At 47.2% G+C, this 65,748-nt stretch overlaps 2 protein-coding genes across 2 annotated transcripts; one reads left to right on the top strand and one right to left on the bottom strand.

Moving 5' to 3' along the window:
- Nucleotides 1-20,071: 20,071 nt before the first annotated feature.
- On the bottom strand, nucleotides 20,072-40,053 carry LOC136002918 (ral guanine nucleotide dissociation stimulator-like 1). The gene is made up of 22 exons (XM_065658155.1): nucleotides 39,880-40,053; nucleotides 38,605-38,767; nucleotides 38,205-38,354; nucleotides 37,683-37,843; nucleotides 31,901-32,419; nucleotides 30,735-31,181; nucleotides 29,936-30,046; nucleotides 28,598-28,806; nucleotides 27,264-27,341; nucleotides 26,640-26,824; nucleotides 25,634-25,758; nucleotides 24,779-24,994; nucleotides 24,250-24,353; nucleotides 23,784-23,916; nucleotides 23,205-23,321; nucleotides 22,867-22,899; nucleotides 22,568-22,689; nucleotides 22,227-22,316; nucleotides 21,638-21,776; nucleotides 20,968-21,159; nucleotides 20,370-20,481; nucleotides 20,072-20,190 (listed from the first exon to the last, which is right to left on the bottom strand). The coding sequence occupies exons 1-22, from the start codon at nucleotides 40,051-40,053 to the stop codon at nucleotides 20,072-20,074; spliced, it is 3,699 nt and encodes a 1,232-aa protein (XP_065514227.1).
- Nucleotides 40,054-41,595: 1,542 nt separating this feature from the next.
- Nucleotides 41,596-51,689, top strand: LOC136002917 (E3 ubiquitin-protein ligase RBBP6-like). The gene is made up of 11 exons (XM_065658154.1): nucleotides 41,596-41,624; nucleotides 45,157-45,193; nucleotides 46,042-46,086; nucleotides 47,362-47,450; nucleotides 47,563-47,647; nucleotides 48,166-48,305; nucleotides 48,540-48,712; nucleotides 49,246-49,349; nucleotides 49,813-49,974; nucleotides 50,055-50,133; nucleotides 50,863-51,689. Exons 1-11 carry the CDS (start codon nucleotides 41,596-41,598, stop codon nucleotides 51,687-51,689), a joined length of 1,770 nt encoding a protein of 589 aa, XP_065514226.1.
- Nucleotides 51,690-65,748: the final 14,059 nt, after the last annotated feature.

The following is a 65,748-nucleotide window of genomic DNA, read 5'->3' as shown; positions in this document are numbered from 1 at the left end:
AAGGTCTGAAGGCTAGAAATGGCTTCCTCAGCTGGACTTGTTGTTTCCCCAAAAGTATGGACAAGGAGATGTCCCAGCAGCTGTCCCAGGATTGGGAACTGGATGTCTCTATAACTGACACTGCCATGTATGTCTCTCTGAGAGTGGAGCCAGGCCTGGGTGAGAGAAACAGAACAGCAGGATGGTTGAGGGGAGGCAGCTGGCACCAAAACCCTGAACCCAAGCGTGTGTCCAGGGCTGGCTCCGTGGGCAGTCAGGGCTTTCCAGAGCCGTGCCAGTCACAGCTCCCAAAGCAGCTGGCTGGGCAGCAGCCCCATGTGGGGAGGGCTGCAGGCTGCTCTGGGGTGCAGGGATGGGGAGACAGCCTGGCCAGAGGGTGCCTGGCTCCTCACCCGCATTGTGGCACGTGTGGACAGCAGAGTGCTCAGGCACTCAATCCTACTCATGGCCCTCTGCCGCACATGTGCCCTCTCAGAACTGATGAAAGTCAAGAGCATCTGGGAAGAGAGAAGCTGCTGGTGAGCCCTGGGAGCAGCCACCCACTCCAGCAGAAGCAGCACTGCTCAACTCCTGGGCTGGACTCGCCCACTCCATTAAGGCTTCCCCTGGTCTCGACCAAAGCCTGTAGTGGGGTTCTTGCCCAGGGGTCCCTGCCCTGGGGTCCCTGGCAGGCTTGGGACAAATGCCCCAGGCCAGCCCTGTGGCCAGGCAGGAAGGCAGATGCCACCCTCTGCGGCCACTGTGCTGCGGAAGAGCCTGGTGGGCAGCCCCCGGTTCCTCAAGGAGGTGGGCACCCTCCCGGCAGTGCGCTCTCTCTGCATGGCACAGGGTGGGACTGTCACCTCAGGAGTGGACACCCCATCCCCCCAGGGTGAGGAACAGCCCTTGTGAAGCCCAAACTTTGCACATGCCAGACCTGGAAGATATTCTGCAGCAACGTGCTGACTCTGCAGGCAGGAGAGTTGAGAAACAACTCCTCCAGCATGAAGTCCATGGCTTCCATGGTCTGCAAAGAAGACAACGAGTTGTGGCCATGTTTCCTGCCATCCCTCTCACCCGCAGGGGACTGATTGGAACTCCCAGCACCGAGGGATGACTCTCACGCTGCTTTGCTGTGCCTGGGAGAGACCCAGAGGCAAAGAATCTGCTGCGGGAAGAACAGCCTGTGAAACTGGATGTGGCCAGGCCCACAGGCAGGGGATGAAGGGATGAGGGTGGGGCAGCAGAGCTGAGACCCTGCCCCACCTTGGATCTATGGTCATATTGCAGCATGGGGTGGTAGGGGAGCAGCCCAGAGGGACCGGGGGCTCCTGTAGCTCACCCAGCACTTACAATGAGGTAGAGGCACCAGGTCGCGTACGGCATTTCCTCTTGTGGAGGAAGCAAGAAGAGACCAGAGAAGACCACTTGGATTAGGCTTATCTCTTTGCCCTCCAGCACTGTCTCCACTGAGCTGCAAAGAGACAGAGGAGCCAATTAGACACTGGTGCTGAGAGCAGCGCCTCAAGTCCTCGTGCAGGTGGACAAGGGACTCTTGGGCAGTGGGCCCCAGGAGCCATGGGCAGGTACCTCAATGCGGCAATGGCAAGCATGGCTTGCCGCCACACCGCCGTGCGCAGTTGGTCCCTTGGCTCCTCTTCCAGCAGCACCTGCAGAGCACAGGCGGGATGGGACCTGGCAGCTGCCAACACCCAGTGCCACCAGCCCTGGGCCCTGCCCAATGCTGTCCTCACAGGGTGCCGGTGCCAGGGGCCTTCATCCCTTCCCCAGAGCCACTGGGTATCCCCTCACCTTGATATTTTCTGCCAGCTCGTATCTCCGGCAGAAGACATCTAGGCCCTGTGTCAGGCCGCGGTGCTGGCTGGTGTCGCAGAGGCTGTAGATGCTCAGAAGAAAACGAATCTTCTGGTCCTCTTCCTGGCAGCCGTAGAGCAGAGAGACAAGCAGGGAGTGTGACATGGGGACACAGGGCCAGCGGCACCGCAGCGTGGAGGTGCAGTGCCATGGGGACAACCTGGGAGAAGCAGCTCTGCCCAGCCAGCACCCCCTAGCAGCCCTGCAGCAGAGCCCATGTCAGCAGACGCTGGCACAGCTGCCTTTGAGACAGCCGCGGTTACCTTTTCTGGATTGCTGACAAAGGCCACAATGAAGTCCACACTTTGCTCTTCGAATTCATAAACAGGTAACCAGTTGGCATCTAATGAAGGAGGAGAGCAGGGAGGGCTGCAGAGAGGGTCCGCAGGCAGGACAGAGCAGAGGAAGGTCTGCCCCCCGTCCTGCCCAGACAATCAGGGCCCCTCACTCACCGATCTGTGCTGGCTGGACCACATCCACCTCAGGCTGCGGTGGAGCTCTGACCACCCTGCGAGCCCTGACCTCCTGCCAGGCCAGCCGGGGGCAGCTCGGGAGTCTCCGCGCCATCCTGCTCAATGGAGGGAAGGGGTAGGAGTCGGGAACTGGGGAGCTTCAGTTAAGCGTCTCGGTGCTGCAGGTCTGCCAGGGGCAACGCTAAAAGACGTGGGCTGTGGTTGGAAGCTCCTCACTAGTGAAAGGCAGGAGCTGCACTCAGGGACTCCTTGCGTGAGTCTGCCAGGGCAGCTCGAGATAGGTTGTGTATGGTCGGACTCGATGATCTTTAGCGTCTCTTCCAACCAAAATGATCCTCTGATTCTGTGAATCTATGACAGACGTGGGCTATGCTCGGGGCTCTCGCCAGCTCCGTGCTCGCACCCTGTCCTGTCACCGTCCTGCCGGACAGTGCGGGCTGGGGCCCGCAGCTGTGCTGAGCACATGCAGGGCAGTGGGTGTCACCGAGTGAGGTCACAAAGGGCCCCACTGTGACCCTGCGCATGGGCAGGGAGGGGCAGAGTGTCCCCTTGGGAGGCACAGGCCATCTCAGCCCTGGGCACCTGGGTGCTCTCAGGGCGGCCATGGCAAAATTTGAATCCCAATTTCTAAAAGTTCCACCACCCATTGCTCTTAGCGTAGTCTTTAACAGTCCGTTGCACCGTTCAGTGTTCCCAGAGGCTGGTACACGATGTGGGATGTGACAGACCCACTCGCTGCCGTGCTCCTTGGCCCAAGCGTCTATGAGGATGTTCTGGAGAAAAGTCCTGTTGTCTGGCTCAGTTCTCTCTGGGCTGCTGTGTGATCACAGGCCTTGCTTTTCAAGGACAGTATTGCAGGCAGCAGCATGGGGCACGGCATATGTTTCCAGTTGTCCGGTGGTCACTTCCACCATTGTAAGCACAGAGCTCTTGCCATGGCGGGTTTCAGGCAGTGCGATAGAGCCAATTTGCCAGGCCTCTCCGTATTTACACTTCAGTCATCACACCCCATACCACACAGACTTTAACCACTTGGCTTTCTTGATTGTAGTGCATGTTTCACAATGGTGAATAACCTGTGCAACAGCGTCCATGGTTGAGTCCACCCCTCAACCACAAGCCCATCCATATGTTACATCCCTTCCTTGATGACCTGAGGCATTGTGGGCCCAATGGGCCATAAATAATTCACCTTCATCTTGCCAGTGCAAATCTACCTCAGCCACTTTAATATCGGCAGCTCGATCCCCCAGCTGGTTTTTCGGATCGGGTTCTTCAGTGGATCAACTCTTGGGCACATGAGCTTCTACGTGGCACACTCTCACAGGCAGGTTCTCTAGCCGGGCAGCAATATCTCGCCAGGATTCAGCAGCCCAGATGGGTTGGGCTCTTGGTTCCAACCTGAGCTGGGTTTGCTGCCCATGACCCCACGGAACAGACACCTCTGCTGTCTGGAGTGGCCACGGAACAAGTTCAACAAGGGCAAGTGCAGGGTCCTGCACCTGGGGAGGAATAACTCCAGGCACCAGTACAGGTTGGGGTGGAACCGCTGGAAAGCAGCATTGCGGAGAAGGACCTGGGAGTTAGGTGGACAACAGGTTGATCACAAATCAACAGTGTGCCCTTGCGGCCAAGAGGCCAATGGTACCTGGGGTGCATTAAGAAGAGTGTGACCAGCAGGTCAAGGGAGGTGAATCCTCCCCCTCTGCTCTGCCCTGGTGAGGCCGCATCTGCAGTTTTGGGTCCAGTTTTGGGCTCCCCAGTTTAAGAAGGACAAGGGTTAGGTCAATGAAGATGATGAGAGGCCGAGAGCAGCTTTCTGAGAAGGAGAGACTGAGAGAGCTGGGGCTGTTCAGCTGGAGAAGAGAAGCTGAGAGGGATCTGATCAACGGGATCAGTATCTCAGGGTGGGTGTCAGAGGACGGACCGGACTCCGTTTAGTGTTGCCCAACGATAGGATGAGGAGCAACGGGCACAGACTGAAGCACAGGAGGTTCCATCTGAACACGAGGAGAAACTTCTTTGCTGGGAGGTGCCAGAGGCTGGACCAGGCTGCCCAGAGCGGGTGTCTCTCCTCTGGAGACATTCAAACCCGCCTGGACCGACCTGTGTGATCTGCTCTGGTGACCCTGCGTGAGCAGGGCTTGGGCTGGGGGACCTACGGAGGTCCCTGCAACCCAACCAGGCTGGGATTCTGGGATTCTGCGACACTGGCTCTGTGAGGTGGTGGGTCCCACAGAGCCGGGGGGTCCAGAACTTGGGGGAAGAGGGGGGTAGAGCTGGGAGAGGGGTAAAGAGAGGAAGCAGGACCAGGGGCTGGGGCTGCTCAGCCCTGGGGCAGCCCCAGGGGCACCATGCCAGAGCTGCTCCCATCGGCCTCCACCCGCACAGGGCGGGAGGGCGGCCAGTCTCCTCCCTGAGGTGACGCTCTCTCTGATTGGCCCCCTGGGCTGTCACTCTGCCCTGGTTTGGGCCCACCTTTCCCCGAGGGCGGCCTCTGATTGGCCCCCAGGTGCTCAGGCGGCTGCGCTGCAGTGCCCGCCCCCCACCTGAAGTTTGGCCTCTGATTGGCTGCCTAGGCTGTCACTCTCCCCGGCTGCATTGCCGCTCGGCGTCATGGCCTCAGCAGAGGAGGATGCGATGGCAGGAGGCGCCGAATTCATCTTCAGTGTTTGAGGATTTTCTCCTGATCTTGTGCTGACCACTGACACTGGGACATGCATGATCAGCTTGTCTTATGGTACTTTCGGCAGCTGCTTCTTCGTAGAAACGGCTTCAGGAGTTGATGGAGTAAACAGATTCTCAACCTCACAGCTAAAGTTGGGGCTCCCCCCAGGCAAACAGCTTCCAGCACTGCAGTTCCCATAAGAATGTCGCTGAGGTGCAGGGGCACTGAACAAGATAAAACCACATTTCTCACTTGAAACAGTCCACCTAGAATGTGATAAATACAAGGAATTTGTTCATTAAAGTCCCTTTGTTGAAATGTTTTGTTATTTGTTGTACTTGATGAGCAGTTTGGAAAGTTGTTTTAAAAACTAAGGGTGGTGGGTTGTTCGGCTGGAGAGGCATGTCAAGGTTATTGCAAAGTCACGACGACGACCACCTAGCAACAGAAGACACATGCGCAGGAGGGACGGCCGGAGGATATAAAAACTGAAAGAACCCACCACGTGTTGCGCACCACTGCCACTATTAAGGGGGGCCGCCCAGCGCTGTCTTTGCTTATTGCAGCCTGCTTCTATTTGGCAACAAAACCTTAATTGTTTAAGTTAATTGGAGTCGAAATTTATTACAATTTGGTGCCGTGACTCGGATAAAGGAATTTCTAGTGGCAACTCCTATGAGGGGGGCGCCCCGCTTTTCCTTCTAAGCGGCCCTTGCAGGAGCCTTCCACGGAATCCTTTACTGACGAACACTTCAAATTTGCAATAAGCAAAGTAAAGACCGGTAATTTCATTAATGAGCAGTAGTCTCATTAGTGAAGGACGTCCCGTAAACTTTGTGCACGAAGACCCGAGTGAAGACGCAGGAAGCGTGAGTATAGGCCGGTTATCCACTCGGTTGGGGCTGGGATTCCTGAGATACAGAGACTGAGACGTCCAATTGCGGACGAAGCAGGTGCGGACCCTCCAGTAGTGCAGTTCTCGTAGGCCGCGAGGGAGCGAGTCACGAACGAGGGGAGCGTTTGTGCGTGTGTGTGAGGGTATCTCAGAAGATGGGACAGAAGAAGGGCAGGCCTTCTGTTTCCATGGTGGGGGAGCCACAGGGAAAGCTGCCCTCAATTCCCCCAGATAGTCCATTAGGATTAGTTATTAAGCATTGAGAAGATTACCCTTCTGGGCAGGGTAAGAACAAAACAAAAGTGATATATTATTGTATGGAAGTTTGGGGTGGTAAGGAAATTCGCAGAGATCATCTTTATTGGCCAGTTTTTGGGTCATTTGAAGACTGGGTTTGTCAGGCCCTAAACATTTATGTTAATTCAAAAGAACCATTCAGTCAGGAAGAAAGCGAATATGCACTACTATGGATAAGATCAGAAACTAGGACTAACTTATATCCGTTAAAAGAAAAGGGGGGTGAAGTGTGTGACCACCAAAAAGAGAAAAAGAAAGAAAGGTGGCAAGTGGAGATTCCAATAACACCTCCACCTTATGTGCCACCATCACCACCCCCCGTACCAGTTCCCGACATACCCCCTTCAGCACCGAGCCCAGAAAGTTCAGGAGATAATCAACCCACAGGACCAATCACCCGTAGTAAAGTAAAACAATCACAAAGCCAGCTTTACCCGCTGCGAGAAATCGCGATGGGAGAACCACAGGCTGGAATGGGATACCTGGCAGTTCCCCTTAATTCCGGAGATGTCAGGGACTTTAAAAAAGAAATGGGAAGCTTGTTAGAGGACCCATTAGCGGTAGCAGAACGAGTTGACCAATTCTTGGGGCCCAATATCTATACGTGGGATGAACTCCAGTCAATAATAGGAATACTATTTACTGTAGAAGAGAGAGGGATGATTCAAAGGGCCGGTATGCAAATTTGGGACGCACAGCACCAGCAAGGTCCTGCAGCCGATATAAAATGGTCGCTGCAAAGACCTGAGTGGAACAATCAAGATCCAATACATAGGGGTCATATGGAAGATTTGCGAACTATAGTGATCCAAGGTATTAGAGAGTCCGTTCCAAGAGGTCAAAATATTGGTAAAGTGTTTAGCGAATACCAAAAGAAAGAAGAAACACCCACGGAGTGGTTAGAGAGGCTCAGGAAAAGCTTACAATTGTATTCAGGAGTAGATCCTAGTACCCCCGTGGGGGAAGCGTTATTAAAAACACAATTTGTAGCTAAGTCTTGGACAGATATTAGAAAAAAGCTAGAAAAATTGGAAGATTGGCAAAATCGGGGTTTAGATGAGCTACTGAGAGAAGCTCAGAAAGCGTACGTTAGAAGGGAGGATGAGAGAGAGCGAAGAACCGCACGAATGATGGTTGCGGCAGTTAGAGAGGGTACAGCTCAGCAGGGGTGGAAACCCGCAAGATGGGGAGCACCCCCGAGGAAAGAGTTTAATCCAAAACCAGGAGATCCTAGTGATGGGGTTATAGTAAAACAAGGTGAACCAGTGGAATGTTTCTATTGTGGGAAGAAGGGACATATAAAGCGAAATTGCAGGAAAAAGAAAGTGGATGAGCGAATGTTCGAAGCAGAATAGAGGTGTCCGGGACTCTTCTTGCTGGGGACCCAAAAAGGAACAGAGCCCTTAATAAAATTAAAAGTGGGACCCCAGCAACAAGAAATTGAATTGTAATTGGGGAAAAAGGGGAGCCATTTCGGGTCCCTGTTATAAAAGACGTAATCATTGAAATAGACGTTAAGATGGGAGTGGGAGATTTGCTTTTAGTTCCTGAGGCCGAAAATAATCTTTTGGGGAGAGATTTAATAATTGAATTAGGCATTAATCTAGAAGTAATAGGAGGAGAAATTCGAATAAAACTATGCCCTCTCAGAGTAGAGGATGAGGATAAAATCAGTCCTGAAGTGTGGCACCCTTTAAGGTAAAAATCTCTAGTCCAGATGTACCTATTCGTGTAAAGCAATATCCAGTGTCTGAGGAAGGTCGAAGGGGACTAAAACCAGAAATAGAAAGATTATTAGAAAAAAAAAAGGGTTACTTGAATCATGCATGTCTCCCTTTAATATCCCCATTTTACCTCTAAGGAAAAGATGGGAAATGGAGGTTAGTACACGATCTAAGAGAGACAAATAAGAGGAGAGTTAGCCGATTCCCTGTGGTGGCAAACCCACATATTCTTCTAAATCGATTAAGTCCAAATGATCAGTGGTATAGTGGTTAGCATAGCTGCCTTAGAAGAACTAAAACCAAAAGATGTCCTAGACACGGATATGCAAGCCTGCACGTATGCAGTAACACAGAAAAGGAAAAATTAATAAAATTGGGAGCAAAGCAACGGGTTGAGCAATGGAAACTAAAAGATGGAAGAGAAATAATGCCAAAAGTAACTGCAGCCAATATAATGAACAAGCTGCACAGTATTACACATAGGGGAACACAGGCACTAGCTGATCAATTTGCATACTAAATATGCTTGTATAGGGACATATAAAATAGCTAAAACTATTGTTGAAGGGTGTCTAATATGTCAGAAAGTGAATAAACAGCAGTTAAGAACACGGATTCCTGGCGGTAGAGAGCTAGCACACCGTCCCTTTTCAAAAATAAAAATTGATTTTACAAAGCTACCAAAAATCAGATGATATCGTCATTTGTTAGTATTAATAGAGACAGATTTTGGGCCATTTGATTTAGAAATGCCTCACGATCACCCAAAAATAAGTGATCCTAAGATGCAAAATTATTTAGTACAGTTATTAAAACGGAGAAAATATCTCTGGGAGAAAGGACTAGTAACACAACACCCGCCCTTAGATATGAAAATATATAATCTAGAGCCAGGAGATAAAGTGCTTATAAAAACATGGAAGGAAACATCACTAACCCCTCGATGGGAGGGACCTTATGTTTTCTTACTTACTACAGAACCGCCAAAAGGGGATGGACACACGCCAGCCGAGTTAAAGGCCTGGTCAAGACTGGTGCATGGACCGCGGAACCTACAGAAGATCCCTTAAAAATTAAATTACGAAGGCAGTAGATGGACTTATCAAATTGTATCGTGCAAGTATAAAATAACAATAATCAGCCTGTTATCTGTGCATGTCCCCCTTTTGCGAAGACTTTAGGGTCAAATGCATAAATGCAAATTGTAATTGTTATCCTTTGTATGTTTTAAATGTATATTGTGCCATAAAGATTGACGGTTGCAGTGTGCAGGGGGTATTTCCCCTAGAGGAAAATGTAATTGACGTTATGATAAGGAACAAAAGATCACAGACCAAATACTAAAACTTGAGGTACGCATGCTGCAGAGCCACTATAAGGGGAGTACCGTATCACTCTCCAATGATCAAAAACCATAACTGGGAAGCACATAAACAGAGGTGTAAAAAGTAAAAACACTCAGGGTCTCTTGAAGACTATTCTTGCTGTTGAGAAGATGGTTTACCCCGTGGCTCGAAGCAACCGAGTCGACGGGCGAGGCAGAAGAATAAAAAGCAGTGGAGACAAAAACCTGAGTGGGATTACACCAAAGTGCTGGCCGAGCTACCACAATGTTAAGCAGCAAGCCCAAAAATTGACAGAAATAAAAAAAGGAATAAGGGAAAGCCGAAAACAATGCAATCCAATCTGGTACACTTCTTTAATGTTATTATTGTTGTTAGGTTATGGAGAAACTGCACGTAGACCATATAGATGGAGCTTAATAAGGTTTGGAGATCAGCAAATTATAGCCCAAGAAACTGTAGTGGGGAACCCCAGCTTTAAGGCAACACTGTGCCAACTGGTACCCATAAACCCATGTTTAGACTACATAGATTTTTACTTTTGCCCTAGTTCAAACCCAGGAAAAGGGTACTGTAACCATCCTAGCTTGTATTACTGTGCTTATTGGGGATGCGAAACGATAGCGTCAGGGTGGTCCCCAGGGGGAGGAAAAGATAAGTTTCTATCTGTAGAAAGGGGACCCTATAAATGTGTTCCTCCTAAAAAGGATTGGAGCGGCGGGATTATATCACTTGGAAATTGCCAATAATGTATCTAATCCTACAGATCCTGCCTGGTTATTAGGAAAAATGTGGGGAATAAGATACTGGGAACCTGGGAAAGATAGGGGAGGTCTTATCTTTATAAAGAAAGAAATAGCAGAACAAACTCCTCAAGCAATAGGCCCCAATGTAGTGATTACAGGGGATTTGAAAGCAAGAGAAACATCCGAGACCCTCAATACAACCGAAAGTCAAATAATTGCCAATAATATAGACGCATTTACTCAGGTAGATGGAGTCAATTCCAACTCTTTATGGACTTTATTAGATACGAGTTACCGGGTAATTAATAAAACATCCCCGAATCTAACAACAGAATGTTGGTTATGCTTTAATACCAAACCACCATATTTTGAAGCTATCGGAATTGTTAACAGACCACAATTTGCCAATGGGTTAAACCCTGAAGCCTGTAAATGGGAAAACAACACTCAAGGGATATCGCTGCAACAAGTACGAGGGCAGGGAAGATGTATAGGTCGAATACCCCCTGAAAAACGGCATTTGTGCGTAAATAATGAGACTCTTAGATCTAAGAAACTTAGAGGATGGGTGATACCAGTCGACAATGCTAAATGGATATGTTCAAAAACAGGACTTACCTCCTGTGTGTCTGTGAATTATCTAGAGACTGTAAAAGAATTTTGTATACAAGTAGTAATAATTCCTAGAATCACGTACCATCCAAAGGAATATGGATATCAATTAGAGACTATCCTTTCACATTGACTAATAAAAAGAGAACCCATAACTGCCTTGTCTTTAGGAGCCATAATAGCTCTCAGGACAGCAGGTGCAGGAGTCGGAATTGCTTCTTTGGTAAGACAAAATCAGGAATTTACTGCATTAAGACTAGCTGTTGATGAGGACCTTTTAAAGATAGAACAATCCATTACCGCCTTAGAGAAATCGGTCAGATCATTGTCAGAAGTGGTATTGCAAAATCGACGGGGATTAGACTTATTGTTCCTTAAAGAAGGGGGCCTTTGTGCAGCTTTAAAAGAAGAGTGTTGTGTATATGCAGATCATACGGGCTTAGTAAGAGACACCATGAGTAAATTGCGGGAAAATATAGAAAAACGAAAGAAAGAATACGAGTCTCATCAAAGTTGGTATGAAGCCTGGTTCAAACAATCACCTTGGCTCACAACTCTTCTTTCTACCATAGCAGGACCATTAATTCTTTTAACATTAGTTTTAATGTTTGGGCCGTGTATTTATTTTTAATAGAGTTATAGCTATTGTTAAGAGTAGGTTAGAGGCGGCACATTTATTACTGATTAAAGCCAAATGTGAACAATCGACGGGTCGAGATGATACTGAGTTACTAGTTCTGAGTAGCCAAGAATTACAAGGCTTTAATGAACAAATTAAGTAGAAAAAGAAAAAGGGGGGAGTTGTGATAAAATACAAGGAATTTGTTCATTAAAGTCCCTTTGTTGAAATGTTTTGTTATTTGTTGTACTTGATGAGCAGTTTGGAAAGTTGTTTTAAAAACTAAGGGTGGTGGGTTGTTCGGCTGGAGAGGTGTGTCAAGGTTATTGCAAAGTCACGACGATGACCACCTAGCAACAGAAGACTCATGCGCAGGAGGGACGACCGGAGGATATAAAAACTGGAAGAACCCGCCACGTGTTGCGTGCCACTGCCACTATTAAGGGGGGCCGCCCAGCGCTGTCTTTGCTTATTGCAGCCTGCTTCTATTTGGCAACAAAACCTTAATTGTTTAAGTTAATTTGAGTCGAAATTTATTACAGAGGTGAGGTTCTCAGGGCCATGGGTTAGTGCCAGAGTTAGGTTATGGTTGGACTCAATGATCTTGAGGGTCTCTTCCAATCAAAATGATCCTATGTTTCTATTTAACAAAACATTAGTTTGTAAAAGCATAGATTTGTTTTCAAGATATGTTTTTGACATTTCCTGGCAATCCCCTAATTAATGATTTGAAATAATCTGCTGGTGTTTGAATATCAAGAACACATTATTAATGTTGTCAAAACTTTCGATAATGTTACTTTTTATATTTTTATAGTGTGGAATTTGTAATGCTTATTAAATGCCCCAAAAGCGTGACAGGAGGAACATTGTATTATGAATAAGTTAGAGTTTTGTGGAAACATTGAACTTCACAAGGAGACTTTAGAACAATCCTCTAAATCCGCCTTGTGATCTGGCTGATAGTATTGCAGAATGCCCAATTAAAACAATGTTTCCTAAATGCTCTGGGAAACTAGAGGGTGAGGAGCTACCAGTCCTTGTCTTGAGGATAAGATGAAATAACTTGCTCTAAAATGTGGGGAAAAAACCCTCAAAAGTTACTTATAATTCTAAGTCAAAATGATGGTGGTTCTGCTATTTACCAGTGTAGCTGAATAGGTGATGGAGTTGATCCCCTGAGGAATGTAGAACCTCCTGCCTTGTGGTTTCGTCCATTTTTCTTGAGCCTCTATGCCTGTTGAAATAAAGTACCCATCTGAGCTTTCTTGTAGTGTTGAGAGGGTGCTGGTTACTTTTCTGGCAGACAACATCAGCATTCTGGGTGATCTGCCTCTTCCAATCCCGGTACTTGAAAAGGGGAAAATAATGTGCTTGCTGTTGGTATTAGATGTGAGGCCCTGGAGCCCAGGTTGGTTCCAGAGGTTGGGTTTTGGGGTAGGTTGTTTGTAGAGCTTGGCTGGTGTTGGCGGAGTTGTCTTTAGAGCAGGCGTAAGTTCTGGAGCTGGTGGTGGTGTTCGAGCTCTCCTTTTGGTTCTAGAGCAGGTTCCAGGTCAGCATATGGATCTGTTGGAGTGGGGCTGGGGTCTGAGGCGGGGGAGGTCCTAGAATCTACTTCAGGGAGTTCTCCTGTTTTGGCATCTCGGGAGGATTTGTGGTACTTGCTGATAATGGCAAGTCTGGTTTTGGTTTGTTGGGGTTTTGTTTGTTTGTTTCCTTTTTTATTTTTTTTTTTCTTTTCCTTGTATGCTTTTTCTTTCTTATTTGGGGCATTTTTCAGTTGACAGCTGTCCTGGTTTTGTTAAAAACAAGTTTCTCTTGTAGTGAATTTCCCTGTCAGCTAAAGTCTTCTTACTAACTGCAGTTTTCCTGAAAGTTAGGTACATGTTTTGGTAGACATAGCAATGGAATGCAAGGTCATTGATAATGATGCATCCCGTGAGATGTGCAAGCAGGAGGTGAATTGAAAACTGACCAACTAAAGTATTCCATCCCATTCACATCATACTTCATATAAAAGTGGGGGGTCACGAGGATCTCGTCCCTTTTTCCTTATGGCTGACATTGGGAGAGGACCTTGCGAGTTGTCCCTGCGAACTGAGGCCTAGTGACAGACTGAATCCAGCTCCGGTTGGCTGGAGAGTCCAGTCCAGGACTTCGGGTGCCGGCCCTACACCTGCCGGAGCAGTTGCCGGGACGTTCACGATTGGTTTTGTATATTTTGTGTTATTTTCTCTATTTTATTAGTAGCATTAGTAAAACATTTTTAATTTTTTCCAACTGTCTTCTCTCTGTCCTTCTTTCCCTCCCAATCGCCTGTCCTTAGTGGGGAGGGGGGAGAGGGAGGGGCTGAATGGGAAAGTGGGGGGAGAGGAGGTTAACAATACATCTGCCACGGTTTTATTGTCACCCCGCAATCAAACCATGACATACAGGAAGACGGAATTTAGAATTAAACATGGTTTACCTGTGAGCCATGAGCCAGCCAATTGGGCTGAAGTCAGAGTCTATGATGTTGTGGGGGTTGGTTTGTTTTCTAAGTGATCTAGTGGTTGCGAGTGTATGACATCTAATTCAATTCACTTTCTTTAGTCACAGCACTGCTTTTAAAGATCAGATCCGAAATGTGGAAATATTCCTTTCTCTTGTATCCTGAGGTCTTTGGGAAAGAATTCAGTTGTAATCACTGTAAACCCTTCAACAGCTCTTTAGGTAACTATAAGCCTCATGCTCTCTTCAGCTGTAAACTACCCCAACCTGTATCAACAGTGATACTCTTTTTTCACAGAATCACAGAATGTTAGGGATTGGAAGGGACCTCGAAAGATCATCTAGTCCAATCCCCCTGCCAGGGCAGGAACACCTAGGTGAGGTTACACAGGAAGGCGTCCAGGCGGGTTTTGAATGTCTCCAGACAAGGAGAATCCACAACCTCCCTGGGCAGCCTGTTCCAGTGTTCCGTCACCCTCACTGAGAAGAAGTTTCTTCTCAAATTTAAGTGGAACCTCTTGTGTTCCAGCTTGAACCCATTACCCCTTGTCTTACTGTTGGTTGTCACCGAGAAGAGCCTGGCTCCATCCTCGTGACACCCACTCTTTATATATTTATAAACATTGATGAGGTCACCCCTCAGTCTCCTCTTCTCCAAGCTAAAGAGACCCAGCTCCCTCAGCCTTTCCTCATAAGGGAGATGTTCCACTCCCTTCATCATCTTTGTGGCCCTGTGCTGGACTCTCTCCAGCAGTTCCCTGTCCTTCTTGAACTGAGGAGCCCAGAACTGGACACAATATTCCAGATGAGGTCTCACCAGGGCAGAGTAGAGGGGAAGAAGAACCTCTCTCGACCTACTAACCACCCCCCTTCTAATACACCCCAGGATGCCATTGGCCTTCTTGGCCACAAGGGCACAGTGCTGGCTCATGGTCATCCTGCTGTCCACCAGGACCCCCAGGTCCCTTTCCCCTACACTGCTCTCTAATAGGTCATTCCCCAACCTGTACTGGAACCTGGGGTTGTTCCTGCCCAGATGCAAGACTCTACATTTCCCCTTGTTATATTTCATTAAATTTTTCCCCGCCCAACTCTCCAGCCTGTCCAGATCTCGCTGGATGGCAGCACAGCCCTCTAACGTGTCAGCCACTCCTCCCAGCTCGGTGTCATCAGCAAACTTGCTGATAGTACACTCAATTCCCTCATCCAAGTCATTGATAAATATATTGAATAGTATTGGTCCCAGAACTGACCCTTGAGGCACTCCACTAGATACAGGCCTCCAACCAGACTCCGCCCCATTGATCACAACTCTCTGGCTTCTCTCCTTCAGCCAGTTTGCAGTCCACCTCACTACCCGATCATCCAGTCCACACTTCCTCAGTTTTGCCGTGAGGATGCTGTGGGAGACGGTGTCAAATGCTTTGCTGAAGTCAAGGTAGACCACATCCACTGCTCTGCCATCGTCAATCCACCTTGTTATGTCTTCATAAAAGGCTATGAGGTTGGTCAAACACGACTTCCCCTTGGTGAAGCCATGTTGACTGTCCCTGATGACCCTCTTATCCTTGATATGTCTTAAGATGGCACCAAGGATAAGGTGTTCCATCACTTTCCCAGGGATGGAGGTGAGGCTGACCCGTCTATAGTTGCCCGGGTCCTCCTTCTTGCCCTTTTTGAAGACCGGAGTGACATTTGCTTTCCTCCAGTCCCCAGGCACCTCTCCCGTTTCCCAAGACTTGGCAAAGATGATGGAGAGCGGTCCAGCAATGACTTCAGCCAGCTCCCTCAGCACCCACGGGTGCATCCCATCTGGACCCATGGATTTATGGATGTCCAGATTGCTTAACTGGTCCCTAACCCAGTCCTCATCAACCAAGGCAAACTCCTCCATTGCCCTGCCTTCCCCTGGGGCCTCAGGGGTACGGGGCTCCTCAGGACAGCCTCCGGCAGAGTAGACAGAGACAAAGAAGGCACTCAGTAATTCTGCCTTCTCTGTATCTTCTGTCACCAGGGCACCCACCCCGTTCATCAGTGGGCCTACATTGCCTCTGGTGTTAGTTTTATCTGCCATGTATTTGAAGAAGCTCTTCCTGTTGTCCTTGACCCCTCTTGCCAGGTTTAACTCTAAGGAGGCCTTAGCTTTCCTAGTTGCCTCCCTACATCCTCTGACAACAGCCTTATATTCTTCCCAAATTTCCTTATTAAATATCTGAATCTTTTACAATTACATTCTGCATTTAGTAGAAAACTTGTTATCAAGGAACATACTCTACATTCTAGGTTTTGACCAGAAATCATTCATATTAATGATATTTTAAAAAATTATTACCACCAAAGAAGAGACCTTAGACGATTGGGTTGCCAGAAATATCTATTACAATATTAATAATTGCAAAGAAGTGAGGTTGATCTGAAAGATCTCTGAGTAGGTACTGCACAATGTTTGTGAAGACCTTAATTTTTCAATATATCTGCTCAGATGAAAAATAAAGCTAAAATGAGGAAAGAATACTAAAAGCTAGGAATGTTTTTTAGGGAATGTAGGATCTCAATTTTCTATATGTAGTTGCCGCACATTTGAAACGCACTATGCCTAACACTAATATAGTAACTATTTTAAATCGTTATTGGCGAGAGGAAATCATGTTTGGCCTTTCGCTAAAACACAAAGAACAAGAACATTGAAAACCAGGCTTTCTTGTGAACATCTTTATTCACAGTCGCGACACAAGACACAGCACTGAGCTGCGCTCGCACACGCACACGCAGCAACCAGGTCAGGTGCAAACGAGGCCGGCGGCTCAGACACATGAGCTGCAAGGCACAGCGCTCCGGAAGGACATCAACTGACATGCCGTGGGCACATAGGATGTGCATGAGGATGTGGGGAAAAAATAAAGAGAACAGATAATAATGCCCAATATCTGCAATGGGAACACCAGCCTCTGGCCTGTGAACTAGCGAAGTCCTTACAATGCACATCTGCCCTGGTCGGGTTGCCATCATCATAATGAGCACCCTGAAAAGAAAGACAAGGAATGAAGAGATTTATTTGGAACAACTGCCAATGACTCCTTTAACCTGCAGATCCACTAGGATAGAGAACTTCTAGGCAGATAACTCTAAATGCATTTTCCATGAGAACAGGCTCACATCATGATGTTTTTAATGTCTTCTCTTAGGAAGTCATCTCCATTTAAAATATCGAAAGTAGCCTTAGCAAGCAAAAGCAAAGTTAAACTTTGGTTCATACCCCCGTGGAATACTTGTACTCCATGATAAAATAAAGCCATTCTATAATAGTACCGAGAGGACAATATCCACATTATTACTAATTGTGCTACATTCCTCAAATTCTGGAACAGTGCTTTACTCTTCCCAGTAAGAAGCAATATTAAACCAACCAACCAACCAAACCACTATTCAAGTAATTATTTAAACCCTCTCCTATCAAACAAGCCCCAGAAAACATTCTGCCGACACAACTCGAACATCCGGGAAGGAGAAGAACATCCACAGACGTTGAACGACGCTGCGCTGAACTACAAGGACGCTACGCTGAGCTACGGTGTGACAGGGGTGACGGAGCTGCGGAGCCAGGAGCAGGTTTCCCCAGGGCCAGCAGGAACTTCAGCTGCTCACACAAAGGTCACAGGCAGGGTTGGTGCAGATCATCGTTTCTAAGGCCGTCACCAGAACCTGACAACTCTGCCTGTGCTTTGGACACAGGAGAAGTGCTGATGGACCCTCAGCATTCAATGTGAAACTCCTGGTGCACAAACAGATCGTATTTATCTGAGGGAAATGGATTCAGGTTGTGTTGGTGTGTTAGCAAGAAGCAGCTTAAATTCAGGGTCATCTTTGTTCCGCCTTTGCTGCTGTAACACGAGAGGCCCTTTGGTGACAAAGGCCGCGGCTCAGGGACTCCGGCTGTGACTGGTGCAGGTTCCGGACTCTCCCCCCGTGTTCACTGGGATGTGAACCCCAAACGTGTCTTTGTGTGCAGCGCGTTGAAACAACCCAACCGGGTCCCGGTTGTGAGGCCAGGAGCAAAACATGCCGTGATGGAGACAATGGGGAAGAGATGGGAACTCTCAAACCATTTCCTCGGCGTGAACTTGGGGCAGAATCCCGGAGAGAAACAGCAGCTGCCTCCCAGCAGCTTCAGGAATTAAACCCAAGTGCCCCAGCGGTGGGAGCTGAAGAGGTCGAGGACGGTGCAAATGGACCCGGGATGGAGAGAGTAACAGGAGAGAAGGGAAGGGGCTGAGGGGAATAAACCCACAGCTGCAGGAGGGGGCAAATCTAAGAGGAAGAGAGGTGAACGCCAGACACAAGGGAGTGGGAAATCTGACATACATATTATAGAAACAGGAGATGTTACATCAAGATCCAATATTGAAATGTATTAACTCCAGACACAAATTAGTGGTAGAAGGTTTATCTCTTCATTATAGAAACATTAAATATGATACAAAGCTCAAACATTACACAAAGATAAAACATTAAAATATACTAACTCCAGGCAAGAATTGGTGGAAAGAAGTTTGCATATTTATTATATAAATATTAAATAAAGATGAAATAAAATACAAGAAAATCAAACATTAAAATATATTAACTCCAGACAAAAATGGGTGAAAAAAGTTTACATATTTATTATAGAAACATTAAATATAATGTAAAGAGTAAATATCATATAAAGGTCAAATAGTATATAGAGATCAAACATTAAAATATATTAAACTCCAGGCAAAAATTAGTGGTTAAAACTTAATCTATTTATTATAGAAACATTATATATAAAGAGAAAATATCATATAAAGGTCAAATATTATATAGAGATCAAACATTAAAAATATATTAAACCCCAGACAAAAATTAGTGGAAAAAAGTTTGCATATTTATTATAGAAACATTAAATAAAGATGAAATATAATCCAAATTAAAACATAAAAATATATTAACTGCAGACAAAAATGGGTGGAAAAATATTTACATATTTATTATAGAAACATTAAATATAATATAAAGGGTAAATATCATATAAAAATGAAATAGTATATAGAGATCAAACATTAAAATATATTAAACTCCAGGCAAAAATTAGTGGCAAAAAGTTAATCTATTTATTATAGAAACATTAAATATTGTATAAAGATGAAATATCATATAAAGATCAAATATAAAGATCTCTATACAAATTTGTATAGAGATCAAACATCAAAATATACTAACTCCAGACAAGAATTGGTGGAAAAAGTTTGCATATTTATTATATAAATATTAAATATTAAAGATAAAATATAATACAAAATCAAACATTAAAATATATTAACTCCAGACAAAAACTAGTGGAAAAACTTTACATATTTATTATAGAAACATTAAATATAATATAAAGGGTAAATATCATATAAAGATGAAATAGTATATAGAGATCAAACATTAAAATACATCAAACTCCAGATAAAAATTACTGGTAAAAAGTTAATCTATGTATTATAGAAACGTTAAATATTGTATAAGGATTAAATATCATATAAAGCTGAAACATTAAAATATATTAACTCCAGAAAAAATTAGTGGAAAAAAGCTTATATATTTATTATATATATATAATATAAAGCTCAAGCATTATATAGAGATCAAACAAAATATATTAACTCCAGACAGAAACTGGTGAAATCAAAGTTTATATACTTATTATATAAATATCTATTAAATAGTATACAATGATATTATACATGAGCTAGAGATCAAATATTAAAATACATTAACTCCCGACTAATACAGGTGGAAAAAAGTTTATGTACTTATTATATAAATATGAAATGTTATACAAACCTCAAATATTATATAAAGATCAACTATTAAAATATATTAACGCCAGACAAAAATTCATGGGGAAAGTCTAGGTACTTATTTAACAAATATTAAATATTATATAAAACTCAAATATTCTATAAAGATTAAATACAAAGTTCAAACATTTAAATACATTAACTCCAGACTAAAATTTGTGTGAAAAAGTTTACATATGTCTATATAAATATTATACAAAGCTCAAACATTGTATAAAGAACAAATATTGAAATATATTATCTCGAGACAAAAAAGTTTACATACTATATTATACTATACTATATTATATTATACTATACTCTATTATACTAGACTATATTATACTAGACTATATTATATTATATTACTCAAATATTATATACAGATCAAGTATTAAAATATACTAACTCCTGACAAAAACTGGTGGGAAAAAATTTACATACTTAAAATACTTATAAATAGTAAATAATATACAAGGTGAAATACGATACAAAGATGAACCATCAACATATATTAACGGCAGGCTCCTCCTTTGCTGCAGCTTTCCTCCTCAGGATGAAATGGAAGTTGGCCTGGGTGTTCATGGCGTAGAACACGTTCGCCTTGGGTGGGATCACCAGCTCTGCAAGAGAGGGAGCGGAGCAAGCGTTAATTTGCGCACCACTTAGCGTTAGGGTTTATTCTCACCGGCAGCTGCGACAACGTGTCGATGGCGTTTCTGACGTCGCTTCACATTTCACTCTTTCCTTCCAGATGCCGCAGAACTTTTCCAGCAGCAGCAGCAGAGCTCTGCTTCCCCACCTTTGGCCTCGGAGATGATCTGTACCAGCTCGTAATCAGCTGAGCCAGACTCCAGGTTGTGCTTCTCCATGGCTCTCTGGATGACAGCAGGAGCCTTCTCTTGGTTCGTTAGCTGCAAAGACAGAGTTGCAATGGGAGCTTCTGCTTTATTCTCTCTTTAATGACTGAATCATTAGCAAAGGCCTGTCTTTCTGCAGACTACTTGGGCTTGGAAAAGATTTCCAAGAACTGAAAAATTACAACGGGTCAGTAACTGCGTAGCAGATTCAGCCAGATACTAAACCACGCTCTTTGCGACACGTGGTGGTTGATTTAGTTCAAGACGACAGACACTGTTCTAGAAATGCAGCAGTAAATCACAGCCTCTGCTCTCCTGAGCAACCACTTGGAGAGGTGAGACCTTGTTCTCAGCAGCCATCAACTCCACAGCAATCGCTGCCCCAGCTGTTGTTTGCAGACATCCATTGATCTCCTGTGCTAAACACTTTCTGAGGTTTGATCAGTGAACGGGTGTTTCCAAAACTAAGAGCACCATTTAAGTCACCTGGGGTGACAACATCACCCACGGTAACAGCATTTTGCTGTTCCCACCACTCACCAGGATGCTCTTGTAGATGTTGCCACTTCTGTCATCTTCCAGGCTGGTCCGGATGATGCAGCTGTCTCCCTTCTGCTGGTTGTAAACTGGCTGCTCTGGAGGCACTTCTTTTGATGTGGTGGTTGTCATGGAGTCGGGGCACTTCTTGGAGCACTTGGCATGAGATGGTAGCAAGGGAGGGGACGAGATCAATTGAAATCACACTAACAACTGCTCCAGCTCAACAGTTTAAACCAGTGATGGATGCCAGAGTCCAGCACCTATGCTTCGTTTGGTTTAAGAACGTTTAGTACAATTTCAAAGATCCATCAGCTAAATATGACACTCTTCAGCAAAACAGCCTTAACAAGGGCTTCAGCAACCCCGTTAAGGCAGTTTAGGTCAAAAGAGCAGAGTCTGTAGGACCAAGCTCCCTGGGAACGGAACCCAGCACAGGCAAGGCTTCCTCTGGGCAGCTCCTGGCAGGTCAAACCCACAGGGCTGCTGAGCTCTGACCTCACCTGCTTCTCACTTGCTCAGCTGCTCTGCCTGCCCCACAATTAGGCTGGGCTTATGCACATGAGCTTTCCCCCCAAAAAAGCCTTTCCCAGAGCTCAGGTCCCTCCATTCCACTGCGAGCAACGCAGCCTCGCACAGGCTGTGTGTGCTGAAAACAGGGCCCAGGCCCTACCTTGTGCTGAGGCTCCTCTGCAGTGGCGCTGGCAGTGACGATTGTGACGCTGCTGTCCCCAGAGCTCCCACCCGGAGCGGGTTTGGGCTGCGCTGTGACGGGTGTGCTGTGGGCGCTCAGCCCCAAGCCCAGGAACGGCCTAGGAGAGAAAAGAAAGCGCAACGGCCGGTGAGGGAAAGCACAACAGAGCTGGGCTGAGCAAAGCTGTCACTTGCTTCAAAAACCTGACGGAGTGTTGTGTTTTCCTGTCTCCAGTGGCCTATTCTTTGCATGTGTATATCAAATTAGACTCTATCCTTATTTACTCTCTTTTGCTACTGCAAATTTGAATCGCATTTATAATCCAGCACTAACATTGTTCCTTTGTCTGATATCTTAAGGTTACTTCTAATGTCTTTACTCAATAATCCTCACGGCTACTTGCACCACTAGAAAGGGACAACGTCAGACAGAAATACGTATTTCTAGCTGGTGGTGTCTCCTTACAGTACTGCAGTGCTCTGGGTCCCCAGCCAGGTTTGTCAGCTGGTGTTTGATTTATTGCGGTTCATATTCAGCCACCAAACCCCCCTCTCCCCGTTGTGCTCACAGGCTGAATCTCTTCCCCACGCTCTTCTGAGTTGTGGCCGATGTGACGCTCTTCTCAGCAGCTGCTTCAATTTCACAGGAAAGGCGGAAACTGCAGAACAGGCAATACAATTAGTTATATATCTCCAGGTGGCAGTATGTGAGAAATCGGAGAAACCCTGGGTTATTCCCACTTCGCAGAGGGTTGCATCCCCACAAGGAGGGACGCAGCTCTGCCCGTGTGTATTTCCACTCTCTGGGAGCAGCAGCGTGCGGCAGCTCCTGGCAGCGCAGAGCTCAAGGCTGAGAGAACCTGCCTGCGGGGGAAGAAAAGCTGCTTCGCCAGCTGGGCTGAGACCCTACCTCTCCTCATCACTTAAATGCTGCTGCCTCCTAAACCACTGCAGGAATTTTTCATCTGGTGGCATGCAATAGCTGCTACATGCAGACTGCAAGAGCTTAATTTGGGCGATTACTTCAAATTCCTAAGAAAACAAATCATAAAATAGGAATTCTAATTAGAATCGTTCCTTCCTCACAAACTGCATTAACATTAGCGGCTGTCGGATACGCCTGAGCAAAGACAACAGGCTCGCCAAGAGAACGCTCTAGCAGAGAGCATCAGGAACTAAAGATCACGGAATAGTCAACGTTCCACTTACCCTTCGCCTCTTCTCAAAATTGATCAGCCCGCCCTGTTGGAAGGAAAGAGAAGGGATCAGAGGAGAAGAGCACAGGCTCGGTTGGATTTCATCACAAACAGGATGAAGTAGCGACACCAAGGAAGGGAAAGGCCAGACCTGCCCTGAGCAAAGGCTTCTACAAATACCTGTTTCCAGCTCTAGGAGAAACCCCAGCACTTGTGTACCTGAGTCTATTTTTTAAATAGATTCCTCCATGTTGAAGAACTGCACCAGAACCCAGTGGAAGACAGAGGAGCAGACACAGTGCCGGGAAGGGAGGGAGGATATTTAGGATTCCAAAAATTGCCCCAAATTACCTCGAGATAGTCCTGAAGGGCTGTGTCCAGCATCACCAGATCTGTGAGGAAGGTACCAAGGCAAGGTACCGTGCCTTGCGTGACTCCCTGCAAACCATCAGAGCAATGCTGGATTAACTGACCCGGAAATAATAATATTAATAATAATAATAATAATAATAATAATAATAATAATTATTATTATTATTATTATTATTATTATTATTATTATTATTATTATTATTATTATTAGCAGAAGAAGAAGAAGAAGAAAAATTAGAATAATAATACGAAGAAGAATTATTAGAATGCTAGAATACTCCTGCGTAAGCAAACAAAATACAACTCGTCTGCTTCAGCAAACAGTGCTCTTGTAAATGATGCTTTCCTTCATGACACCATCCTTAGTATCTTAGCCGCAGTATCTCTGTACATCTCTGTACAGAGCGGTAGAAAGCCAACGTGCTCATTCATAACTCATCTGCGTCAAACTGCGCTGTGCGGCACCTCTCGCCCCAGCAGAAAAGCCCGGGATTTACAGACCTGTCTTCCCCAAAGCACCGCACACGGGAGTTCCGTTGGTTAGGAAAAGGGCCGAGCTTGGCTTTGATTGCGATCACAAGCCTTGCAACTCAAACTCATTCCCACCTTCATCAGCAGCTCCCTGCTTGTTGAAAAGTTGTCGCAGTCGGAGAAGATGTCGGACAGCTCTTCAAACATCAGCATTATGTCCCTGTACAGGAAAAGATTAAATCATTCCAGTTATCTGTAAGCACTCTAAATCAGATCGGGTTCCTATTTTTTTCTCATGAATCGTTAACAGTTGGGCACATCAAAGATAACAGCACCAAAACACATCCAGTGACACGCTGCACATCTACCAGGAACCTTCCTGGGATCTTCTGGTGCTCCCAGGCCCTGTTTGACACAAAGAAATGCCGCAGGGACGCTGACCCTGCTGAGGGTTCTCAATCACACCGCAGGTAGGAGATTCTTGTAAGAAGGCGGATAAACGGGTACAAAGAAAGAGCACGGAGCTTTTTGCCTTTGTCTGGGGCAGCCTTACTTTGGAACACAGGCCCAGGTCTTCTTCAGGCGATAGATGGAGGTGGACTGCAGTGCTGAAACGATGGCCTTGGAGGAGGAGAAGTTGTTGAGGATCCTGCATTCCTGTGAAAGGAGCGGTTAGAAACCCAGGAGCATTAAACGTCAGCATCACCAACAGGTCAGTGCTCTTCTGTCTGCCCCGTGTCCTGCTTGCTGCACATTCTCCCTGCTAAGCGGGCAGCTCTACAAATATTGAGCATCAAAAATATCACTGCCCCCTCCGGCCACCGAACACTTGATGGGCTTTGGCATTTACACCTTGTCTTCCTCACTTTCATCTCTTTGTGCTGATGCTGCCCAAACTACAACTGTGAGGAGAGGAAGAGCAACACTGCGTGTGCTGTGACAGGGACAGTCGGTCAAAACCAGAAAAAACGAGAGCTCAGCTGCTCCCTGGCCTGAGCCCAACGCGTACAACCCCCCTCTCCCCTCCCAGCCCCACGGCACCCACACAAGGAACATTAAACAGTCGCCAATAAATGCGTTACACGTGCGATGCGAATCCACTTCTCCAAGATCTTGGCTCTTTGCTGTGTTTTCAGGTCTTTGCTCCTCAGAACGGTGCTGAGCACGCAGTTGGCGACGGCGTTGAACTGCGAGATGGTGGCTCTGATGCTCCGGGCCAGGTGCTTGTTCTCTGTCTTCTCCCTTCGGGACCAGATGCAGCCCAGACAGTGCTGGGGCACAACTTTCTTGAAGAGTGTCTAGAGGGAAACAGAGGTGCCCAAGTCAGCCTGGATCGCTATTGCCCACAGGAAGAAATGCACGTTTACAGTACAACTTGGACCTAAATCTAATATGGTATTAAAAGGGAAATATTTGTTTTCTCTTAGTTTAAAATACACACTTTGGCATAACCCTTTAGGCTTGATGCCCTAAAAGAACTGTCAGCTAAACAGTCCTGGCAAAATAAGAGATACCTTTGTATCACTTGCATAACCAAGGAGAAAAATTTCTATATAATGATACTTTTGAAAGAGATTGATACAAACAAACCAAATCGGAGCACTACAGTTAAAAGTACTTATACACGTCTAGGCGAGGTAGCCTAAAATATAGTAAAACCACGCTATTTCTGAGGGGTCAAATATTAAACTTTGCCAAAAAGGCTACGCAGTCTACATTCACACTTAAAAAAAAAAGACAAACACCACCTTCAGAATAACCGAAGGAAAAGCCCAACGAACAAAGCAAGTCTGGATAACCCAGCAGAGCTGCACTCTGTGTCCCAGCAACAGAGCTGTTCTGGAACACTAGACTTACATTGACATAACTTAAAAAATAATTTGGAAGCCCAGTACTACTGCCCCGAGCATTTCAAGTAATAGGTACGATCTACATACCGCGTCCATGTATGTCAGCTGTTCTGCCACAAGGTCTTCTTGGAAGAAAGAGAATTCTTCTGGACTGCTGATCTCCAGTTCCTCTTCATTGTCCAGGTTATGGGGAGAAAGGCTGTGGAACCCGTCTGTCCGGCGTGGAAAACATGAGTTAGTAAATCTATACAGCAAACACTGAATCAAAGCAGATATTTCAAAAATCACTACATGCAATAGCACAACATGCAAAAGGTCCTGCCTGGTGTAACAGCCTCACCGTGCTGCCTATTTTAGTGAGAAAAGTAAGGACCAGAAGGTTAAATTGGCAAAGAGAAGGTGGAAGAAAAAGAAACAGAAAGAATTGAGCTGTTCAGGGTCTCTTCGCTGAGAAGTGCCCTAACCCATTCACTAACCATTCTTTGGAAGCAAAAAAACCCACCAACCCCCCAACAACAATTCCTTATTAACACTGCAGAATGTTGATAATCTACTTGTCAGTATTTATACATTCTACAGCCTGAAATAAAGCTGAACTGCAAAGAGACAAGACTGCAATTATACCCCCAAAATATTGCCTCGAGAATGCTCTTATGTCCAGATTTTAAGAGAAGAGGAGGAGAAGGGAGAGAGACCAGTTGGAAAGTTAAAACATGCTTTGCTAGTAATACTCATGAGGAGAGAAAGTAATGCAAAATATACGAAACCAATCGTGGCTCCAGCAGCTGCAGGACAGGCACCCCGACGCCCTGGGCTGGACTCGGCAGTAAACCAGAGCTGGATTCAGGGCTGCAGGGCCTGTCTAAAGTGTAAGCCTGGGCCTTTCTGCACACCAGTCCTACCGTTATCCACTCCAGAGCCAACGGGGTCTGAAAAACACGCAGCCAACTTGAGAAAAATGCACGTACAAGAACTCAGCAGAAAGGAAGATTCGCCCAAAGACATTTGGTCTTGCTTAACCAAAACCAGGACGCTTGGAGAACACAGGCTTGACACTGGGAGAACACACAGACAGCAGAGAAAGGTACTTTACCATCATTCTCCAGTTCTTCTTTCTGGAACTGCTCCAATAGGTTCTGCGCCCTCTTCTCCGGGTCAGAGCCGGGCATGTGTCTCTTCAGATAATCCAGCACCTCCATCAGACACACGTAGTCCGGCGGCTCTTGGAAATCCTCGGCGCACTGATCCAGCCAGGCTTGTAAAATCGATGCGATCGCACTGTGAGCAAATTCAGAGAGAACACGTGGGTTCTATACAGCAGGTATTGATGCAATCGCCTGGATCTGTATCTAACAGAACAACACTGAGACATTCATCCCCCACGTGAAGGCAGGCTGGACACTTCTGCGAGCACAGAATTTAATTTGTTCTTTTTATGCAAGAAATATTATTAAGATATTACTTCAGAGGAAACTAAAGGCTGCTTCTTCACTTACACCTTGAGAAACCAGCGCACTCATTAACAAAAACACTAAGATTTTCTCTGGGTCGCATTATTAGATGTGTTATGAGACAGTTGATACTCGGCCTTTACACAAGCTCCGTGAAGCAAACAGGGCTGTGAAGTGTCCAAGGAAACAACAGCTCTGCTGCCCACGTCCTCCTCCAACACCCAACCCTGCCTGGGGCTCGCTGGGCGGCGCAAAACCAAACTTACGTCCTGAGCGCTGTGGTGGATTCGGGGGAATTCTGGCTTTCAGCTTCTTCACAGCTTGAGACCTCCAGGTTTCCATATCTGAAAAATGAGAAGGGGGTTTAGAGGAACCTCTACTGAGTAAAAGCAAAATCCCAAATAGCGTAATTCATATACAATTAGCATAAACAACTACAAAGTGTTTCTAGCTCAAACTGCAAATGTGGAATCTAAAAGTCGGGCAAACTTAAGGAGCTTGAAGAGGAAAAAAATCCTGAAGAAACAGCCAGTATCTTCCAAGCTAGTTTGTTCATTCCTAGGAAGCAGCCTGCACAGAGGAGGAATCAACCAAAACAGTTTCTCTGCTCACAGCTCCAAGACCCTTTCTGCCCATTTTCCCTCCAGCACACAAGGAGGCTGGAACACAACCACTTTCTGCAACGCAGCTTCTGTTTCTCCAGTATTTCCCATTCCTCCCCACTCCCAGGGTGATTTCACACCAAGTTTTCCCGGTGGCACGTGCCCACTTGTGCCAAAACTACTGGCACAGCTGTCACCAGTGGGCATGGCCATGGGGCTGTAAAAACACCACCGGGAAAGAGGAAACCAGGGGCACAATCCCAACAGCAAAGCAGAATCTCTTGCCTACCCAGGCAAGGCCTGTGCCTTGCAGGCAGGATTATTCTGCCCTGCCATGGCTCACACCCTCAGCACCGCCCAAGGCTTTAAAACAGGAACTAAAGCTTCGACAATCTTATAACAAGGGCTTCATGTTGGACAATTCCACCGGGGCTGGGGAAGCTGAGGCAGAGATGAAGGGTTTGCACATATCCCCGTGCACTGCAAAGCAAACCCAGACTAAATCAGGCAAACCCGTGGTCCCTCTGACAGCAGCGGCGCAGCCACAGCCACAGGGAGCTCAGCTGGGGACACTGAGCCTGGAGAGACCTGCGGGGAGAGCCCTGGCATCAGCTGGAACAGCTCCTTGCAAACCACACCTTGCACCTCCTTAAATACGGGGTAGGAGGAGGTCAGGATACATCTGAGCATGCACATTTTAATGGAAAAGCTGTACTGATTTTCTGGTGTCGGTCCCAGTTTGGTTCCTCAGCAGTCAGACCCCGCACACTTTTCCCACCTGGCGCCTGAGCTTTCATGAGAGTTGGGATGTGGGCAGCGTGCATTTACACATTTATGTGTGTTTATGCTGAAATCCTGAATTTTGCAGGGTTCTTGACCTCTGTCCGTCAGGTTATTAAGTCCATGTCCACTAAAAGTAGTAGAAGAAATTCCTGTCAACATCCCCCTGTCATGTGTAATCAATGATGGCTCCGTTTCCCTTCTGTCCCGGCTCTTACCTGTCCAGGAGCAGTTCCAGGACTGTGCTGGTGGAAGCAAAGGCCCTGTATGTGGAGAGGAAGATGCTGATGTATGTAAAATCATTCTCCTCAAAGGCCATCAGAAGGGTCTCCACAAGCATTTCCAAAGTGCCAGCTTTCAGGGTCCTGCTTTTGCACATCTCGGCCTGGCTGACAGTGTGTTCTACAGGTAACTGGTCCCCTTCAGCCTACAAAGTGGAAACAAAAACAAAGCACAAAGCTCAGACAGAAGCCAGATCCCTGACACAGCTTGCACAGTGAAACACAGATTCAGTTCCGTCTTTTCACAGGAATAGTCCATCTCTAGTTACTAAACAATTTTGTCAGTTTTGGCTCTCCAAATACCAAATGCTTTTCACCTGAAAAGCCTCCAAATCCCTCTACAAATGCAGCATCACTTAGAGCTCTTCCCTTGAGAACATGACCAAGACCTGGAAAACTCCTTCTACGTACAAGGAACAACACCCCCGAAACGGGAAAAAATTCTACTTTTCTAAAGTATCTTTATGGGACACAGACAAGCTCAAAATGCTCCCCACCTCTTACACAAAACCAGCAGCTGGGAAACGTACAGGAGGTCAAAAATACTTTCTCATGTTTCTCCTGGTAATAACAGGAGGCAGAGGTGGGAAATCTGCTACTCAAAGTCTCTATACTACCAACCTGGACACAACGGTGCAGGCAGCAGCACCTGCCAAACTGAGTGCCTGTGCATTTCAGCTCATTGCGCTTACCCCTAAAGCCTTCATGCTTGGAAATACATTCGAAAAACAGTACAGAGCTGTAATTCTTGCAGAAAGGCAGACAATTAATTTCTCGGCTGGCTGAGAAAGCAATATGAAAATAAAACCCAAACCTATATTCACTTAAGATTTGAGGAATTTTCCAGTGACTTTTCAGAGACCTTCATTATTCAAAAGACCGAGACTATTTGTTTGGGAGACCTGAGACAGGTTCCTAACAGCAGAAATGAGCCACAGCCGGTCCAAAATAACTGACAAATGTTCAACTTCTCAGGCCATGAGCTAGACCCTTATTTCTGCACTAAGTACCATCTGACCCACCGCCACTACTGGTCAAATCTGTTTTACACATCAAGAAAACAAGAAGAGCCAACACAAGAAGACAGCCGTTTCAGATGATCCAGACACACAACTTCAGTGTTTTGTTGGTTTGGGTTTTTTTTTTTTTTAATAGTGGGAGCAGTCAGTGCTAAAAGTTAATATCATAATGATCCGTGTGGAATTCAGCTCCCTGGAACAGGCTCCAAAGTCCATGAGCAGCCATCCAAAATGCCACCGCGCCAGCTTTACTTACCCCAAGCCATCTTGCTCCTTCATCCTCAGTCTGCTGGATCTGCACGCTTTTCAGGGTGTCACAGTCAACAGCTTCTTCTTCTACTTCTTCACCTCCATCCTCATTTGTGCTCTGCCAGGAAAAGGGCAAAGAAAACAAGTAAGAGAGAAAGGAACATGGTCCCTGCACAAGCACCAGCTGCAGACACCAGCATGCCAAGACGAGGAGCTCAAACCGCCTCAAAAACACTCACTTAAGTTGCCACTTTTTAGCTGCCTTTAGTTACCTGGGGTAACTTTTGGACTTCTAAATGAAAGCAGAGAGGAGCTGAGTGCACAAATTACTGTACAAGCCAAGGAAAGAGGTAAGAATTGAACCAGAGAGTCCAGATCTCCTGAACCCCAGCACTAACAGCCACTGCATTAACATGCTGATACATGTTGAGGAGCAAAGAACAAGAGAATTGAAAATAGATGTAACAATTAACTTTAGAAATACATATACTGGTCCCTCTGCAACCGCATAATGTTTTGTCATCATACGTACAATCGAACAATTAAAATTTCAGGGCTTTACTAACCACCACAGCCTTAAGCACAGCAACAACTAAATTAGAAAGGATTTCTTCTGAGTGCAGTGCAACAAAATCCTGGTTTGGGGAGACTGGGCTTTGGGTTTTTTTGAGTTGCTTTTCTGTTTGTTTTTACCTCCTTTACCTCTAAAATATCCCCTAGTCAGATAGAACTGTCTGTACACCAGTGACTTGCCTCTTGAACGCTCTGTGGAACCTCCACGTCTTCCCCAGGCTGGTTCCTCACACTGTCTTCCGGGCTCTGTGGAGTCTTCGTTCATTTGGCTTGTCCTCAGTGTCCTCAATGTGCTCTGGAGTCTCTGCGTCTTCCTCTGTTATCTTGCTTGGACCAGCCTCAATGCGCTCTGGAGTCTCCTCAATGTGCTCTGGAGTCTCTGCGTCTTCCTCTCTTATCTCGCTTGGACTGTCCTCAGTGTGCTCTGGAGTTTCCACATCTCCCTCTCTTATCTTGCTTGGACTCTCCTCAATGCGCTCTGGAGTCTCCTCAATGCGCTCTGGACTCTCCTCAATGCGCTCTGCTGTCTGCACACCTTCCTCCGTTGGCTTGGTCAGACTCTCCTTGAGGCTGTGCAGAGACTCCGCGTCTTCCTCGCGTGTCTTCCTCCGGGGTGTCCTCCTCCTTTGTCTCCTCCAACATCTCCAGAGAGACAGGTTCCGAAAGGAGAAATTCCGAGCCTGTTAGAAAACAACGGAAAGGCAGTTCTGAATTGCAGAGAGCAACACATTTACTTTTAATGTTCTTGCAAAAGTACCAGGACAAGATCATAGGAACCCTGACCTTTAGGCACTATTACAATGCAAAAAATAGATTGTACGACAGAATCATAGAATCACTTTGGCTGAAGAACACCTTGAATGTCACTGAGTGCAGCCCTTAACCCACCCCTGGCATGTCCCTGAGAACCTATAATCACTGTAACACTTGACTGGAAATCACCTCAAGGCACGGGATTCTATTACATCTCAGACAAAACTTGTTCCTTGTTCAAAAGTCCTTTCTGCTTCGAAACGTTTTGTTGTTGCTTTTGTTTTTAAATATATGAGCAGTTGATCACTGAAAAGATTTCAGCATTGTCTTCTGTTTACAGGCCCAGAGAACACGTCACTGGAAAGAAGAGCTTTGTCACCAGAACAGGATACTTTTTGCCCATTTCCCCCCATCTCTAACTCATATTAACGACTATGTTAACTCTTAGGCTTAATCCGTTGATGCCGGCCTGAGGACCTGTGCTGAGAACCTGAGAACACGGCCCTGAGAACCCACAGCCCTGTCCCCCAGAACCTCCTCCGCGTCCGTTCAGCCCCTCCAGGGCTGGGGACTCCCCCGCTGCCCTGGGCAGCCTGTTCCCACGGTTAATAACCCCTGCTGGCAGCAAACGCTCCCAACGCCCAACCTGAAGCTCCCCCGGCACAGCTGGAGGCCGTTTCCTCCCGTCCCGTCCCTCGGCACTCGGGACCTGCCACCAACACCCTTCTCTCGGCACTCGGTGCTGCCGCCCCCCGGCCCCGTGGCCCCCGCAGGCCCGGGGGAGGGCGGGCGGCGGGGCCCGGCCTTGCTCATACCCGTCCGCAGCAGGGCCCGCAGCTGATCCCGCACATGGCGCTGCGTCCCGGCCGTGGCCGCAGGCAGAGCTGCTGCCGGCTCCGCCAGCCCCGCACTCCCGCTCTCTCTCTCTCGCCCCGACCGCTCGCCCCGACGGCTCCGCCGGCAACGGCCGCGGCGTCACCACGGCCACCGGACGCGGCCTCGCGGGCCGCCCGCAGCCGGCCAATCGCAGCTCGCCGCCGCTCCCTCGCGCGCCCCTTGCCCCGCCCTCAGCCCGGCCGGAGTGGAAGCCCTTGCTCAGCCGGACAGAGCGCCGGGAGCGGGCCCGACGGGCGGGACTGCAGCTGTGCGGGGAGCAGAGCTTGTTCTGCGGCAGCGTGAGGGACGGGCGCTCCCGGGAGCTGCTTCGTGCACACGCACCACACGCTTTCGTGGGACTGCTGGGCCTTGCAGGCGGGAACCGAACCCCGCTGTCTTACCAACGCCTCCTGCAAGTCGTTCCGTCGGCGCCCTCAAGCCGGTTTCTACCAGACACACGCGAGCAGTCCACAGGCTACAAGCACCACTGCAGCCGGGTTGTGGCTTCCCAGCTGAGGCAGCTCTGCTGGAACACAGGGCAGAGCCCACACTCCTCCTCCAGCAAGAAGGTGCTTCTGCAGGAAACATGGGGCATGAATAAGGTTTTCACACCAGCCGCTTCCTTAACAACACAGGGGTTTGGGCACACGTAGGTGTGTGTGCGTGTGTCTTTTATTCTCCGGGGCTCCTGCCTTCCGTGAAGAGGAACCTCACAAAGCTGTGTAATGTTCTGATTAGGAAGAAATATCAAAGAGGAGAACATAGATAATGCAAAACTACACAGTCCCAGCATAAGTGGTGTGATAGATAAACTTACTCCACACAGACAGAGTCTATGCTCAAGAGAAACTGCGGGTGAGTGTTTGGGTATTTGGGTTTGTTTTTTCAAAGGGAATCAAAATGGTTTCCAAAACCATTCAGCTCAGTGGAGCAGCGCTCCTCTGTAGGGTCATCTCCTTCATCGCACGGCAACAGAAAACTGTCGCTGGCTTCCCCTCCACAAATCTCCAAACTTGCCAGATCTAAACGGGCCTCCCAGTCCAGAGCTGCCGTCTTGGCGTGTCTGAAATCCTGGGACGTGGCAGCAAAAGTGGAGGTTGCAAAAGGGAGGAGTTAGTCCGGGTCATGTCCTGCTTCACTCCCTGTGCCTCCATTTCTTCCTTCAGGAAAACAAAGCCTGACAGCCTGTTTGCAGGCCTGTTTAATTAGGCTCTAAAACCAAGTGTCAGGACTTCTAGGAACTTTAAATTTAAAGGGTTTGGTTACAAACTTCTTGACATTATCCTTGTCAAACCAAAGCCACCTACAGAGATGTTGGTGTTGTCAACTGTGCTGTTCTCGACAGCCCCAATAGAATTATTGCACGTGACAAGATGGAAAGGCAACTTGTCTGGATATTTTTATACGTGAGGAGCAAACTTGTCTCTTTTTTTGGATGAGTTCGGCTCTGCCACTGTTACAGGGAATTAACAATTAAAGGGCTAACCACGTAGCAAGGGCCTAGAGTTTTGTGAATTATGTTCAGAAACAGAGCCTCATTAAATGCAAAGATAAGAAGTTTTACAGCATCCAGCTGTATCCTTGAGGAGACGAAATAACGAAGATTTTCAGCAAAGGGATGATACTTTAACTGACTCAGCAGTGGGATCCCAGCCAATTCAGCATTCTAAGCCAAAGATGAAAAGTTCATGATCACCAGGTAGCACTGCGCAGGTGCAACAGGGAGGGGCCAAGGTCCTGGAACTCATTTTAATAAGAGCCACCTTCTTGGGGAAAGGTTACGAATATGTATAGGCATTCCTGGGGTTATCATGAATATGTAACACCTTGCTGTATTTAAAAACATCTTCTATTGTTAGAAGGCGCATGCAAGATTAAAGGATTGATCCTTCATGCGCCCGACGTCTAACAAACATACCTGCTTTATAACCTTGTGAGTTGTAAAGTTTTATGACTTTATAGGTTGTAAAGTTGTTTCCGCACGTCATTTTGGCGACTGCGGCAGGATGAACTCTGCCCGGCTGCGCGGACCATCTGAGAGAAACGGACCTCCTAGACGCATCCCGAACCTTTTGTTTCGCAGGGACTCCACTCCGGCTGGTCACCGCAAGGGCAGACAGCGACCATTTGCATTAAGCAGATCAGGTATGTTTTTTTACTGTAACATGGAGGCCCACTAACTCATAGGAGACGTCCACGCGTGGCCAGATTCCCCATGTTGGTGTTTGGTTTGGTGTAAATGGGTACCTAAGGGGGTTGCTGACTTGACTCGACCAAAAGGGGGTCAGCCGCTAGCGATCTTGGGGGTAGATCGAGTAACCTTGAGACTTCTGTTGTGTCCCGGTTTCGGGAGCCAGGATGGACCCGCTAATGACTGTATGGAAGCGGGAGAAGGGTAAACAGAGTCTCCAGTCGTGGGTTCAAGTCTCACTACAGTCGTCAGGGCTTCGAGTCCCAGCGGCGATTGAAACAATCATCGGGGGTTTAAGTCCCCTGGCGATTGTAATTTTATAACATCTTAACCCATGGGAATTGAAGTTTATATTGATGTAACTCTAATTGGAATACTTATGGTGACAGTTACATGTTGTATGATTAAGAAGTTTTTATGCCGGGTACCGTGCTTTGTGTGAATGAGTGCTCGAGACGCAGTCTGACTGCAAAGTGAGTGCGGAGTCCTGATCCGCGGTTCCGCGTCCTCCGCGAGGAGACCGGCCGGAGATGGACGAAGCGAGTGATAAGTGTTTGTTGAACTAATAGCTAGCTTGGTAATTATGTGTGTTATCTTTATAAGTGCCTGGGTATTCCATGTCTATTGTAATAATCTGTAGAGTACAACCATCTGTACGACGAGCAATTTAGCTCTTAACTGTGTGCATGTAAGGTTTTTTGTGTGGTAGGCTGTGCCTCATCTCGGTGTACTAAATTTAGCTTTTTGTGTGCACACCAGGCAAGAAACCCTGTTTGGGGATAACAGTTGTAATACCCTAGATGAGACTCTAATAAAAGCCTTGCCCAGTCCAGCTTGCTGAAGGCAGCGGGGGGTCAGGTGCTGATTGGGCTCCAGCGCGCACTGACCTATTTTGTCAGGGAGACCCAGTGGTACCTCTGCCTGGCTGAGCGGTAAGCTGTCCAAAGGTGCAATGCTAAAATCGAGATATTGTTTTGATTAATTGTAATTGTGATCTGTTTGCATATTTGAACTTGGTATTTGGTTTGCATGTCTGAGCTCAGTATTTTAGTTTGCATATTTATATTTGGTACCAAAAGAATTTTGTTTGGGGAGATAATTATAAAATGAGAACCGGTTCCATTACTAAAGTACCACCTTGCTCCCTCTTAAGATGCATCTTTACACATGAGAGTAAATTAGTGGAGGGAAGTGATTTGAATGTGAAATTCTGATGATGAGATGAGGGACAAATGCTACAATATGTGGATGACATTTTGATCACTACCAGAAGAGAGGAGACGTGTCTAACCTGGACTGTAAGTTTATTGAACTTTTGGGGCTCCAAGGATACCGGGTATCACAGGAGAAAGCCCAAATGTGAGTAAACCATTTTTCTATTCTCTCACGAGAAGCAGGGAATAGCCTTGGGTATACTGGCACAGGACCTTGGCCCATATCGACAAGCTGTGGCCTACTTCTCCTAACAATTAGACACAACTGCAAAAGGGTGGCCTGGATGCCTGCGGGCAGTTGCTGCAGTGGTACTGAATATACAGGAGGCTCGGAGACTTACCATGGGTCAGAAAATGACTGTGCTAGTATCCCACACGGTGTCTGACAAGATGATGTAGAAATTATCGTCACTAACATTGTCAACCCAGCTTCTTTCCTCAGCTGTAACGTTGGAGAACCAGTTCATCATGACTGCCTGGAGACCATCGAAGCAACATAATCCAATCAACCAGATCTAAAAGACATTCCTATGGAAAACGCTGAAAACTGGTTTATGGACGGAAGCAGCTGTATCCTGAGCAGCGAAAGGCATGCTGGTTATGCCATAACTACTAGCCGTGAAGTGATCTGGACCTTTGCCTAAAAATACTTTCACACAAAAGGCAGAAATAATTGCCCTTACTCGTGCTCCGGAACTAGCTCAAGGTAAAACTGTTAACATCTATACCAACTCCAAGTATGCTTTTGGGGTTGTGCATGCACATGGAGCAATTTGGAAGGAAAGGAGACTTTTGAACTCTCAAGGCAAACATTATCAAGCATGCGGAGGAGATATTGAAACTATTGGAAGCAGTTCAACTTCCTAAGAAGGTGGCTATCATGCATATTAAGGCACACCAGAAAGTGAGTTTGGAATTGGAGAAAGGAAACAAACTGGCAGACAGAGAGGCAAAACAAGTGGCCAAGCAAAAGGTAAAAATAGAAAGTGCCTTAGTCCCTGACGGGCAGGTCTCTTTAGAAGGTAAGCCAGAGTATACTAAAGAGGATCGGAAACTCATTGTAGATTTAGAGGGATCATATAATAAGGAAGGGTGGGTTCACACCCCACCGGGAAAAGGAGCAGAAGCACTATGCAAACATTTGATCAGGGAAATAAGAGCTAGAAATTTGTATACCACTGTAAAACAGGTGATACAACAGTGTGATCTTTGCCTCCAGACTAATCCCAAAAATATGCCCAAGCTAGAAATGGGTTGAATTGGGAAAGGGAATGGGCCTGGACAACAATGGCAAATTGATTTTTCGGAACTCCCAAGAAAAGGGGGGTACCGATATTTGTTGGTATTAACTAATACTTTTTCAGGTTGTGTCCGCACGTCACCACGGACATGCCCCTGCACCCCCGCAACCCATCGGACCCCCCCAGCCAACCTGGACTGAGAGACTGGGAGCTTCCAGAAATTCATCATTGCACTCCCCAACCCCCCCCCCACCATTGCAACCCCCCGTACTGCCCCCACTGCACCCCCATGACGCCCCCCGCTGCCCCGCACTCCCTGGACCCACCCCCAGCCACCCCTTGCACCCCCCGGGGTCCCAGCTGCCCCCAGGGGTGCTTTGCTCCCAAAAACTCTTTGATCATCATTGCAGCCCCCGATACCCCCACCTATCCCACCCTCTCCCCCTACTTCACCCCTATGACACCCCCAGCCACCCCCGGAACAGCCCCAGCCACCCCTTATGCCCCCCAAGTCCCAACTGCGCCCAGGGTGCTGAGCTCCCAAAAACTGTTGTTCATCATCGAACCCTCCCTGACCCCCCCAATTCACCCCCAAGACCCCCCCACCCACTGGTCCCTCCCCCAGAAGCCCCCCTCCCCACCCATTGTGCCCCTCCCAGCATTCCCTTGCGACCCCGAGGTCTCAGCTGCGCCCAGGGGTGCTGAGCTCCCAAAACCTTTTGTTCATCATTGCACCCCCCCTGACTCCCCCCACCCAGCCCCTGCACCCCCTGACCCCACATGCACCCAGCAACTGGGTGCTCCCAGAAACTCTGGTTCATCGTCGCACCCCCTGGACCCCCAAATTCACTGCCCCCCTCCCCCCATTGCAGCCCTCTGAGCCCCCCCACCCCCTGCCCCTCCCACCTGCGCCCAGGGGGTGCTGATTTCCCGGAAACTGTCGTTCATGAGCCGCAGCAGCTCCAGGAACTCGCTGTCGCGATAGTCTAAATGGTTCCCGGACACGATCGAGCAGATGATGTTGGACGTGGCGCAGCTCAGCAGGTACGCGGGGTCAAACGGCTTCTCTGGGGGAAAGGGGGATCTTTTGGGGGAGGCGGTCAGCACCCAAGGGTGACACCCCCGCCCGCCCAGACCTCCCCAAACCCCCTCACCCCCCCACTCCGTAACCTGGGTGCAGCTCAGCAGGTAAAGGGGAGTCAAAGGGGGGGCAGGAGGATTTTTTGGGGATGTCAGCACCCAGGGGTGCCCCTCCACCCTGGTCCCCTCTCCCGACCTCCCCCCAGTCCCCCTGACACCTCCCCCCCGTACCCCTGGTGCAGACCAGCAGGTATGTGAGAGTCAAAGCACTTCTCTGGGGCGGCGGGGGTATTTTTGGGGGGTGTCAGCACCCAGGGGTGCGTGTCCCCCACCCTGACCCCCCCATACCCTGGGTGTCCCACAGCTCCTTCAGCAGCGCTTGCGCCTCCTGCTGGATGCGGCTCTCGATGCTTTTCCAGCCCACCCCGAAGTCGCGCAGCACCGAGAGTGAGAAGCGGCGCAGCTGCTGCCAGCGCTCCCCGTTGGCGAAAACCACCCCTGGGGGGCACGGGTGGTCAGCAGCCATGGGGGTGCAGCACCCATGGCGGGGGCAGGACCCCGGAGGGGGAACATGGTGGGGTGAGCAACCATAGGGGGTGGGAGGGGGTGGGTAGCATCCATGGGGGGTTCAGCACCCTGCGCAGGGTGGGCACATCACTGGGGTCCAACGGCTGTCAGTGTGCCACCATTGGGCTCCCACCACTTCTGGGGTCCCACTTCTGGTGTCCCCCCCGGTGTCCCCGCGCACCGTGGCCGTGGAAGGTGCTCTCCAGGGTGGGCATGCGCCCACGCCCAGCGAAGGCCTCGGCGTTGTCCACCAGCGCCTCGTGCACCGCAGCGTGTCCACAGAGCACCAGCACCCACCGCGTCCCCAGCCACACCGTGAACACCGGCCCGTACTTCTCACTGAGCTGGGGACACCAGGGAACACTCATGTCACCTGCCCACCCGCCGTGTCCCCACCCATGCCAGGAACGTCTGGCTGACCTGAGGGGACACCGGGTGACACCCAAAGCCCCCGCTTCCCCCACCTTGAGCAGTGCCTGCAGGAACCCCCTGTGTCCCCCCTGTGTCTCCACGTCCCCACCTATGTTCCCACCTTGAGCAGCCCCTGCAGGATCCATGTTAGGGACATCTGCAGCAGGTCCCCATATCCCCGCCATGTCCCCACCTTGAACAACTCCTGCAGGGTCCATGTTAGGGACAGCCGCAGCAGGTCCTCATGGCGCCCCCATGTCCCCCCATGTCCCCACCTTGAGCAGCCCCTCCAAGGTCCTGGCTGGGAATAGCTGCAGCAGGTTCCCCAGCAGTGGCAGCACAGAGAGTTGGAAAAATTAAAAATGTTTTACTAATGCTACTAATAGAAATAGAGAAAATAATACAAAATATACAAAACCAATCTTGAAAGTCCCGGCAACTGCTCCGGCAGGTGTAGGGCCGGCACCCGAAGTCCTGGACCGGACTCTCCAGCCAGCCGGAGCTGGATTCAGTCTGTCACTAGGCCTCAGTTCGCAGGGACAACTCACAAGGTCCTCTCCCAATGTCAGCCATAAGGAAAAGGGACAAGATCCTCGTGACCTCCCACTTTTATATGAAGTATGACGTGAATGGGATGGAATACTTTAGCTAGTCAGTTTTTCAGTTCACCTCCTGCCTGCCCATCTCGCGGGATGCATCATTATCAATGACCTTGCGTTCCATTGCTATGTCTACCAAAACATGTACCTAACTTTCAGGAAAACTGCAGTTAGTAAGAAGACTTTAGCTGACAGGGAAATTCACTACAAGAGAAACTTGTTCTGAAGAAAACCAGGACAGGGGGTTTTGAGAGCTGTGTGCTGCGTGGGCCCATCTTGCAGCCTCTTCTGGTTCAATGCGGAGGTTGAGTCACTGGGTCTGAACTGGGCTGGATGAGCCAACAGCGAGTGAGACCGAGTTGGGCCGACTGGCCGGGCCCAGAGGCTGCTGCTCCGCGCCACCAAGTCTGTCCTGGATGCTCAGAATCCTTCTGGTTGGAAAAGACCTTTGAGATCACCAGGTCCAACTGTGACCCAGCACTGCCAAGGTCACACTGAGCCATGTCCCTCAGCCCCACATCTGCCCATGGTTTAAACCCTCCAGGGACGGTGACTCCACCACTGCCCGGGGCGGCCTGTGCCAAGGCCTCACCAGGCCGGGCCGGGGACGCTGTGGCCATGGCTCAGAGAGCTGGAGGGAGCGCCCCAGCCCATGCTGGGAGCTGTAGTCCTGGGCACGGGGCTGCCAGGTGCCATTTGCTCTTGGAACACACAGTTTCTGCTCCAGCCTCAGCCCGGGTGAGGTGGGCACGGGGGCACTCGTGAGGCCACAGGCACCAGCACCCCGACTCCCAGAGCCCCCCACCATCTGAGCAGACCCACCACAGTTCCCCAGCCCTGCCTGTGTGCGGCCGGCCAGGACACGGCCAGCTGCTCAGGCCAGGCGAGACCACGATCCCGCCACCTCTTCCTGCCCTGAACTCCTCCACTCTTGAGGAGCTTGCCCACATTGAGCATGCCCTGCCATCTCCACGTTCCTCCATTGCAGGTTGCCCAGCTGCTGCACATGGTGGTGTCTTCACACGGTAGCTGTTGCTTCCCTGACTCCCACTGGCCGTGTCATCGTCTGTCCCCTGTGAGCACGTCGGCAGCTTTGGCCTCTGGCTGAGCAGCCGCTCAGCTGCAGTTTGGCGGCTTTTGCTCCGTGTGACCACGAGTGTCCTGCTGCAGGGACAATGAGCAGTGACTCTCATTTGTATCTGGCCTGTGGCCATTCCTGTGAGCAGAACTGATGGGTCAGACGGAGGATTTCAGGCAACACTTTCTTTCCCATGTCACCAGGACTCCTTCCTCAGTGACCCCATCTCCCAGGACAGTCCTTGGGGATGGGGCACAGTCGACTTGGGAACACAATGGCCTTTACGAGTGTGCTAAACTCTGCCTGTGAGCAGGTGATCCCAGCAAGCGGGAGGGCTGGTGGTGCCCTGGGTCATGCTGGTGTCATCTCTTTCTATCCAGGTTTGAACTGGAGTTGGTGGAGAAACCACTGCCCAGGGACCCTCTGAAGGTCTTGACAAATGTCCCTGGTGAGGGCAAGTGGAAGAAAAAAGAGGGTTTGCCACCTCTCAGGCAAGGCATGGAAGGGAAAGCAACTCCCAGCTCATTTCCATAGCGTGGGCAACCAGCTTATGCAGTCTGATGGAAAAATCCCTGGCCATGATGGTCAAAAGGCTCTGACTTGCACCAAAGCTTCATGCCAGCTTGGCACAGCCTGTTCTCCTAAGCTTGACTTCACAAGAACCAAGCCCTGGGCTGGGCTGGGCAAGCCCATCCCTGGCTATAGCAGAAGGGTGAGGATTCAAGGGCCTGTCCTCACTTTGGGAATTACCTCTCCAAGAGAGTCTGTCACGTCCTGGCATCACCCAGCCCCTCTTTCCAGAACCTGGCGCCACTGACGCGTTCGCAGAGGAGCCCGGAGGTGCCGCTGTTGGGGAGGGTGCGAGGCCTCTGGAGATGGCGCTCTCAGGGGAGCAGAACGGCCCTCTCGCATGTTTTGGGAAGAGGCCTGAGCACCGCTGCGTGTCACCCGGGCTGGCAGAATCAGTGATGCTCTTCTGACAAGGCGTCTCCTCCTGTTTCCAGAGAGATTTGCTCAGCTGCCCTTGCCAGCCCATTCCAGCTTGGCTAAGAAGGAACACGAACAGCTCTGGGGTAAGAAGGCGATGGAGATGAGGAACAGCTCTGGGGTCAGGTGAGTCTGGGGGCTCAGGACTGGTGTCTGCACGAGGTCATTTTCTGTCCCAGCAGGAGCCCATTCCCCAGCCCCAAACACTTGCCGTTCGTTGCTGCTGAACAGTGGTGAAGGCAGCGCCTGGAGGGCTGGGATGGGGCTGCCAGGAGCCCCCACTTCACAGGGCTGGTTCCTTTCCACTCCTTCAGGAGAGCGCCGAGTGTGGCCTCCTGAGCTGTGCATGGGGACAGCCGTGTGCCACCGAGGGGCCTGGCTCAGGGATTTCCTCTCCTGAGCTCAGCGCAGCCATCGGCTGAGCTGCTGGTGGCTGCGCAAACAGGCACGTGGCTCGTGGGGGCAGGATGGGGCCCCAAACCCATCGTGTCCTCAGGCCGTCCCCTCCTGTCGTGTCATTTCAGGCGTCTGCCAGCCGTCCCAGGGGACTCCTCTGGAAAAAGCAGCCCATGAGTGGCCAAGCCAAGGGCAAATCTGAGCTCAAAGGCCAAGCACCAAAGCAGAGCCCAGCGCAGGCCGTGAACCCTCAGAGGTGCAGAGCAGGACAAGGCGAAAAGAAAGTTCCCATGGGAAGCAAATTACCACCAATGAGTTCTGAGGCCAGGCTGCCCGAGGAGCCCACCTACAAGGTCTGCATTCCACAGCCACCAAGACCGGAGACAGCACAATTACTGACATCAAGGCCTGAGATGTTCTGGTCGGTGCTGACAGAACCGCAGAAGACCGTCTCAGCGGGATACAGCTTGGAGCCCTCCCCTTTGGTGCCACCCATGTCCCAGGGGTCCATGTCTATGCAATGCCACCCACTGAAGGCCAGATCAGTGGTGCCCAGGATGGAGTGGCCTTGGCTGGAGGTCCAGAGCAGAAGGAGCACCACCTGAGGTGGCCAAACAGATACGTGATTTGAATCTGTGTCATTCCTGAGTGCTGTTTCTTTGTAGAAATGCAGTTAGAGGGACAGTGGGGACTCTTCAAGGAGCCCTTAGCTGGGATTGATGTTCCCATGTTGGGCTCAGCCATCACCAGGGGCAGGGGACTCATTTTCCAGTGGTGTCCCCTCTTCTGTAGCCTCAGGAAACACACAAGGCCATGTTCTTTGGCCATGTTTGGAAGGCCCAAGTGACCGCAAGGCTGCTCTGAGGCAGAGAGGGGACCGTTTCTTCCCATCTCGTTGCTCCTTTAGATCCCCAGGGGGAAGAGAAAGGCTTTTTGGGTGGCTCTGGCACAGCTTGGGAGCAAAGTGCTGCTGCTGGAGAGGTGGCCGAGAAGGGGTCAGTGGAGGGAGAGAACCAGCTGCCCTCCCCTCCATGTCCTGAAGCCATCGCAGGGCTCTGCATGTGGGCAGAGAGCTCCCAAACCCTGCAGGATTGTTTTAGAAGAGTCTCTCCTTTTTTGGCAGTGACAGGAGGGACATGAGGCAGTGACAGGAGGGACAGCAGGCAGTGACAGGAGGGACACCAGGCAGTGACAGGAGGGACACCAGGCAGTGACAGGCCCGGGGCTGACAGGCTCCCCCTCCCCTAGGGGGCGCTGGGCTGCCACACCCAGGTGACATAGAACCTTTGTCACAATGCCCGGTACCGTGGTGAGGATTCCGTGACACTGCAGGTGACAGGGACACTGCAGGAGGTAGTTGCAGCCCAGCGATTTCTCAGTTGCCTGAAGAAGGTGAATGCTGCAAATCGCTGGGTTTGCTGTTGGAAAGATGCCATCAGGTGGGTGTTTTGGAGTAATACACTGAAAACCAGAGCAGAAATGGTGAAATATTCCCATGTTATGCTTGATCCCCGCACCAAACCACCATCACAGAGCCTAAGTAGATCTGCAGCATTTTTTTCTTTTCTTTTTAAATTTCTGTTTTTTTTTTTTTTTTTAAATTCTTAAAACTGCCAGCAGGTCCCAGGGAACAGCTGCTGATGGAGCTTTAAAAGATTTAGACATATCCAGATTGTGAAAGTACAGTACAAAAACCATCCTCATGGAGGGATCTTTGCATTTTAGGCTTAGTCTAAGTGTCTCAGGTAGCTGGGTTTTTGTTTGGGCCTAATCTAAAAGGACTGAGGGCTTTCCTCCTCATCTAAAGACGAATGTGGTGTAAAATATAAATAGAAAAACCGTCCTCGTGGAGGGATCTCGGTGTTTTAGGCTCAATCTAAGTTTCCCAAGTAGTTGGGGTATTTTTGCTCTTCTGTGAGAAATATTTTGCTCCTTGTGCATTCTCAAAATGTCCCGTTCACACATGGAGACGATAGAAGTGTGATGTTACGTATAAAATTTTGCTTTTGTATCTGTAAAGGGATTCTCATATTAATATACACCCATGAATTTACTAATTTATTTTTTTTTTCCTGTATTTATGTTGTTTTCAGAATACACAGATATCAACACCCCAGTCCCTAAGACCTCATCAGAAATTGTTGGAAGAATCGCGGCTGGAGCAGTTAAAGCTCCCAGCAAAACACACATTTTGTAAGTATTCATAGAGCTTTGTATTCTTTGTGAGGCGTTTCAGTGTGTTTTAACCTTTTTTATGGATATTAGTTTATAGAGGCATTCAGATTGTATCTTGCTTGTTAAAGCAGCTGTTAATTTTTCTTGTGATGCCGTAGTTTTGAATGGACCTGACCCTATGCTTTTATGCCTGCATTTTTAGGCTTACATTTTATAAGCCTACATTTTTAGGCCTACTTTTTCAGGCCTACATTTTTAGGAGGTGAGGTTCGAACTCCAACAGCGGTGACTCTTCAGATGATTTAACTGGGTTTGTTCTCGGGGTTGGTTGTTCTGAGACCCACGTTGTAGATCCCATTTCCTGGACACAGAGGGATTCCTTGGTTTATGTGTTTGCTTTTATAGTAAAGACGTTGTAGCATAAACTTTGAATCTATTCCCATCTGGGAAGAGTCTCATTCTCAGTGTTTGACTATTTCTTCCATTTGGGTGAGGAGGGGGGAGATAACAGGTGTTCATAGGCCCCAAATCCGATTTTTTTGCACACTAAAGATCCAATAAATATGAAAGAACGAAGTGACAGATCAATGAGTATATGGAATCTCAGCAAGTTTTCAAGCATCATAAATATTTCCTAAAATATTGCATTGTGCAGTGCTTTCAAGATTACCTTAGAACACTTTCTGGCAATTAAGACCTTTTTTTTTTTTTGGTATCTGTTGCAGGGCTCCGAAATAACACAAACCCCTTGTAACTGCTTTCAAATGACATTTCTACTGCTATTTTTAGTCAATATAGCATATGTTTTATGACATATTTAGTATTTTGGCGCTTTTGTGGCTACACATGGCAGACACCTGATCACAGTGCTTGGGCTTCCACAAAGAAACACTCTTCTAAAGAGATTTTTGTTGTGTCTTTGTCAGATGACTGAGTAGAGAGTTTATGTATAAGAATAAATTTCCACATTCCTTAGGCGATCAGAACATCAAGTTTTGATGTTTGGGTTTTAGAATCTGGTTGCACTGCTTTTTGTTGGGTCGGAATGCTTTATTTAAGTTCTGATCACCTTTATTTCTCCTTCTAGAAGTCAAAAGGAGACAGTGAGCGGAACATCAAAAGCGGTATGTAAAAACATAATCTCACCCTTTTTCCTACACACCACGGTGAATTTTAACCAACACAGCCTTGTATGAATTTTCCAAGCATTAACATAATGTATTTTCCAATCAATGTAGAAAAATATTGGACTCAGCAAGGTAAAAAGTGAGTCACGTCGTTGTTGCGAGGACAGTTCCGTGCAGCTCCGTGATTCCTTGTTGTGTCCTTAAATACCTGGGGATTTGTTCCTAAAACTGTGTAATTGAAGTGATTTAGTTGGGGCCCCTCTGAGTACAAAAATGTCTTTAATAGATTGCCATGAATTTAAATATCATTGCTACACAACTATGAATTTACATTTGGGAAAGGAGTGGTGTTCTTTTCAGGTTTGCAAATACTGTCATTCCGCTGCTAAAATATTATATAAATGAGAAACACAAGGAAATACTTGACTGGTAAAGGGTCTGGATCTGGATGTGTCACTTAGACTGAATACTATGTGTCTCCTATGTGTTTTTTATATTTTGTCTTTATTGTAATGTAAATTGCATTTATTGTATTCCAAATAATTCAGATGGGTTTTTATTTCTTGAAAACAGTTATTTTTCTCTTTTTTTACTAGCATGTGTATCAACACAAACTCTGTGTTCATAAAGACAGTTTATTTGGCTTTTTTCCCATGTTTCTGTATGTATTTCAAAGCAGAACTTAGTGTGGTAGGAATAAATCGCTGGAAAGTTCACACGTGATTGTGGAACAGTAAGGCGGCAACATTTGAATTCGTTACAGCTTTTTTTGTGCTGCCGTCCCACTGTTACTACGCTCTGTCTTGAAGGTACAATTGAATATGCGTTTAATTTTTTGTGAACAGATCGATGACTCTCCTGCACCTCTTTCTCTGGCACAGCTTATTAAGGTATTACTATATAATATAAGGTATATATTCTTGTCAAATACTTTTTAAAAAAGTGGTTTCTTCCTATTTTTAAATCTTATATGGCGACCTATAGCTGCACAAGTCTTGTAATGTGAACAATACCTTAATGTTTGATAATTTAAGGTCTTCATTTTACCTTTAAAATGTGTGTATATTTTGACACTATCCTGTGATCTCTCAGCCCCAACGTCACGTTGCAGAATCGCTCATCTTCAAGATGCAAAGAAGCAGCACTTCAGAAGCTGTTTTGACTGTTTTTCATATGTTTCGTTACTTTTGCGCCAGAAGCTAACACAATTTTCACGGAATAATTTAATTATGGACATTTCAGGGGTGTTTGCAACAGCCAAAACAGAAGCGTTTCTGTAACATGGACGATTGCACAGCGATGTCTGAATTTCTAGGCTGGAGTTCATTTCCAAGAAATCTCTTCCCACTGGGAACTTCTTCCCTCTCTCACTGCAGAAATTAAATTGTGTACATTCTGGGAAAAAAATAGATTGGAAGGTAGCCACCAAAGGGAATTGAAATCTAAACTCTAAATGTGTCCTTGATTCTGCAATCTCATGTGGAATTTTATGCTAAAATGTGAAAAACTGTCCAAGCATGTGTCAGACATCTCAGCTTTTGAAGAAATTGAAGTGTTTCAGAAAAATGCAGGAAAATAATGTAAAGTTGAGAGCAGACTGGCTCAGCATGGAGGCAATGTGTTGTAAAAAGTTTTCTGTTTTATTATTTTGATGAATTAAATGCCATATTTGAATTACAGTCTATTCCTAGTCATGTTTTGTGGGGTTTGGATGTGTTTTGTAACTGTTTGGGTTCAAATTAGTCAAGTATCTGTCAAGTTTTCCGTAAATGTTACTGGAAATGATTTCATAGTTGTTGATCTGGATTACATCAGCGTTGAGAAAAATAATGTATATATGAAAGAACCATTTAATAAAAAGTTGAACGTAGATGGTTGATTTGTGGATGAAAGTGTATAAATGCATATAAAAACAAAAGCAGGAGTGGCTGATCTGAACGATTGATGCTGGAAGGTCCAAATAATTTCTATCTTTCTCAATTAAATGGACAGTGGAGATCTTCTCCTTCAAATTATCTAGAGCTTACAAATCCTGGATAATACAGATTTTTCTACACGTAGCTGGGAAGAAAATGGGATTAGTTACAAAGGTACAAACAGAGCTGAAAGTTTTGAGTTCCAAACACATAACATGTGTGTTGCACCATTAATTCCCCCTTGAACAGACGGCCAACCTGGCTGAAGCCAAAGCTTCTGAAGAAGATAAAATAAAAGCCATGATGATTCAGTCCTGCTGGGAATACAATCCAGCCACGTGAGTGTTGGTCATGTCAGATCTCCTCTCTGAAGATGATGGAAAACTTGTCGAGGCATTTGCTTTCACAAGAATGACACACTTTTCTTTTTTTTCCCCAAAAAACTTCTAGTTACGTGAAGAAACCTCCACCATCGTACACCTGTTTCCGTTGCGGAAAACCCGGCCACTATATAAAGAACTGCCCGACAAAAGGGGTAAGACTGGGGGGGACTTCTGGTGATGCTTTTAAAAAATCTTTTAGTTTTCAATTTTAATATTATCATATGAAGAGTAGTTTCTCTTGGGGTGAAATGCAGAGGTTGTCCAGCAATGTTGCAAAGCTGTTCGAAATACAAGGCAACCTGGAGTTCTAAATGTAAAGTTTTCCTTTTTCTAGGTCATAGACAATAGATATTGCTGTAGATCATCCTCTGTGATCCTTCATGCCTGTTTATCTATTTCAGTATTATTGGAAAATTTTCTGTTTTAAACTCTTTTTAATGACGTTTTGCAGTTTTTAGGATTCCGTACAAAAGCGAGATGTTTCTGTTGACCCCACCTGTTGGATATTTGTGTGTTTTAGTTACACAAGTCTTTTGTTGAATCTTCCTGCAACCCTTATGCTGAGCAAAAGGAGAGGATGAAAAGCTTTTGCTAGTTAAAGTAGTCATTGAAATGTCATTTGAAGTGTGGGTCTTCAGATGAGATATGTCTGCATTTCTGTTCATAACAGGACAAAACTTTTGAGCCTGTTCCCAGGATTAAAAAGAGCACAGGAATTCCCAGGAGTTTCCTGATGGAGGTGGAAGATCCCAGTACGAGGGGTGCGATGCTGACAAGCACCGGAAAATACGCAATACCGATTATTAATGCGTAAGTACAGAATTAATTGGACTAACCCGAAAGGCAACGAGAGAAACCACGTGTGAGTGTGTGAGCGGCAATGCCAGCAAGTTGCACAGCACCTGTAGTTACGGGGGAAGAAGCGTTGTCACTGTCTGGTAACCTGCAAATTCCGTCTATTATCTCCCTTTGATAAAATCCAAAGCTTGGAAAAGCTTTCCTTTGCCCATCTTCAACTTTTTGATTTTCCATCCCCCCCTCCAGGGAAGCTTATGCGAGAGGGAAGAAAGAAAAACCTCCATTTTTACCAGTGGAACCGCCCTCCTCCTCCTCAAACAACGACCCTGTTCCGGAGGAGTTGTTATGTCTCATTTGTAAAAACATTACGACTGATGCCGTCATTATTCCCTGTTGTGGAAACAGTTATTGTGATGAATGTAAGGGTTTGTTAATGCCAAGCATCACACCTGCTCTTCTGAAAGTAGAAATATAAGAAAGAAATTTCATTTAAAAGATCAGAAAAGAAATATAAGAAATAAATATAATTTAATCCGCGTTCTTCTCCCTGAGAGAGTTGGTTCAAAGCTCCAGAACTCAAACCTGCCTACTCATGGTTTTTGAGACATGTTTTATTCGTTAACCTTGAGGTTGGTGGCTTCTCGCTGGATGAGAAGGTGGAAAAAAGACCAGTCGAAACATCCAGACACAGCCTCATCTAATGAGACTAATTAGAACACCAGGACACAGCCCAGTCTACATCTTCAAATGTTCCAAGAGCAAAATATCAAAACTCCATAGTTATTTGCTGCATACGAGAATCTTTTTACACTATTGAACATTTATAGCTTCATGCCCTTAATTCCAGACCATATTTAACCATTAATCATCTAAGTGTTTTTATAATTGATTAGAACCCACAAAATGTCCTTAGTTTGGCTAAAAATAGTTTGATGTCTCTAATTCTTCACAGGTATCAGGACAGCGTTACTGGAATCTGAGGAACATAAATGCCCAACATGTCACCGGACGGATGTTTCTCCTGATGCTTTAGTTGCCAACAAGTTCCTACGCCAGGTAACGCGATCACTTTTACACGAGCTGTTTGTAAGAAAAGCCCGTTTGTAAAAAATATTGATTTACAACTCCTTAAGCAAGGTTAAATTGCTTAAGGCTGAATTTCCTTTGCAAACACATTATCTGTTGTTCCAGAAGGTCACAATTCTAAATTTAGAGACAATCTGGCTAATTCAGGTCACAGTTTTGTTTAGCATGATTGCCTCACATTCAAATTCGGTGTTAACACTGAAGGACTTTAAATACCAAAGCATTAAATAAAGGGTTAAATACCAATCCTTAACATCCATGTTTAATGTGACATGTTTCGATCTCTGTATGTTGACTTATTTTAGCTTTGATGGCATTTGCAGGAATGCACAAGTAATTTTACTCCGCAGAGGCTTTTGTGTGTAGATCTGCTGGTGTTTCTGGAATATGTTCTGTAATGTTATCTTTCTGTAAATGGTTCTTCTGCCTCTAGATTGTGAACAACTTCAGAAACGGAACTGGCTACACAAGAAGGGTCCATAAGCAGCTTGGGCAGCAGCCGCCACCACTCGTGACACCTCCTGCTGCTCTGGTGACAAACGCGGAACTTTCAAGATCTTCCTCTCTGTCCATCAGCACTTTGTCAGAAGAGAAGGCAAGTTTTACTTCAAGATATACCATGATTTTTGGATTTCAGGAGGGCTTCTTTTCCATGCGTTTGCGTTTATTCACCAGGAGTATCAGGTTCCTGCTCCAAGACAAGCAGCTTTCCCACATCTCCTGGGCCCCCAAGGACAATCAATCCCCACAACCGGTAACTATAACCTCAGAATTTCTTTGAAAAACTTCTCTTCAGATAAACTGAATGGGATTTTTTTCTTTCTCCTCTCCCCACTCCAAAAGGTCAGCCAATGAGAGCCAGGGCAATTTGCTCAGCAGCTGACAAACCAGCCTGGAAACTGTGAGTATTGTACAGAAATTTTGAGCCTTGAGGCGATTCCGGTGCCCCTGGGGCCGCCGTTTTGAGCCCTGAGGTGATCTTGGTGCAGCCCTTTTGAGCCCTGGGGTGTGGGGCCCAAAACTGACACCAGGATTCAAGGTGTGGCCTCTTCTTATAGTGACCATGTTTTGGTTTTTTGGTGTCTCTTCGTAGTAAAGTTCAAACTGTAATTGTAATAAAGGTCAAACTTAAGGTTCCTAGTCAGAGCTCAAGATATGTGCAAGATTTTGCTGGGACATCTGGCTGGAAGTGTTGATTAAATAGTATGGAGGATTAAATAATACGTAGGATTAAATAGTATGTAGGATTGCAGTACAAGTGCTTTGCATCCTCTACAAATTGCCAAATAAGCAGTGAAGTTAAATAGACTAGACTGGCATTTTAAAATTGAGCGTGACTGTCTTCAGGCTAAATCATGTTTTCTTGCTATTTGATACTGCACTGTAGCCCTTAGAACTTGCTCTCTGCAAGAGAAAAAAACCCAACCAACCCAAATCTGAGAGGAAAAAAAACGGGGAGAGTGACTGCTTTGAAATAATGTAGTTATTTTTCTGTGTTGTGCTTTTTTAAGGTCCAAGTCTCCCTGTGGTGCTTTGTCTTACCCTAGAAGTTCGTATACCCACTGCAAGTCACGATCAGGCTCTTCCTGCACTCGCTCCGACTCTCGATCACGGAGTCGTTCTCGTTCCTACTCGCCATTGCTGCCGTCTCCAATAAGAGGCAAAGGGAAGAGTCATAACTATCGTTCTAGGTCAAGGTCGCGTGGTCATCACCACTCACAGTCAAGGTCTCCAGTATTTAGAGGCCAGGCTCGCACTCAAAGGACGACACCTCAAGGGGAAGGAGAAAGGGAGTATTTTAACAGACACACAGCAGTTCCACTATATGGTATGAAAGCTGCCTATGGCAGATCTGTTGAATTTCAGGATCCATTTGAAAAGCAAAGATACAGAGAATGGGAAAGGAACTATGGAGAATGGTCTGGAAAGTTTGACAGGGGCTGTGCTGCTGGTGCTCAGCCTGGACCTCCAGTGAACAGAGAGACCTTTTCTCCAGAGAGGTTTGATCCACCTGAGACCAGACGAGAGATTTTGCCATATACTTGGGGATGTAGGGAGGATTGTCCTGGTGGGCAGCGCCACGAAAATAGTCGTATAGCTGGAGATGGCCCTGAAAAAGCTTCTGGAAGAGAGCACCATGGCATGAAAAATCCAACAAACTCAAAAGAGAAAGAGGTGAAAAACCCACTGGGAGATGACAGAGCAAGTAAAGAGAGATTCCAAGGGAAGAGAAGAAGAGAGGATGAGAATGAAGGATTTCCTAATGCTCAGCTGTTTGAAGGTGCAAAAAAACCCAAGAGAGACAGTTAGAGCGGATGATGTTCAAATGAAAATGGGGAAGTTAGAAGTTTTGATTCTGTATTATTGTGATGGTTTGGTTGTAGTCCATCACTATTTGTTAATTCGGATTTGAGGATTTGCTCCAATTAGATAGTACTTTGACACTGGTGTTTAATTCAAGTTTGACTGAGTTTATAATGGCTTTAATGTTATCAATACAAGTCGCTTTTTCTTCTTTACACTTAATGAAAATATTAAGATTTTTTTCAAACAATAAACTACCTATGACAGAAAGAAACCTGGTTTGGTATGTTTGTAATTAGATGTGTTGTGTATTAAAAGCCACGTCGGGTCATTGGAAATGAACAGTACAGCAGACAGTTCCCTTTGACAGTTGTTTTCTTTCTCATCTTGTATGCATCAAAAAGCACAAGAAAGTAAAGATAAAAACAATCTGGGAAGGTAAAAGTAAAGAGCGGCAATAGTTGTTAAAGATATCAATGTGCAAAAATATGCAACAGCCAAGTGACAGGAATATCCCATATTGGTGTGTTTGACTAAGAAATAGCAGAAGGTGGCTGACAAACTCAGAGGGCAGCAAATCTATTCCCTCTCCATGTTTTAAGGACTCTCAGTCTTTGAAATGAGACCTGAGAGTCCCCTATGTATTTTCCCCTCGTCCAGCTCCCAAGTAAACTGTTTATCACTTCATCATCACGTAGCTGCCATCCAGCTTTGAAGAATGAAGGATTAAGAGTGAACAGTGAATGAGTATTTTTTGGGGGAGGGGGTGGAGGGCGGATGTTGGAGGGAAGAAATTTTTACCTTCTGTAGCACTCTTAGTGGACGTTGGCATGACATATCATGTCATCGACTTCTTTACAGGTGGTTATTCAAGCAAACATAAACCCAGCCTAAGAGTTGAGCACATGATGTGGAGATGTGGGCCTTTTGGCGTGCTGACACCACAGCCGCAAAAATGACTTTTTGAGAGAAACACAGCTAGAGCTCAGCAGTTTTCCTGAGCTGGATTCAGTTCTTGCTAATGCTGGTTTTAAGGCTGCAGTGTCAGAGGATGCGATCAAAGCAAAACCAGCCCAGGTGCTCTCAGGAACAGCAGGCGTGTGCACTGCAGAGCGTCTCCATCCCACGCCGAACAAGGATGGGGTGAGACAGGCGCCCCCTCTGGGAAATGCACTCAAATCCTGGTGAAAATGCTGAATTCAAGGCCCCACTGAATTGCCTACTGGTCTCTCTGTCATGGGGGAGTAATTTAGGGTTCTGCTTACTGCAGAACAATGTTTAGAGTTCTTAGAGAGAAGTGCGACTTACAAGAGTTTCGTGGTGGGATCACTGTATTATTTACTGCATGGGGGAAATATGCCAAGCCAAATGTTGCTGACCTTCTCTCCAGGTGCCTGTATCCGTTCACAAAGCAAACTGTCAGCGTCTTCCCTCCCTGATAACTGTTTGCTCCAGGGGCTGTGTCTTGGAGCTCCGGAGGCAAACTCTCAGGCGAGGCCCGTACCCGTCGTGGTGCAAACTGTCAGGATTCTTCTCTCTCTGATAACTGTTCATTTCGGAGTCTGTATTTAGAGCTCTGAAGGCAAACTTTCAGGGGACTTTTTTGTCGTATTGCTCATGTAAGTGCGCCGTAAAACCTTCTCCCCACTTTTCCCACTCGTGCTGCAAGCAGCCCTGTGCTTCTTCCTCTCCCTCCCTCTTCTCATGGTTTTTTACTTACGAGATGGGGTCGGAAATGACTGATTTCAGTTGTGTTCCTAAGAAATCGGTATTGGGAGGTGTTTTAGAACATAGGAAAGCACTTGGAAAGATGAGGAAAGAGGATCTTGTGAAATATTGAAATCAGTGGTGGCTGCTATATAACTTAAATGATTGGGAAAACTGGCCGGAGAATAGAACATTTAAGTATCTTTAAGTATAACACAGCAATCATAGATGTCTTCCTTGTTGGCCTGTTTTCTTTGTGGGTATCTGTTTAAGCATGTTGCAGTTTTAGTAGGTCTTTGTCTGTTGTGTGGCATGGTGAGTTCGCAGACTGCTAAATAATGAGAATCCATGGACTCAAAATGTGTGTTTTGTGATAATACAGAAGATCATGAGTAATTTAGTTTTTTACTGCGTGAATGTGATGATAAAATTTTGTGTGTAATAGCCGTTACTTTTCTTTCTAGCATGCTAGCTTTATTCCAGCATTCAGACTTGTGCAACTCTGTGATAGGCTGTGTCTCGTCTTGGTGTACTAAATTTGGCTCTTTTGTATGCACACCAAGTAAAGAATCCTGGTTTTGGGATAACAGTTGTAGCACGCCAGATGAGACACTAATAAAAGCCTTGCCCAGCCCAGCTTGCTAGGGCAGCGGGGGGCAGGTGCCGATTGGGCTCCAGCGCGCACTGACCTGTTTTGTCAGGGAGACCCAGCATCACCTCTACCTGGCTGAACAGTAAGCAGCCCAAAGGTGCAATGCAAAAATCAAGATATTGTCTTGAATAAGTGTAACTGTGATCCATCTGCAGATTTGAACTCGGTATTTGGTTTTCATATCTGAGCTCAGTATTTCAGTTTGCATATATATATATGTCTATTTGGTACCAAAAGAATTTTGTTAGGGGAGATAATTACAAAATGGGAACGGGTTCCCCTACTAAAATACCACCTTGCTCCCCCTTAGGATGCATCCTTACACATTAGAGTAACTTTTGGGAGAATATTCTGATAAAAGAAAACTTGAAACGATATTGTACTTGAATGTGGCTTAAATGTGGAATTCTGGGTTTTAGTGCTGTATTGAACTTGATGTGGTTCTGCAGAACTTTGGAAAAAATGGGATGAAGTACAGTACTGTAAGTTAATTTGCTCTTATTGTTGTCTAATAGTTTTGAGACCAGAAAAGAATTTAAATTGTTAAACTCTGATGAGTATTGTAAAAACAACAAAAACAACCAAACCAACCTAAATGCTATGATGTGAACTTGGTATTGTATGAGGTTGTATTTAAAAGTTTCTAGAATATGGACTGATTTGGATCTAGGAAAACGGAATAATGGATTGATGTTTAATATGCTGGGTTTTGACATCTGTGAATTGTAAAAGGTAAATGAAGCTAAGGAATGTAGCTATTGCTGAGCTAATTGGAATTGCATATAAAGTGTATTATGTTTGGAATGAAATGGGAATACAAAAATCAAAATATCCCAGGCCTGTGCTGTACAGCTTGAACATAAATTTCAGGCCTGTGCCAAGCTGCAAGATAAACTCAGCTCATTGTCACCCAGCAGTCCTGCAACTCCTTCTTAGCACCAGCGATTGCACCACCTGCGTGGCCTTGGTTATATCTAAACTGCAGCAAGAAGAGAAAAAAAAAAAAAAATGGAAAAACCTCATTGCCCGCTGCTAAGTGGAGAAATGGGGGCTTTATTTCCCCCTCCCCTGTCTTTTTTTCCTAGAGTGTTGTCATCCATCCTTGTTGTGGCACTACGTTGCTTCTCGGCTCTGAATCAGGGGTTGTCAGTGCTGTTTCTTTTTGCTTCCATCTCGTCTCAGGTTCCGGCACATCTGGGGAAGGAGCTCATCATTTTGCCTCCTTGCTGAAGTCGGTCTTTTCACACCGGTCAGCTTTGGGGGGTCAGAGTGCTGAGTGCTTCTCTGGGTCAGACTGGTGCTGGTTTGGGTGTGGAGTGGAACCAAGCTGGTCTGATGTGGAGTTTGGACTGATTTGTTTTCACGCTGGGCTGGAGCTCTTACCATCTCAGATGGGGGCGAGAGGGAGGCTTTATTCCCCCCATACCCCCCCAGCAATGTTACTGCTAGAGAACTGTAATACTGCATGAAGGAGTCTGAGGGTGAAATTTAAACGCATCGCCAGTGGATCCATAGTTCTAATGAAGCTGGGAAATTAAACCAAAAAAAATTTTTAATAGACTTATTCTGTGGTAACCGGTTGTACGAGACTTCTTAGTAAATTCACCGTGCTAGTTTATGAGATCATGGGAAAGGACGAAAGGAAGGCCATTTTTTGAAACCAATGGAATGCCAAATTTGGAACAAAGTTTTACCAACTGAATTCTCATATTTGCCAGAAAGCCCTAAACCTCTCTTAGGTCAAGATTTGTTAAGTAAATTGTAAGCTCAAATAATGTTTTCTGAGAATTCTGTTTAGTTGCATGTCCTACAAGAAGCTGCTTGGAAGGTGCAGATCTGCTTGCTACAAGTGAGAAATCTCAAAGGAAATTTTGAATGCTGTATATTCATCAGTATTGGCAGCCAAAGTATCGGTAAAGCCAGCACTACATTGATAGAACTGAAACGGGACTTCGATCCGGTAAGGGAAAACAATATCCAATAAATATGACAGCCAAAATGGAGTTAGAGACTTTGATGAATAACTTTATGACAACCTTACAGGCTGACTGCATTCGACTAACCTTGCAGATTTGCCTGTTCATAGCTACAACATAGAAAAAACCTGTGGCTATTGTGGGACAGTATGATGAGAATGCTAACAGACTGATATACAGATTGTTACTCTGATCAAGAAATGCAGGGAATGAATTTAAGTCTTAATAGGCCATGATCCTTTTGTCATATATGTACCATCTGTGAAATCTAATTTTGATTTTTTTTATTTGCAGTCTATGTCCTTGTAAATTGCAGCAGTGGATTTTCTTACCAGTATAGCTCTTGGCATGCCTGAATGTAAATTGCTGCAGAACCTGCAAGTCTTTCACATCAGGTCACAGGCTATACTTGTATTTGGTCTGAGCCCACACGCTTGCACAGTTTTTGGTGATGGTTCAGGGAAGTCTCATAAAGCTGTAGTGGTCTGGCATGAAGACAACAACTGGCATCATTCTGTAAAAAGTTATTGAAGGTTCAACCCAATGAGTAGAACTTGGCGCAGCTTTACGTTACTTAAAGCTTTTTAAGGAGGAACCTCTGAATTTGATTTGTGATTCTGAGTATGTAGGCAAGGTCCAACGCATGCATCTGATTCTGAAAATTTTTTTTAGAGCAAACCGGGGAGAAGCAGGGGAAACACCACAAAATTGATTGTCAAAAGCATTGTATGTGATGAATCACTTATATCTAAGTGGTGCAGCCCAAATTCCCCCTATGATGAAACACTTTGCAAGTATGACCCAAAACCATGCTAAATCAGAAAGAACCTACATTAGTTATGATCAAATCACTACTTAATGGTCAATGGGAAGGGCCACATCAATTGATAACCTGGGGGAGAGGCTATGCTTGTGTCTTTACAGATCAAGGGCCACAATGGTTGCCGGCGCAAAATGCGAAACCTGTGTTATCTTCCTGACGATGATTGCTGCAGCTGCTGCGTTTTGGATGCCTGCACAGACAGACTAACATGTGGATTACTTTAGCCAACACGACTGGCCAGGACTCCATATGCCTAGCTATGGCATCTCTGAAAAACCCGTTCCACACATGCTTGGTTGGCATCTCCCTTGATGACTACAGCAGCATCACACAACTGTTTCAAAATAGTGGTCGGTGCAGAGGCATTGCAACGAACTGTAATAGTACCGACACGGCACTTTGGATTAATTGCCTCCCGGAAGCAGATATTGAACCACAGGAACCGGAATTGCTGGGATCTATGCCCAGGGACGCTTGTATCCAATATACAAGAGCATGAATGGATAAAACTGCAAAATGTTAATGCTGCCCTTGGTGACTATAGAAATGAAACTCGATGGTGTAATGCTTCGCAGAAGAATCCAAGGGGTGCTGTTGGTAATGTGGGACAGCGACCTCGAAAACTGCTGTATGGTGTATTCTTGATCTGCGGAGATAGAGCCTCGCCAGGAATTCCTTCTCATGCTGTTGGAGAACTGTGTAGTTTGGGACGATTAACTCTCTTAATGCCCAATGCATCCATGATAGTGGATCACAGAAGAGCAACACGGGAAAAAAGTTTTTTGCATAGATATAAGTCAAAGTGTGATGATAATGTAGATCTTTGGGCATCAGGACTAAGGGGTTTAGGATCTCTGGTACCTGGTGTTGGCCCAGCTCAAGCTTTAAATACTTGAGAAAAATTAGGATGCTGGCTAGCTAAGCAAACTAACAGAACTTCCAAGGCTTTAAGTGGACTTTTGTTAGATGTAGATTCTGTAAGACATGCTGCACTGCAGAACAGAGCCGCAATTTTTCTTGTTAACTCAAGGACATGGGTGTGAAGATTTTGATGGTATATACAATAAATTGCTTAGTGGTTGAGGGCTTTCAGGGTGGTTGTTATCAGTAGTGAAAACAGGACTGGTTGTTTCGATGATTGCTGTGGTTGTGTTACTAATGTTGCCATGCATGATTTCTCTGCTGCAAAGGGCCCCGCAGCGGACAATGAAGGCAATTTTTTTAGCATAAAAACAAAAAAGGGGAATTGTGGAGGACTACGGTGGGTCCGTGGATTCCCTGACGGAGAGCATGGGAACAGAGATCAGCCTGGAAGATATTAAGGCCTACCCATGAGAAAGATGGGAGTAAAGGAGTATCCAGGGATACCAAGGTGTACCCCTGAGAGAGAAGGGAGTGGAAGAGTAACATTGATGATAGCAACATTAGCCAATGAGATGTTACTGCTGTTAACTTGTAACCAATAGTGTAGAGACACATGAATTGGTAAAACTGTATAAAAATGCACTTGTGGCAATAAACGGCATCTACTACTTTCATCCTGGAGGAACTTGGTCTATGTCGTTTGTCCGTCTCAACCACGACAGCTGAATGGCAGCACAGCCTCTGCTGTATCAACCACTCCTCCCCTAACGCGGGCCAAATGCAGAATTTAGTATGAGCAGGAGCAGATTGGGCTCAGCTACCTAATGGCTTCTCTGCCTCTGTCTTCACCAGCAAGGTCTCCCGGGCAAGGCTTTTATTAGTGTCACATTCATTGCATTCAGACTTGTGCAACTCTGTGATAGGTTGTGTCTCGTCTTGGTGTACTAAATTTGGCTCTTTTGTATGCACACCAAGTAAAGAATCCTGGTTTTGGGATAACAGTTGTAGCAGGCCAGATGAGACACTAATAAAAGCCTTGCCCAGTCCAGCTTGCTAGGGCAGTGGGGGGCAGGTGCCGATTGGGCTCCAGCGCGCACTGACCTGTTTTGTCAGGGAGACCCAGCATCACCTCTACCTGGCTGAACAGTAAGCAGTCCAAAGGTGCAATGCAAAAATCAAGATATTGTCTTGAATAAGTGTAACTGTGATCCATCTGCATATTTGAACTTGGTATTTGGTTTTCATATCTGAGCTCAGTATTTCAGTTTGCATATATATATATATATATTTGGTACCAAAAGAATTTTGTTAGGGGAGATAATTCCAAAATGGCAATGTTTTAGAAACCCCAACTCAACTGGAGAGCATCTTGGCAGGGGTCGAGCTGCACTTACCCAGAGAGGACATCGCCAATGGCAGCAGCTGGAGGAAAGCCAGGAGAGATCGGTGTCGAGACGACAAGAGCAAGGAGGCTGCAAAAGGGAGAGAAAAGAAATCACTGACGTGGCCACCGCCCGATGGAGTCCTGTCCCTTGTGGCTGCCTTTACAGAGGGCAGCCCCTCCACAACGTCACAGATTCACACAGGTCGTGGTTCCTTTTTGTACTGCTGTGGCACAGAAAGCCGAGATGGATCACAGAGAAAAATTTAAAACAATTTCACGAGCTAGTGAGGCCACACAGGGGAAAAAGATCTACAAAAAGTGTCCCTGAATTTATCATTCAGCTACATGTGACACGTGTTTGACAAGATTATTTCTTCTGTCAGAAGCGATTTGCTGATCACCAAGTGATAGGTATCAGCAGCGGGAAATGATCTCTTGAAACTTAAAGAAAGGGGGCTGCAGGAGAAAGGAATCTTTGGGGTTTCTGGCCAGCTTGAGGTGGCTTGTTGCTGGGATTGGAGATGAGAGGGCCTGGGAAGCTGTGGTGGGGCAGCCTTGGCTGGCAGACCAGCCCCACATACCCCTCAGTAGGATGGGAATAAAGAATATGATGAGCAAAAGTAAGATAATTCATGGGCTGAGATAAGAAATAGTAAGATAAGTAATGGAAAGAGGAAGAGAGAAAAAACCGGAACACGTGATGCAAAGACTCACAGGTTGCCCCAAGCACAGTGAGATCCAGCAGACCCTGAGTGATGGCTGCCTCTCCAACTTCCCTCCCCTCCCTTTTTATTGATGAGCATGATGTTATGGGGCATGGAATATCTCTTGGGACAGTCAGGGTCCAGTATCAGTACCAGTGCAGGTTGGGGGTTGAGCTGCTGGAAAGCAGCTCTGCGGAGAAGGACTTAGGAGTTCTGGTTGACAACACGTTGGCCACGAGTCACCAATGTGCCCTTGTGGCCAAGAGACCAATGGCACCTTGGGGGGCATTAAGAAGAGTGTGACCAGCAGGTCGCGGGAGGTGATTTGTCCCCCTCTGCTCTGCCCTGGTGAGGCTGCATCTGCAGAACTGGGTCCAGTTCTGGGCTCCCAGTTTGAGAAGGACAAGGAATTACTGGAGAGAGTCCAGTAGAGGGACACAAAGATGCTGAGGGGTCTGGAGCATCTTTCTGATGAGGAGAGACTGAGAGAGCTGGGGCTGTTCAGCTGGAGAAGCTGAGAGGGATCTGATCAATGTTTATAAATATCTCAGGGTGGGTGTCAAGAAGATGCACCAGGCTCCTTTCAGTGGTGCCCAACAACATCCTGAGGGGCAACAGGCACAGACTGAAGTACAGGAGTTTCCATCTAAACACAAGGAAAAATTTCTTTACTCTGAGGGTGCCAGAGCTTGGACCAGGCTGCCCAGAGCGGGTGTGCAGTCTCCTTCTCTGGAGACATTCAAACCAGTGTGGACTGACCTGTGCGATCCGCTCTGGTGACCCTGCTCTAGATGTACCTGCGTTAGCAGGTGGGTTGGAGTAGATGATCTCCACAGGTCCCTTCCAACCCCAACCATTCTGTGATTCTGTGAGAAGAGGAGACTCTGGGGAGACCTTATTGCAGCCTAAAAGGGGCCTGTAAACAAGATGAGGACAGACTTCAGAGCACGGCCTGTTGTGATAGGACAAGTGTGATGGTTAGAACTAAAAGAGAGGAGATTAAGACAAGATATAAAGAAGAAACTGTTGCCCCTGAGAGTGGTGAGAGCCTGGCCCAGGTTGGCCAGAGAGGTGGCGGATGAACCATCCCTGGAGACATCCCAGGCCAGGCTGGACGGGGCTCTGAGCAACCTGAGCTGGTGCAGATGTCCCTGCTCATGGCAGGGGTTAGACTGGATGAGGTGCGAAGGTCCCATCCAACCTGAACTGTGACTCTACGTAGGAACCCAGGATGAGGTCTCAGCTGGACCCGAGAGGCGACAGATGCTGTTGGGTGACATGGGTTGTGCTGTTCCAAGTGTGAGGCAGCAGATCCCATCAGTGGTTTTGTGCCAGCAAGTGCCCCTCCCACATTGAGCATTTGAACGTCGGATCCTTGGGAACGGGGTGGGATGAACACGGGACGAGGACATGTGCAGATGCATGTCCCTTCTGTGCAGCCCCCACTGATAAAGCTGAAAAATCAGAGGCGAGATGGAGGCGGACCTGAATGTTTAAAGTCCTGGAGTGCAGTTTTGACCTGATATGGATCTTCCTTACGTCATAAACCTGTTTCACCCCCTGTCTGTGATGAACTGGCCCTAGTCTGGCTCTCAAGGCAAGAACCAGTGTGAAAAAGGAAACAGAATGACCAATCAGAGCTGATCTACACTAGAAAGAAAACGGTGGAAGTGATATTTAACAGCCAGAGCCATTTGTCACACTCAAGATCACGTGGTGGGAACGTCTCCAGGACCACCACGGCAACGAGTTTTCAGCCAAATATTCTTCATATCCTGAGAATATTGATTTGCAGCTGATGGGACAGAACTAACTGCATCAGCTCAGCCAAGAAATATGTGAATTATATGAATATACAGAATTCTAGGTGAATATATAGAATATACTAATATGAATTGTATTATGAATATATATTAATTATATATGGAGGAGAAGATAGAAGAGAGGAGAGGAGAGGAACAGGTTTCTAGAGAGGACGATGAAGAGAGGAGGGAGATGGGATCAAAAAGCAGGAAGGAGGGAGGAAGAAAGAAGAGATGACGGCAGCAAAAGAGAGGACTTGAGAGGGGTATAAGGCAGAAGAAGGGGAAGAGCTGAAAGAAAGGAAAAAAAGAAAGGAAGAAGTGAGAAAAGAGGGGAAAAACACCCCGGATGTATGTATGGGAAGCAAAGGGAGAAGCAAAGCAAGGGGAGAAGAAAGGAGCTGAAGTTGGGGATGAGATACCGAGGAGCATCATGAGGCTGTGACCATCACAGCACCGTGATCCAGGGGCTTCTCAGGGCTCCGTGCCAACCTGTCCAGGAGAGCAGCGAGCTGCCTGCTGGCCCTGTCCGGCCCGGAGGCTCCGTCCTGTTCGGCCCGGTGTCTCTGTCCCACCTTCTCCATCCGTCTGACGAGAGCTGGGTGATCAGTGGGGCAGGAAGTGCTGATAACAGAGGAGAAGCCACTGACCACAGCTGGGAGGAAGCTCAGGGGAAGCTGCACGCTGGATGTGGCATCTTGGGGCTGTCATCATGTTTTCAGGGATCTTTTCCTTCCCACATGCCCTAGATCACCTCTTTGCCCTGGGAGCCATTGTCCACCTCGCGCTGGGGGACGTCGGCTGTTCTCTCTCTTCCCTCAGGCACCTTCCTCACGACGAGTGACGAAGAGGAGCAGCAGTAGCACGGTCCTTGATTCTTGTACACATTTCCCACGGGATCCAACCTTCCCTTTCCGTTTTCCCTCAGCTCCCATCACGCCCGTGACCAACCCCAGAGGTGTCGACAGTCTGGTGACCTGCAGCGCAACGGCCGGGAAGGGACATCGGCCAACGAGTCGCACGAAGATGGTTTCCACAGCTTCCTCTTGCACCAGAACTGGGACGGTATCAGTGTTTGGAGTTACTTTTGCTTTCTCGGAGAGAATGCAAAAAATGAGATGTCGACATTAACACCTCGTGAATACACTGAGCTTTCTGTTTTGCTATCGCTGTATTCAGCTTGACTGTAGATAAGGGCGGCAGCAGTCACTGAAGCTTAAAGAACATTTTAAAAGTAAGTACCAAGGCCTCATATCTGTTCTGAAACTCTTTTCAGGGAATACATTTAAGGGTCACTTTACAATGATTTAGAAGCTGCAGAGGACTCAAGGGCCCATGTTGAGATCGACCAACATCCAGTTAAAATGCTGGTTTGGGTGTTCAAGGTAAAGGAATAATAAAAAAAAAAGTTTCCTTCTCCCTTCTTCCCTCAGACAGAGCAGAGGCCACAAGTGAGGCCTCTGTTGAGCAAAGACATGATCCAGGTGAACCTGAGACTAATTACCACTGTAACTAATCAGGGCCATAGGTGAAGCACTTGTGTCATCTTTGTTGTGGAGGTTCTTGGTAGAGCACCCGTCTTGAAACCAGAATCACCTCAGTGCACAAAACAGTGGCCCCAGGGGCACCAAAATCACCTCAAAACACAAAACAGCGGCTCCAGGGGCTCCAAAATCAGCTCAAAACACAAAATGGCAGCTCCAGGGGCAGCCCCATTTCTTTACGTTTCAAGAGATCATTTCCCACTGCCGATATCAATCGATCACTTGGCGATCAGCAAATCGCATCTGACAGAAGAAATAATCTCACCCAACATGTGTCGCGTGCAGCTGAAAGGGAAGTTCCAGGACACGGTTTGTACATTTTTTCCCGTGTGGCCTTGCTGCCTTGTAAAATTGTTTTTCTTTTTCTTGGTGGTTGGTCTCAGCTTTCCATGCTGTGACGGCACAAAAAGGATCCACAACCTGGAGAAGGCTCCAGGGAGACCTTATTCCAGCCTTTCTGTACTTAAAATGGCTCATAAAAAAGATGGGGACAGACTTTGGAGCAGGGCCTGTTGCAACAGGACAAGGGGTGATGGTTTTAAACTAAAGGGAGGGGAGATTCAGGCCAGACATGAGGAAGAAATTTAAAATAACTTTTATATTTTATTGCTTCTGTTTGTTTAGGCTCTGCTGAACGGAGCCTCTGAGAATGAGGTGGGGCTGAGGGAGAAGGGGATGTTTCCCTTTTCCCCTCAGAAAGTTCCTTCCCATCCTCCAAATTCTTGTTTCCCTCAGAGAAACCCCGGGATCACAGGGACCCCCCCAGGGATCCCAGAAACCCCCGAGACCCCCCGCAGCCCCACAGGGACCCTCACAAGAACCTCTGGGACCCCCAGGACCCACCCACCCCCCCCATTACCCCTTTCCAACCCCCAGGGACCTCCCAACCCCCCCAGGACGCCCGAGGGGCGACTGCATTTGCGGGGGGTGGGGGGGACAGGGGACTCTGACACCCCAAAAGTGATGGGGGGCGATGGGTGGGGGGCGGGATCCTGGGGGGGTGCTGGCAGGTCGAGAGGGACATCGGGGGGTCCAAGGGGGGCTGTTTTGGGGTAAAGAAGGGGGATATGGGGATCAGTGTGATTTTGGGGGAGTCGCGGGGGGCGGGCACCGATCGGGACGTGCGGGCGGGGATCCCCGGAGGGGCTGGGGGACCCGGGGGAAGCGGCGCTCGGGCGGCAGCAGCAGGACGAGCCGCCAAGGCCACGCCCCCGGCACCACCATTGGCTGGACAGCCAGCGTGTCACCGCCCCTCAGGACCCGCGCCGAGCCGCGATTGGCCTGGAGGCGGCCTCGTGATGCCCATTGGCTGTTCCCCGTAGGGCGGGAATCCCTCCTGAGCGCGGCCGCCCTGTCCCCCCCTCAGCCCCAAGATGGCGGGATCCAGGAGGCTGGGACCCGCATGTTGGAGGGACCCAGGAGTCCTGGGGGGACCCAGGAGTCGGGGACTGACATATCAGGGGACCCAGGTGTCCGGGGAGGGGGTTGGGTCATGGCAGTAACGTTGCTTTTGGAAAACAACTCTGGAAACACCTGATTTCACCCCAAAACTGGGGGGGTGACACGTGGGCCTCTGCACCCCCCAGCTGGGGCCTGTGACCCCCACATTGGTCCTGGCCCAACAGCAGGGGGGAGTCCCTCCCCAGTCACCCAAAAATCGCGGCTTCGTTTTTCCAAAAGTCGCTTTTATTTCAATAAATCAACATTATGAAAGGGGATGGGGGGAGGGGCAGCCCCAGACGCTGGGGTCAGCGCTCAGCCTGCCTGGGGAGATCCCAGCAACACCGAGGGGAGAAGCTGTGGGGGGAAGGAGCGACCCCCGGCAGAGCAGGGTCCTGCTGCTGCTGGGTTCTCCGTGGGTCAGGGCTGCTCGCAGCTCCAGCTCACTGCACACTGCTTCCCATAGGAGGTTTCAAGGAAAAGATCTATACAGGTATTACTATAAAGATAAGGAGCTTTCACGAGTCTGTACTTTGAGTTTCCTGCCGTGGTTGAGACGGACAAACGACATAGACCAAGTTCTTCCAGGATGAAAGTAGTAGATGCCGTTTATTGTCACATGTGCATTTTTATACAGTTTTACCAATTCATGTATCTCTTCACTATTGGTTGCAAGTTACAGCAGTAACATCTCATTGGCTAATTTTGCGATCATCAGTGTTACTCTTCTACTCCCTTCTCTCTCACAGGTATACCTTGATATCTCCAGATACTCCTTTACTCCCATCTTTCTCACAGGTGGGCCTTAATATCTTCAAGGCTGATCTCTGTTCCCATGCCCTCCGTCAGGGAATCCACGGACCCACCGTAGTCCTCCACAGTTTCCTATTCTAGGACTGGGGGAGCAGGAGGGTGGAGGAAAGGATAAATGAAAAAGGAGCTCTCGAGTTTTAACAAGTGACTGAGACTCCTGAACTGCAAATCTGAATGATCAGCACATCTGTCAGAAGCCTCGTAACATCCCTTCAGCCACTCCTCTGCCCATGCACAGCAGCAGAATCACATCTGCTGGACCCATCAGCCTTAGTCTGACCTGTCCTTATTTCCAGCCTGCAAACAGGAAGATGCGCCCAGGCAGTGCCCTGCAAACAGGCAGGTTTCTCTAGGGC

This window comes from Caloenas nicobarica, unplaced genomic scaffold (genome assembly GCF_036013445.1).
Source record: "Caloenas nicobarica isolate bCalNic1 unplaced genomic scaffold, bCalNic1.hap1 Scaffold_83, whole genome shotgun sequence".
Classification (NCBI taxonomy): domain Eukaryota; kingdom Metazoa; phylum Chordata; class Aves; order Columbiformes; family Columbidae; genus Caloenas; species Caloenas nicobarica.
This window is presented reverse-complemented; position numbering and strand designations above follow the sequence as displayed.

What these genes read in the sequence shown, in the direction of transcription:
- LOC136002918 (XM_065658155.1), bottom strand. Translation starts at nt 40,053, where the DNA reads ATGGCCACAGCGTCCCCGGCCCGGCCTGGTGAGGCCTTGGCACAGGCC. An exon ending in GGAGCTGTGGGACACCCAGG is followed by an intron (nt 37,844 to 38,204) that starts GTATGGGGGGGT and finishes CCTTTCCCCCAG; the next exon opens with AGAAGCCGTTTGACCCCGCG. An exon ending in GATCATCTCCGAGGCCAAAG is followed by an intron (nt 20,191 to 20,369) that starts GTGGGGAAGCAG and finishes CCTCTCTTGCAG; the next exon opens with AGCTGGTGATCCCACCCAAG.
- LOC136002917 (XM_065658154.1), top strand. Translation starts at nt 41,596, where the DNA reads ATGGAGATGAGGAACAGCTCTGGGGTCAG. An exon ending in GCAATACCGATTATTAATGC is followed by an intron (nt 48,306 to 48,539) that starts GTAAGTACAGAA and finishes CCCCCCCTCCAG; the next exon opens with GGAAGCTTATGCGAGAGGGA. An exon ending in AAACAGTTATTGTGATGAAT is followed by an intron (nt 48,713 to 49,245) that starts GTAAGGGTTTGT and finishes AATTCTTCACAG; the next exon opens with GTATCAGGACAGCGTTACTG.